Source organism: Eleutherodactylus coqui, chromosome 13 (genome assembly GCF_035609145.1).
Source record: "Eleutherodactylus coqui strain aEleCoq1 chromosome 13, aEleCoq1.hap1, whole genome shotgun sequence".
In the NCBI taxonomy this organism is placed as follows: domain Eukaryota; kingdom Metazoa; phylum Chordata; class Amphibia; order Anura; family Eleutherodactylidae; genus Eleutherodactylus; species Eleutherodactylus coqui.
The window spans coordinates 67,213,901-67,285,989 of record NC_089849.1 but is presented as its reverse complement, the minus strand read 5'-3'; the positions used below and the strand labels follow the sequence as shown (position 1 = coordinate 67,285,989).

Genomic DNA, 72,089 nt, shown 5'->3' with positions numbered 1-72,089 from the left:
AGCGGGCTATTGTGTGCGTTTTACTGTACTTTTCTGACCAGCCAGGACCGTTTACATCGGCTCGGAACGCACCCGTGCCGTGATTCAGCAGGCTTTTAGCCTAATTAGCCCCCAATGTTATCCTTTTCCCCATGAAATTGCACGATTTTCTGCGGATCAGGTGTGCAAATGCACACAAAAAAAGAGCATATCACTTATATTTTCGAATGTACTAAATTTGTGCACAAAATGCGTAATGTGAAGGAACCCATCGAAATCAGTGGGTTCTATTCTCAGCGTTTTGCACAAGCGAATTTGCACGTGGAGCCCATGCAGTGTCCGACGTATTCCGGCCCCAAAGATAGTTCCAGGACTATCTTTTAGGCCCGACGTAAAAACACCTGGCGCTATATTAACTTGGCCGGGCGTTTTTAGGTCTCAGAAATACGTCCATGTGATCTGATGCATTGCAATCCAATGCATCAGATCACAGCGCATATCTGTGAAAACGGACGGATGATATGCGCTCATGTAAAAGAAGCCGAAGGATCATTGCTAGTGGCTGTCTCCACCCACAGTAACCAAGCAGATATTCATAAGTGAATGACTGCCTGTTTTCACGGGCCGATCCGTCATTCAGCTTTCTGCATACAGGAACTGAACGACGAACAAGTAGTGAACGAATTCGTGTTCGTCAAACAGTCGGTGCGTGCATTTACACTAAACAGTAATCGTTCAGCTTCTCCCAGGATCGCAGAAATCCAAATGATTATAATTTGGGAAACAAAAAAACTATTTTTCATGGTGCCCAGAATTTTAGCCCTGAGGCCTCTTTCCCACGAGCGTATATCAGCACGCCATTTTCACGGGCAGCTAATATACGCTGTGATCTGACGCATTGGATTCCAATGCGTCAGATCACATGGCCGTATTCCTGAGACGCAAAACCGCCCGGCCAGGCCAATACAGCGCCGGGCGTTTTTACGTCAGGCCCAAAAGATCATCCTGGAGGTATCTTTTGGGCTGGAATACGTTGGCCGCTGCATGGGCTCCTATGGGAGCTCATGATAGCAGCCATAGGTGGGAGGGAGTTTAGAAGTGTGGCTGCTAAACTCCTTCCATGTGCTCTCATACTCCCTCGCGGGGTTCACCTCTGCTCTCCCCCGCACTCACAGGCTCATCTTTGCTCTCCTCCCTGCTCGCTCTGTGCAATGGGAGGGGGCGGGGGGGAGCTAGGCTCCGCCTCTGTCCTGCCCCCTGTTCACAGCCAGCAATGGGAGGAGGCAGGACGGGGCAGTGCTTAGCAGAACGAGCGGGGAGGAGTAGAGGTGAGCCTGCGAGGGGGAGGGAGGGGAAAGGGGCGATGGCATGGTAGCCTTGGCGTATATGCACTGGGGCCCATGCCATGTGAACGGGCGCATAAACGTTAGATTTGTGCGACCCTTCACAAGCTTTTACGCCCCAGATGGTAGTGTATATTGGACGGCCGTGAAAATGGCGTCCGATATACGCTCGTGGAAAAGAGGCTTTATTCTTCGAAACTACCATCCATTTCATTTTAGGAGTTCTAGTTTTTGAGATATTCCTGATTACCTATTCTTCATATGATTATTTGCCCGCCAGCATTTGCTTACTATTAGTACATATGGTACATATCACCACCGCTGCGCAGACAACTCTGAGGCGCGTGCGCGGTCGCTGTTTCATAGGCTTGTAAAGCATTTCCTTGGGAATCAGAAGGCCACCAACTATGGTGAACTTGTGGAAAGTATGCTCACATCTGTTCCTGAACACTTGGGTGTAACACGAGCATCAGATTGCAGCATCTGCAGTCATTTTGGATTGTTTTCCGGATAGACTTGGTGATGTAAGTGAGGAAATGGGTGAACGATTTCACCAGGAAATAAGGACTGTGGACGAACAGGACTGCGGACGACGGGATGCGCTTATGATGGCGGACTACTGGTGAAACATTCAGCACCAATGTCCAGAAGCATCTCATTGCAGGAAATCATAGAAGTGTAGTTTCATCGACATCTCAATGAAAAAACTTTAGTTTTATTTGTGTTCTAGGCTTCTAGGGATTTATCTCTGTACCTTCAGCTTTTAATTGGCAGTCATTACATGTATAATACAATATTTGTACATATATACATTTATTTGGACATATGTCATATATGATAAGCAAACCTGATGGAGAAAAATTGTCATTTTCAGAATGTATGACCCCAAAATACCCCCCAAAAGTTCTCACATCTCAGTCACCAAAAATTGTGTTCCCCAGTGTTATTGGCCCATGTAAAGGGCCATTTCGACTATTGTCCTTGATGGTGTCACCACTACCCAAGCAGTACAAGGGTTTGCACACAATTGTCATTGTTATCACACTCTATTCCTCAGAGTCAAATTTCAGATGTTAGCCTGAGGTTCAAGTAGTCTTATAACTTGTAATGCCCCATGTGATGTCCTGTTCTTCCATATGCGATGATATGCCTAGACATGTAGACAAGAGTGCTCGGGCATTGGCAGAGTTGAGCTACAGTTTCTGAGGACAGACGTGCATCTCAGGGTGTGTGGTAAAAGGGGGCTGTGAATACGAGAAGAAGCTTCTGTCAGCTTCTTATATCTACTGTAGCCAACAACTCCAAGATTGATGGAAAATGGTTTCTGCATTGGAGAGAATGCAAAAGAAGGTTCCTGAAAGCTGTGACACAGCAATTGATTCCTGAGAGCGACTGACCCTGCGTCTCCAGATTGCTGTGAGCTGACACTGAGAGGCTGAGGCTTATTGCACTACAGTTAATTAAAGTTCCTGTTGGCAACAATTGGTGTGATGATGTTCCAGTGAGGAGTCTACCAGGGGACATGTGACCAAGTCTATTTTGCAGGCCGAGGAGCCCAACCAGCAAAACAACCAGAGGTGAGTGACGACTGCTATGCGGTCAACCCCTCTGCACTGATTCTTGATACCTATCACCCCTTTCTAGCCTCCCAAAGGGGTCTACAACCTTCAGCAGGAAAATTCTGTATAAAAGATGTGTAATGAGCCTGGGCAGGAAAGTCTAATGTCATGGTGGCAAATGTCCTTCTCTCACCCGGCTACATTACAGTGAAAAGTGGGTGACTTGATGGGAGGGGCTGGTCTCTGCTCCCGGGGATGGTGTTGCGGTGGAAGTACTACTGTCTACAAATACCATACTGCTTCAGGTTTTTTCACAGGGGGCCTGGAAGAAGTCTTGAAACTACGTACTTTGCACCTTCTTCCTACCTTTGACCCAAGAATAAGGCTGTAGCTGGGTGAGGTTACTCCTATTTACCAGCTGTCTGCACTTGAGAACTCTACACCTAGTTTGCTCTCTTCTTGCCTAACCAGCAACATACACACTTGTCGCTACATGTATTGTGCTCTATTCTGAAGTTTCTGGAGCTATGGGAGACATTTAAGTAGACTGTACGGAGGTTTTCTAGCATAGGAAAGTTACAAAGGGCCTCTTGTGCAAAACTTTTGGACTGTACTTAAAACTGACAGTTTTAAGTACAGTTTACACCAGAAACTGGCATAAAGTATGCCAGAAATATACACCTGGTCGGGACCAGGTGTACATTTCTGTAAAGGTGCATGGAGGCTCGGAGGATGTGCTGAATGCATGGAATGCTGGGCTTGGTAAATTTCCCCTATGCAGGGGCGTAACTATAGAGGATGCAGGGGATGCGGTTGCACCCGGGCCCAGGAGCCTTAGGGGCCCCATAAGGCCTCTCTTCTCCATATAGGAAGCCCAGTACTATGAATAAAGCATTATAGTTGGGGGCCCTGTTCCAGGTTTTGCACTGGGGCCCAGGAACTTCAAGTTACGCCTCTGTCCCTATGTAAATACTTTTATAGATTTTGGGTTCTCCCAGCAGCATAGAGGTGATTTGCTGAGCAGGGTAGATATATACACAAGATAGATACTGAGTAGTACTTAACCCCTTAGCGACCACCCCTTTTTACGTCATGCTTTGCTGGACTTTAATTCCCGAGGACGTAAAAACATGCTTCCTCTGGGCATTAAAACCTTGCAGATTCTGAACGTGACAGCTCTATGCTGATGAAGACTGTGCGAAACAGTCGAAACGTTGCGGGCTTTATGCAAAGATGTTGGAGGAATAAAGATTGTTTTATCTTTAAGAAGTTGATGTGCTGATGCCTCTTTAAATATACCCCGGATGCTGCTTTTCTATTTCTATCTATGGACATGAAGCTATTGGGATGAACAGTCCACATCCAGGTGAGCTGGCATCCACTACGTGACTTTTTTGCAAAACCCTCACCTTTTTGCAAGGTAGTGTTAGTGTGCGGCAACCACATATTTGATATTATAAGCTCTATGCTGTCAGTTACAGGAGGTAGCCGACATACTGGAGCTGTCATCCTGGGCCGTGGGACTTCCCCTCCCCAGTCACAGGAGCGCTGGTATAGTAAAAATAAGTTAAAGTTGCAGCTCCCCTTACGGATCAGATACGTGAGGTGAGAATACTCATCCCCGTCCTCCACGATGTCCCGCAGCATTCTGGTCCTGCACGCGCAGAGGGCCAGGAGGCCCTGGGAAATTTAAAAACTCCCTGCTCCTGGCTAGTATGAGTAGCCGAGAGCAGGGAGCTGTCACCAGGAGGTGCTATATGCGGTTTCTGGTCACATGATTGCTGTTATCTTATGGATAATGGCGATCCTTTAAAAGTTAAAAAAAGAAAAAAGTTTGTTTCATTTCCCCTCATGTATCATATCCCTGAGGGGAGATGAAATTAGGTACCTGAGGCCCCCGGATTTATCCACGGACCTTACCCAGGCTTTTGCGTATGCGCCCATCGCCAAAATGGTGGATGCATGCGCTAAAGCCAAAGATTGCCAGGGAAATTTAAAATCTCCTCGCACCTGGCTACTAAATGTAGCCAAGAGCCTGAAGATCTTGCGGGGGGCCACAGTACGCGGTTATTGGTCACGTGATCGCCATTATCCACTGGATAACGGCAATCACGTAAAAGTAAAATAAAAGCTAAAGTTTCACTCCTGTCACGGATCCGAACTGTGAGGGGAGGTATAATTACTTACCTAAGGCCGGCGGCGATGTCCCCTGACGAGATCCTTATCCATGGACCTTTCCCCAGCTTTGGTGCATGCGTTCATCGCCAAAATGGTGGACGCAAGCGCAGAAGCTGGGGAGGACCCAGAAAATTTAAAATCTCCTTGCTCCTGGCTACTAAAGGTAGCCAAGAGCTTGGAGCAGTGACCAAGGGCCGCAGTGCATGGTTTCCGGTCACATGATCGCCATTATCCAATGGATAATTGCTATCACATAAAAGTTAAAAGTTTGATTCTCCGTTCGGTTTGAGCCTTGTTGTGCATCCAGACGATTAGGGCCACAGTAGGTATGTTTCTGGACACAGGACAAATGGGGGTATCCATTGTGGGGTGGAAGTCTTTATTCATATGTGTGCTGTACAAAAGAAACTATTTTTTAAAAGGACACAATTGCCAAAAAAACTAAAATCGTAATTTTTTCCTTCTGCTTTGCTTCATTTAAAAACTGTGAGGTTACAATACGCAGTACACCCCTAGATGAATTCGTTAAGGGGTCTAGTTTTTAAAATGGGGTCATTTGTGGGGGTTCTCTGTCGTTTTGGCCGCTCAAGGGCTCTACAAGTGAGCAATGGGGCCTAAAAAGCAAAATGTCTGATCTGAAAGCCACCAGCTGCTCCTTCGGTTTGGGCCCCGTTGTGCATACAGACATAAGATTAGGGCCACAATGGATATGTTTCTGAACACAGGACAAACAGGGGTATCCATTTTGGGGTGAAAATACTCTTTTTAATGTGCAATATAGAAAAAAATCCTGTTTTTAAAATGACATATTTACAAAAATATGAAATTTTAATTTTTCTCCTCTAAATTGCATTAATTCCTAAAAAGAAATTGTGGGGTAAAAATATTCATGACCCCCCTCAGGGAATACATTAAGGGTGTATTTTTTAAAATGGGGTCATTTGTAGGGGTATCTATTATTTTGACTCCTATGAGCCTTTGCAATATTGGCTTGTTGCAGGAAAACAAAATGTTCCCTTAAAATGTTAATTAATGTTTCATTTGTACGTCTCCTAAATGGTTAAAAAAATGAAAGTTTTTCCAATATGCATCCAGAATAAAGTAAACAGATGGAAATATATATCTTATCAAAAATTTCTATATTATGTTTGCACGTATTTGAGATATTGCAGTTGAAAATGTGAAATAAATTATGATTTTTTCAAGATTTTCCCAATTTTGGTGCTTTTAATAAATAAACACAAATTCTATGGGTCTATTTTTACCACGTAAATGAAGTACAACATGTGGGGAAAAAAAATGTCAGAATCACTTGGATATGCAAAACCGGAGTTATTCTATGCTAAAGTGACACATGTCAGATTTCCAAAATTTGGCCTGGTCATTAAGGCACAAACAGGCTTGGTCACTAAGGGGTTAATACATGGGGCTGCTCTATCCTTCTAAGCTTATCTCCACTATCTTCCAACCACCAGCTCCAGTACATCAATACAGCCTGTATAACAGAACAAATAGAATAATACCATAGAGTAAGGGGTGATGTTTGAGCATTAGAGAATGTTGACACACCTGTGCAAATGTTTATTCGCTCAAGTGAATATTCCCACGCTCAAGCGAAGCCCCGCCATCACATGCTTCCGCTCACCGACACCTGACAGCAGACTAAGGAGCAACGCGGAGTGCTGTCAGTAGACACAGGATTGCAGGTGACGTGGCGGACACCACTCAATATAGACAGCAGCGATGCGCTTATGTCGGTGGAGGCAATTGGTTGGAGTCCGCCTGGAGCTGTTAATTAACTGTGGAAAACTATGTAGCCCGTGTCTTGAGAGGGACAAATTGTGGAAGAGGTTGGAGGACATAATTTTGGAGGATGCAGCCAGACATTTGGTCTTGTAACAAGGTGACCTGCATGCGATTGAGGAGTACCTCCTGCCAGCTATGAGTAATTGGGGCTCACAGGTATTGGTGTGCACACCATAGAGACTTTATGATGGCCCATAGGCATGCAATTGAGGTAAAAAAGAGAAAAGGACTGAGTTGCAACAAATTGGGTCATGTTCCTTCTCACGAGTAGTGAAGTGTTGGTGGAATTTTTAGAGAATGGTTGGTTTAAATCAATTTGTGTAATAGTGTGGCAAACCACCAGAGGTGATGAGAGAAGGGACACGAGGAAAAGTCATGTAATCTAAATAGGGCTCCTACTAGAGATGAGCGAGCATGCTCGTCCAAGCTTGATGCTCATTCGAGTATTAGCATACTCGATGATGCTTGTTACTCAAATGAGAACAACGCCGAGTTCAACCCCTCTCCGTTTTGACCCCTCACCGCACTACCACTTCCTGCTGAGAGAGAATAAAAAATAATAATAAGCTCGGCAGCGGGCGGGTCAAATACAAAAATGCTCAGGTCTCCTATTGACTTCAATGGGGTTCGTTACTCAAATAGAGCTCTCCAATATTACGAAAAGCTCGACTTGAATAACAAGCACCCAAGCATTTTGGTACTCGCTCATCTCTAGCTCTTACCCACTTGTGGTTTTTTAACGCAAATGACAATGAGACTTTCTAATTTTAAAAACGCATCACACAAAAATTCCAAAGAACAAACTTGCGATGCGTTATTAACCTTACAAAGTCCCACTGACATTCGCGTTAAAAAAGCGCAAGTGGGTGCGGGCCCTAAGGAGTAGACCAATACTAATTGTGAAATTGTGGTGTCTACGATGCCTGGCGTCTCATTTGCAGAGAGGCACCCCTATGGGGTAAGAAGTGGTCTGTACTACAGTGAATAGTGTCGATATTGGCCAATGGCTCTTATGTCCCATACAGGTGACTTGCTGCTGCCACCAGGTGTTGAAGGCCATATATTATGTAGGAACCTTTTTTGTTTCTGAAACATTTAATCAGTGCCCTCCTATGGAGTGAAAAGAAAATATGCATTCAGTAAAATTTGGTTTTCCATCTGCATCATACCCAACACCATCACCCTGCTTCAATTACAGTGTAGCAGCCCAGCAGGTCCTACAGAACATTTACAGCAACACTTGTTCTGTCACACCTGTCTACGTGCCGTCCTTGGACACAGAAGGTGCCGTCCGTAAGAGAGACCCTGTTTCTCCCCTTTTCTCCCCACTAAGCCTAGAGCTTATCCCTGATGTCAGCTGGTGTCCTATTGGCTGATACTCATACTCACTGATTCAGAGTCCAAGAGTGGGAAAACAATAATACAAGTCCCTATGCAGAGAGGAAGGAGTTGAGAAAGTGTAGGAAAGAGAAGAGGTGATAAAATGAGGAGGCAGTGAGCAGTTAGGAGAGTTACAGTCAGGAGGGAGAGAGGAGAGGTTGTAGTCAGGTTGTGTCGGAGGTACTTGCACAAGAGAGAAAGCAGTTATCAGCACGTTTCATCCCAGGGTCGAACGAGGTCTCATTCTGCTCCCTTGGTGATCCACAGCAGAGAGGAGGAGAACCTTTCCAAGGTCGGTCCTCTACAAAACAGTGAGTCTAAAATTTACTGGTGAAATCAAAGACAGGACTAGTCTAGTGACCCACCTACACTCCGCTTCATCTACACTTTGTTAAATTCGCTTATCCCTTCAGCTAAAGTAACCTGTGGGGCAATTGTCTTTTTAAATCAGTTTCAGAGGAAGCAAAGGGGAGAGCATTGAAGTTGGTTCTTAATCAAGTCAATATCGCGTGTCCAATTCATTGCATACGGCTGTATCTTGTGACATTTTCCAAGTACCTTTGTGGAGGTTGTATTTTCTACTGTTTCAAGTATTAATTTAGTAAATCTGCGTACTCCCACTACTACAAGCTACTGGACTCGTCACAGTTATTTCTTTGGCGTTCCATCCTGAGGGTCTGGTTGGAGTACTGGCGTCATGAGTGAAAAAACAGGTCTTCCTGTTAAGCGTACCATGGTACGTTCCTTGGGTTGATGCACAACCCCCGAGCTGAGCATTCTTAGCGCGACTGTCTGGAGAGGCCACAGAGCCACCCATGACAGCCCTTCTGCAACCCTTGTGATCTCACTCACTTTGGCGCTCTTGACTCAGCCATTGCAACAGCATAAAACAGTTTTAGGTCACACTTTTCAGAATACAACCTACTTTCGCTGAACTGGTTTAGCACTTAGTAGTGACCGTTCTGGGTTACTACAGATGACCTTATGGCCGCCTGCACATGGCCGGGTCGGATCCCCAGTGAGAATTCTCACAGCAGGATCTGACTTACGTCCCTGCAGGGACCAGTGCGGTTCTCACCTGCTCCCGTGGCTCTGGCTCTGTGATGTGTCGGGTGCTGCCCAGCCGGCGCACGCGCAGAGTGCAGCCCGCGCCGGGAGTGACATTTCTGTTTGTGCTTCTGCGAGAGCCGCACAAAAATAGAACATGCCGCGATTTGTTTTCCACGCGTATTTTCACAAGAATAAATTGCGGCCGTCTGCATAGGATTGTGTTTGTAATGGGGGGGGGGGGCTATGCTTGATCACTGCCTTGAACCTTTAATTCATCACTTCTGAGACTCCGCTGTTCTCAAACTACCTTCATGTAAGGCCTCTTTCACACGGGTAATGCGATATCGCTGCAAGAAAATCACAGCGCTATTGCATTGGTGGTCTGTGCGATAACGCTGCGTTTTCTCACAGCGATATTGCGATTTTGTGTCGCTACAAAGTCACACATGGTCCTACAAACTTTGTAGCACAACGTGTGAGGATTTTCGGGGGCGGGGGGGGGGATTGAAAATTGAAGTATAAGCCCTACCCCGAAAATAAAAACTAGCTGCATAAAAAAAATTCAACAACATCCAGGCGCTGTCAGCTCCCCGCGTGTCTCCTTTGAAGCATCAGCAGACTTGCTTGAAGTCTTCTGTCATTACTTCCTGAATTGGAGGTTCAAATTCCCCGCCTCCAGGAAGTGTTGGCTGTGATTGGTTCTTGAGAGCCGCAGCTCAGCCAATCAGAGCCAGCGCTCGTTGAACCAATCACAGTCAGGCTGTGATTGGTTCATCGAGCGCTGGCCCTGATTGGCTGAGCCACGGTGCTTGAAAACCAATCACAGCCATTCAATGCAATGGCTGTGATTGGTTCATCGAGCGCTAGCTCTGATTGGCTGAGTCGCGATGCTTGAGAACCAATCACAGTCAGCGCTTCCTGGAGGCGGGGAATTTAAACCCCTGACCAGGAAGCGTTGACAAAAAAAAACACAAGAAAGTGCCAGGAAGTTGCAGAGAAGGCACGGCGGAGTGAACAGCGGCTGTTAGATGATGATTTTTTTTTTTACTGCAGCTAGGGCTTGATTTAGGGAACGCAGCAGGATTTCATACTCTAAAAGTTACATCGGACGGCACGAAAACTACATTTTCGTGTGATGTAACACATAGGAAGGCTTCATACGGGAACATGAGCTATAAAACATTGCAAGCCGTGGGCATATCTAGCAACCCACCATTTTTTTCTCTCGCAATGTCACATGCGACGAAACATCGCTGATGTGAAGGAGCCCATAGGAAAGCGTGGGCTTCACATACAAGCGATTTGTCGCATTGTGAGAAAATCATACGATTTTGTCCCCCACGTGAAGCATACCTCCAACCTAAGCAGGTTGTCTGATCAAGGGAATTGGGAAGCTGTCAACATATGCAATGCCACAATTAGTAAATAGGGCATATAAACCATTATGACTTACCTATGCTAGAAAACCGCTGTACAGTCTGCTCATTTAGTACCTTCACACGGAGCATTTAGTAAACACCATAAAGAAGATTTTTAATAGTCAAGCAAAACGTGGAATGCTTGCTCTGTGTAGTGCAGACTAATATGACAGACCAAGCCTTATTTCATTGTGTGAAGTCAGTAGAATATTCAGTTTTTCGGACTGAGCTACCTTAGACAAGAATGAGGAAAAGTAATCTGAACCCGATTATGCGCCTGCGACTGGTAAAAGCCTGCAGAATTATTTCTGTGGAATATCCCCTGAGGCCAATGGAAGCATTGAGTCGTACAATATTGCATTGGCTTACATTACCCACAAGGATTCTGTTCAATTATAAGTACAGGCATGGCCGAATCAAGGCTGGTAGAAGCCCCTTGGCAGAAAAATGGTCTGGAGCCCCCTCCCTGGTAACACATGAGTAGGTTAGTGTTGGTTCACATTGGCGTTACTTTCAGTCAACCATTTCCATTTCTCTGTTGCGTTTGAGCAACAGAGAAACGGAAATAAAAATGGAATTAAGCGTTTCTGTTGTGTTTCCCATTGATTCCAATGTTTAAGCAAAAACTAAAAATGTCCGGTTATTATCATTTAATTCTGTTCCGTTTCATTTCCGTCTTTCAAACTGAACAAGCAGCGCGAATGACTGACTTTGACATCTGATGATGTCAGCAGGGCTTAACAGCAATAATAGCAGCTCTAAAGTCCCACAGTTCCTGCTGCTAAGGTCTCCTCCACGCGGGATACAAAATCTTGCAGAAGTTAGCCGCGCAAAAAAAATTGTCACTAACTCGTGAGAAAATCGCGTGAATGAACGATTTCTCGCTATCATCGAGCTTAATTATCGAGCTTAATTAGCGGTAAAATTGCCCATTTACATGATTGAGAGCTGTGTATTGCTTTAAAAACGTGATGCTGCTTCGGAAGGAGAGAGAGGGATGAAGGAAAGCCTTACGGGGCTTCCCTTCATTGCTGGGGACTCCCTTCATCATAGCAGGGAGAGAGGGGCTCTTCTGCAGGGTAGCTGGATAGAAGGAGGAGGAATTCTCCCATAGCGGGGAGAGAGGGGTTCCTAGCAGGGGATCCCCACTGCGGGGAAATCCTCCTCCCCTGCAGGGCAATCCCTCCATCTCCACAGCGAGGATATCCCTCCAGCTCCCCTGCAGGGGAACCCCTCTCTCCCCGCTATGGGGAATAACTCCTTTTTTAACGCAGGGGAATCCCTTTCTTCCCCACTGCGAGTATATCCCTTCAGCTCCGATGCTGGAGAATTCATCCAGACCCACTGCAGGGAGTCAGCGAGGGGATCCCTCCAGCCTTGCTGAGATGAAGGGAGTCCCCGGTGATGAAGGAGTTTCCCCTGGGGCTTCCCTTCATCACTCTCTCCCCTTTTATCTCCCTTTTCCGGCCAGCTCGTATAGTCTCCCATAGGAGTCTATGGAGGCTTCTGCGATTTTCTGCAACAAGATAGGCCAACACGTGTTTTTTCACGCAGCAGGGAATTTCAGTCGCTAAATTCTAAAAAAGCGTCCACATGAAGGAGGCCTAAGGGCGGCTTCAGACGAGTGTTAGCACAAACATGCTCACTGCAACATATTTGCACATAGACAATGTTTGAAAAGCCAGACAATCAGGCTGTTATGTGCGTGTCAGCACTTATTACTGTACTTTTTGCGCGTGCAGGGCCAGTGCAGGGCGCACGTGATAATCCCTTTCCGTAGAATTGATTTGCTGTTAAAGCCTAATAAGTCCAGCTGTCTTCATTTCCTGCATTTTGCGCAGTGGCACCTCCTTCCTCTTCTGTAATTTCACCCCTACCATAGACTTCTATGGTAGTTTTGCCGCGCATAACGCAGGAAAGTAGAGCAGATCCTATTTTTTAGCCCTCATAAGAGCAAACTCATTGAACTTAATGGATTATATTCCATGTGTTTGGCGCACTCAAATTTTGCGTGTGCAAAAAAGTGCGCAAACACACCCGTCAGAAGGAGCTCTAAGGCCAGCTTTACACGGGCAATAAAATCACGCAAAATTTGTGTGATGCTAGGCACACCAATCTGAACCCCATTCTTTTGGAAGGAGTCATACACATGAGCGATGTTTTCCTGCATGGCACCGTGATGCAATACAGGAAACAAATCGCGGCATGTTCTATCTTGTGCGTGCTCTTGCATCGCCCATTGTTCTCAATGGGGCTGGTGGCACATCATACCATGTGCTAGGTGCATGCCATGTGATGCGATGTCTCTAACTGAAAACAATGGGAGAAACTCCGCAAACCTCTGGGAATTCGCATGGTGCAGAGCGCAACACATGGGTGGGATTTATGGCCCCATATTGTACTCACCCATGTGAAGTCAGCGTTAGCGCATTTGCGCTGTGAACAAGGCTCTTTTGCGCACGCATCAGCACATTTTACTGTACTTTTTTGCACATGTAGGGTATGTTCACATTGGCGCGGTACACCCCCGCCCCCTATGATTTGAAAGGTTATTTAGCCTAATGAGGTCCAGATGTGTTCTATTCCCCGCAGTTTTGCACTGCATTTTCTCAGATCCCATTGCATATGCAAAATACATAGACTTCTATGGAGCCCTTTGGTGCACAAATGCGCACAAAATACAGTATGTTTCATTTTTTGTGCGCAAATAAAGTGAAATGAGAATGAACCCGGTGATATCAGTGGGTTCTCTTTTCTGCATCCTGCGCATGGAAATACGTCCGTATGAAGACGCTCTTAGGGAAACAAGAATATGTTTAATTGTTCAATAAATTGTTAAAACAACCAAAAATGAATGAAAATTGTTCAGTGCAAACACAGCCAGTGATGAATGTTAATTCTTTCACTTATCGTTAATTTCCTGCAAGCCTGAAAATCATTGTTGGCTCTTTTGCTATTCGTTTGGTTTAAATACCGATTGTTCAGTCATACTCATTCACTTGTACAATGATTATGAATGAATGATTCAGTTAGTGAATGAGCAAGTGAATGACTGCATGAGCGAATTCTGACATTGTCCGCCCGTGCGAATGATAAATCGTTAGGTGTAAAAGCACCTTTAGACCAGAAGATAAGCAGAGCCAGAAGTACATAGCAGCTACTTATCCACTTTACATTATGGCAATAAACATGCATGCACAACAACAGTGACAGTAGAAAGCAGCTCAGACCTCTAGTAATAAATAAAGTTGCCTAATCACCTCTTCTGACACATATTAAAACTTTTATATCATCAGAGCTATGCTTTAAATATTTTCAAAGTCCCCTATCTTGCAGCTAGAAAGCACTAGAAGGTCTCGAAGTAACTAGACTTTTGGTGCTGCTTCCCCGTTATAAGAAAAAAACTTCAGAAAGCAGCAGGATAGCAGCATACCCACATCAGAACTGCTCAGTGAATAAATACTGTACTAGAATCAAGCTCATAGCATAAATACAGCACCAGAACCAAGTTCAGTACATAAATACAGCACCACAACCAAACTCACAATATAAATACAGTACCAGATCCAAGCCCATAATACAAATACAGCACCAGAACCAAGCTCATAAGATAAATACACCAGGAACCAACCTCAGCACATAGATACAACACCAGAACAAAGCTCATTACATAAATATAACCCCAGAAACTAACTCATAGCAGAAATACAGTAGCAGATCTATGTGATTGTATTGTGGGGATGCCCATGGGCTGACAGCAGTGCCTCAGAATATCAGAGGGGAGGAGATAAGAGCCAGGAGGAGGAGGATTCATGTAGCTCCACAATAAACTTTTGCATAGGGAAAGAAAATCATCTGACTAAGCGGACCTAAGGGCAGTGATCGCCCCCAGCCTACAACTGCCTGGGACCCCCACCCCCTCACAAGCTGGTATTCAGTGCCTTTGTGACAGCACAGCTCACACATAGCTTTGGCCAGCCATGCTTGTATGCATATAGCATACAAACCTTGCGAACGGATACATATAAAGTTTTATTATTTCTTGTGTTGTTGGCTCCAATATGTTCCAAATCTTAGCTGCAATATTTGTATTGCATGATAAAAAAAATGAAGCAACAGCAAAAGTAATGAAAAATGACTTAAGAGCGGGAAGTCGGTAGAGCAAAACTAAGAAAAACAAGGTAGGATGGTGATTAATAAAAGTAGAAACCATAAGTGGAGAAACAATACAGATGATAAACATAAAGCAGAGGCCGGAGGAAGGGTAGTAAAGGAGATGTAGAGTATAAAAGGGAGGACTAGAATAATAGTCAACATGAGCCAGTCAGGGGGAGAAAGAATTTGACAGAAATTGGAAGGGTAAAACTGGGGGTTGGAGAATAATTCTTGTTTTCTTAGAGAACTAAAAAGTTAATTTTACCCCAGGGAGCCGAAAAAGGATGGAAATGTCAGATATAAGAGCATCGGGATTTGAGAGATAATTGTGCTGGTTGTGCTGGAGTCTCTTAGCAGTGTGAGAAAGGAGAACACATTAATCATTAAGTCAAGTCAAGTGTGGCCGTAGATATTAGTAACTTTAAATATATGTTCCATTGGACCTGCGTGTTAGTGTTACTAGATACTCCCAGAGCAGAGGACTCTACAAGACAGAAATGACTGAATGAAAGAGGAGAGTTGTGTGTGGCCTGGGAACACAGAGCAAGGTCATATCCGAAGGAGAACGAGAGAGAAGCCAAGGACGAAGGGGGGAGGCAAAGAAAAACTAGGAAGCAAGAGGGGACAAGTGATGGGGGGTAGGGGGGGATAAGAAACTAGAGGCCGATAGGGAGGAAAGCAGAACAGGATGGTAAGTAAGTGAAAACAAATTAGAATTGTGCAAGAAGCTGATGCATGTGCTAAGAAGTATTAACGGAGCGCGGAGCGAAATTGGCTTCTAGGTAAGTCAATTACGGAAAGACATAAAAGAGTGATAGGAGGAAGGGAAAACTGGATGGAGATATTGATGATAGGAGGGATAAAAGATACATCTCATCAAAAAAGGATTTGATCAGGTGAGTAAAAGAATGAAGGAAAGTTATCAGGTAATTATTACTTAGGATGTCTTATTTAGAAAAGACCAAGACATTCTGAATATTGTATCACAATCTTATTTCGGGATCTCAAGCCTACACATAGAGTATAACTAAATTCAGAGAAAATCAATTAACCTAAGCACAGTGCCCACATGAATGATAGGTGAGCAATAGGTGAAGGTGCATCCTCAAGTGGCAGGAAGAATAGAGAACAGAGCAAGAAAGAAGACAAGCTATCGAGAGTAGAAAAAAAAATGAGAGGATGGCAGAGAAGCCGGCACATAGGATGATGCCAAAAAAAAAAGGGCAGGAAGAAAGAGTTAAGAAACAGAAGAAGGTGAAAAGGGGAGGGAAGAAGGCTGGGACTGAAAGAGAGCGAAGGAGCGAAGAGGAGGGGGAAGAGGAGGGACGGGAGATTTGCTCCCTGCCTCAGCATTCTGACAATGCCTTGAAATATCTTACTTTTGATCAGTTTATTTCTGGGCTGAGATTCTCTCACACACATACACACAGCAGCAATGGACAGAGCTCAGAGGTCTGACAATTAGACAGCTCTCTGATTAGACCAGCCACATCATCCCCCTCCCCTCATACATCCTGATCTCTGCAGGGGGCTTTTGATTCCTGCCTGGGGCTGTGTGTGATTTCATCCTGACGGGTCCATGGAGAAAGTCCAAGAGGAGAATGAGACGGAGCGATGGGAGAGACCGGAGGAGATAACGGACAGCGAAAGGGGCATCATCAAGGAGACCTGGGCACGCTTGTATACCAACTGTGAGGATGTTGGAGTCTCTATATTGATAAGGTAATACCAGAATGCATGACTGGTACATGTGCATAGGGACATGGGATCTCTCAGGGTGGCATTACCTCATTCAAACACAAGACTTGGAAATCACTCAGTGTCAGCAGAATTCACGTAGGAGAAGGAGATTCCTCCATGTGTCACCATGACCCTCTGCCAGGGAAGAAGACCTGTGCACAGTCTGTTGGTAGCACATGCACAGAGCAAAGGGTACACTCTACTTGCTAGTGTCATACACTGGGCTAGGCACACAGTCACAACGGCTTCCCCTGTAAAGGAGCACTAAACCTAAAGTCGGCAGCTTTTAAAAGTGGAGCTCACAAAAAGAATTACTTATTCATTCACAAATATGTATGTAAAGGTCCATGACCGAGACCTGTCCGGCAACATACACATCCATGTGCCTCTGCCCATGTTGCGTCCTGAAGGCACCTCTGTAATACAACATGTAGTAGAGCATGAAACTATTTTGTTTCTTGAGGCTTCTGCATCAACCCATGAGACGAAAAAAAACCCCATCTCTCTACACCTCCGTGCAGAATGGACCCATAGCAGTCCATTGGTACCATATTACAGATTTGTACAACACGGATCTCAAATAATGCTATGTGCATGGCGCTAAATCTTTCTAGAGGTTCTCAGAACTGGAAATATGTGAGATAAAGTAGTGATCACGGGGGCAGACATTGTTTTTCGGACTTGACAGCAATCCGAATGAAGAATATTACCGCCAACCTTTCCCTTGCCTGAAATGGCTGCTTCCAGATAACAGTAGATTGCACTTAGATAACATAGATATTAAGATGACTGATTGATAAGATTCATAAAAAAGGGGATCTATGAACTGTTTAGTGCCGCAGATAGAGAGAGGTTCACTTACCGTCAGTCATACCCTTCTACTGTATGAATTGAGGAGAGTAGATGGGGTTAAACGGAAGGGTAAAGTAGGTGAATGATTTAGGATCTGAGCTTCTGATGTCACAGTATCCTGAGGGAACTAACCCGGTGACTTGTGTTTATGTTAAATTTTCTATTTATTACTATTCCCTGTACTAAGCTTGGCACCATACAACATGGAAAGGAGAATTCTGGGAACGCTACTCTTGCTCACTTTTGCTCTAGTGGCGCCAAGGATGGCATATGCTCTGCAAGTACACAACTCAAAGGATATGGTTTACCGACTCCGAGTATATCATTTCCTTATTTCATACCATTCCCACCATGGGACGGAGGTTTTGGTGCTTATATACAAGCACTATATTCAACTATTCCAGTGCTATTTTAACGTATCCCTAAAGAAATGAGCTTTCTTAATGAGATCCGGGCTTCACCAAATATCTGTCAGCTGTGGCTAAATAAGCGGTGATTATGATGTCAGGCTTTACTTTTCATGCTGGCACTTGTATGTCAATTGAGGATTTGTTATTGGAGCAATTAAAAAGAATGTAAGGCAGGTAAAAACAGGAACAACTGGATGACATCGAAATATGATCCAAGAAACTAAGAAAGACTTTATTTCATATACAGAAGTGATTACGTCTTTAAGTAGGGCTCTCTCAGGCACTCCAAAGGCGTCAGACTGTCATAAGGAACATGTCTGTCAGTGGCATATATAGGAAGACGTTGTTTCCCTTCTGTCCACGTGATTTCTGCTGCTTTCGTGAATGATCAGTTGTTGCCATTTGATTAGTCATATATATAAGTAGCAATAGTGCCTTATCTCACCCAAACTGGTGTTTACCGTAGGTTATGGATAACCCCGCTGAGCAAGAAACAGAAAATAGTTATCACATATGCACCTCATGTAAGACATGACCACCAATATGCGACTAGTTCCCTACTTTTCCTGCTTTGCTCATAACTTAGTCCCACTTCAAAACTCTCGTTTAGCAACAGTTAAACTCACTAACCAACTTCTAAATATCAATTTCCAGTAAGCTGAATTCTATGATGCTCTTTAATGAGGTCATTGGAATGGCTGCATTGACCAACTCAATGTTTGGCTATATCATGAAGAATAAACATCGGTTACTACTCTTCCCATGATGCGACAGGTACTGCTAGATTCGGGGAAAAAGAGAAAAACGAATGGCAGAGAGGTTACTTGAGAGAGATTGTCCTTGAACACTCCCTACCATTTGTTTTTCTCTTTTTTCCAAAATTCTGCTGACCCTGGACCATTGGTTAGGCCGGACGGATGCGATTGACGTTCTCCTAAGTGGATGTGTATGTTAGCCAAGGATCCTCCTATTCATAAAGCTATCCAGGCGTTTCGATGTTGTTGTATACCCCCATATTGTGGGGACGATCCAACCACACCTCGGTGAGTCTGTTCCCACCTATTTCCCTTCCTTTTACTCTTCTTCGGGGCACTGTCCCGTTTTTGTACGTCTCACAGGTACTGCTAAACAACTGGATAGCATGAGGATCTGAACAAACAACTCATCCTTGGAAAAGAATGATATGGGGGAGAGATTAGGGTTAACGACTATGACACTTGTATTCTCTGGTATTGAATGATGAAACAGTGCTTAAAATATGCCATTCTGTAATGGAGATGAAGTGTCATTATCAAGTTGGACGTGTCTTCAGAGTGTCAGGATCATCGTCAGTGGAAATTCCATTTTATGCACGTACCATGACTTGGTCAAAAATACACATAGCACTGGTTACTTAGTCACTATGCCTTAGTTTTTCCAACCAGTGGCAGATACAGCAGTTACAGAAGTTGCTATTTTTTCAGTCACCCAGAGACCGGTCCATACATGAGCCTCTGTATTGAGTGGTGCCACTAATTGACAGCACCAGAGTGCAATGGCATGTCAAGTTAAAGGGAAATGTTTGGCGCTACTAAACCGCCAGCATGTGGTTATACAGCTGAGGTCTAGCTTTAGCTCTAGACATGCCTTTATCATAACAGGTTGTTCGGCTTTAGCTAGTCAAAGAACTTATAAATGACCAGAGCTGAATCTGGGAGTTGAGCTATATCAGGCACATGCGCATTGCTCAGATCATGTAACCAGACAACATTAAGCTGCCTCGTCACATCAAGAATTCTTGTATAATATCATTTATAGGGTTACAGCCAGTTTTAGACAAACGTATGCTTGTCTGAAAGAGGCCTGAAAGTAAATGTGGCCACGTTGTTAAGACAAATAATTTGACAACCATTGGGGTCTCCATGCACAAATCTTGGGCAGCATGGTGGCTGAGTGGTTAGAGTTGTCTCCTTGCAGGACTGGGGTCCTGGGGTTGAGTCCAACCAAGGACAATATCTGCATGGAGTTTATATGCTCTCCGGCATTTGTGCGTTTCCTCACGATTTTTACAAGTATACTGATAGGATAATTAATTAATTTACTCTGAAATGGACCCTATTGTGTGTCTAGAAAAGGGACATAAGTTTGTGAGCTCCATCTAGGACAGGGGCTGAAGTTGGTGGCTACTAGCACTGTGGTATTTCTTGGCAATATATTAGCAATGGGAAATAAAGAAGAGTGGGCGAGTGACTTATTAGGTAGTATGGGTTTTCCAGCAGGAGCAGGACCACCAACCACAAGGACATGCTTTGACTATAGTGTTTCCACAGTAATGAGAGATCGTAAAACTTCTTCCCAGCTCCTTAGTGTAACATTCGAAAAGCAGACATATTAACATTGGTGGAGATGAGTGTGCATGAGGGCTTCACACCATCTCGAAGGGCTTCTCTTAAAGGGATTTCCCCATGAATTCTGACATAACTTATATACTTCAGAAATAACATCATGAATACTTCACACTTCCCTTCTTTGGACAAAAGGAGTAGATCCCTGGCTGACTTATTACCTAAATGTGTTATAACACAGAAAACGAGAGATTGAAATCAGCTCACCGCTCCCACTTACAAAGAAAGGTGATCCCAAATAGATGGTACATGTCGCAAACACTGTAGCGGTCTTCAGGGAAGGTATGGTACAACACGCATGCCAAAATAAAGACATTTGGGCAGATTTACCTATACTGTCTTAATATTTAGACATCGTAAACTAAGACTACAGTAGACAGACTGGAAATATGCCAAAGTTATCACAGTAGCTCATGCTGGATGACAAATTTGGTGCACATTTAGACACTTCTAACTTTACCCAACTTTTGTTGACGCCGATATCTTGCACCAAATTTTGGCAAAATTTTGATTCATGTTTTTCCATTTTAAATCAGCTCCCTTTCCCGCTGAGCCACCTCCTTGTAGAACGAGCCACTAAAACTTTCTAAAAGCTTGCATGACAGTTTTTTGGTGCGCAGAATTCTGGCACATTTAGCTTAGTAAATCTACACCACTCTTTCTTTCTTTAAATCCACTTATTAAAAAGCCGTAGGGAACATCCCAAGGAATCTCGCTTACATATTTCGAATCAAACTGGTTCTTAATCATAGCGTGAACGTGTTATGTAAGTGTAAATTGTATCTGGAAATAGTAGCCCATCATAGACCGTCCACCGTTCTATAAATGCACCCAATATGTGCTATACGGACTTTGCAGTGCCTGATATAATTGGGTAACGTATCATCATTTATAGATGGCCATCCTCATACCGTGGCTGCCTTATAATGTAGTACATGACACTGCTGAAGCCGCTACTGTCATGAAATTAGGTGAGGAGCGAAACATTATAGAACTGAGGAAATAGGTCATGTTGTCAGTTTTGATTCCATTACTACCACACATAAAGCTCTAATCTTCCTCTGCTAGTTTCACACTGACTACATCCCTGCTCACATGAGCCGTCCAGGGGATATCGGTTCTATATCTACATCAGAAGGGCCGTATTAAACAGCTAGCATAATGCAGGGAAGAGACGTTATCCTCCATCACTGTCTACATGTGCTCGATTATGGGTAACTGCACTACGTACAGTCACAGAAGTGATGGAGAAGAGCAGAGAGAAGCATTTTTAGGAAAGCCTCCGTAGAACGGTCGTCCCCTCTCTTCCTGTCACCTGTATCAGCCGCCACATTCTCCATACCTGTTACCTCCTCCTACTTGTTTTCCCAGCGACCCTTCTCTATCTGTCTCCTGCTGCTTTCCTGGCATCTCCTGGACCATTTGTGAATTAGCCGAGGGCGGCTGTTATAATTACATAGTTAATTAGCATCTGCTCATTAAATTGGAATTACATGCTGGCTGTGAGGGGCCAGGCCCTGCCACTGTGCACAAGTATTAATATATAATGTGTTTATATAACATATATACTTGTGGGTATTCATGCAATTAATGAATTCTAGGCCCCGAAGGCCTTGGAAATTGTTAACCCATTATTTGAAATCCTTTTTTTTTTGGCCACCCACAGTGCAGAGGGTGATTGTCACATACCAACGGTGGTGTGCTGCGATGTTCAGAGACTGTGATACTCTAATAGCTGCACACAGCACTGCATAGGAATATACTGATCAGAAAGTTGTGCACAGTAGTACAAACCTGCACACCCACCCATACAGTGTTGGCACATGTGGATTTAGTAGATTGTGTGAGTGCATCACAGAATCACAATGGAGGATACCTGCTATTGCTTCATGTATGCTTTTTCTTAAAGGGGTGGTCCAGAATTACGAAAACATAGCTGCTTTCTTACAAAAAAAGCACCACACATGTCTACAGGGTCGTGGAACACTAGTATGGGAAAGAAGTGGGTGGAGCAACCCTGAAGTGGTGCCTGAGGATTTAAGATGGTTCGGTGTAGTCATGGGCAAGGAAGAGAGATAAGGTTTGAATGGAGCTGCCAACCAGGTGGGCATAAGATATAATGTAGAACAACCTGGTACACAGTGTAGCCGACTAATGAATTGATTACACTGAATTGATTACTTTATTAAATACCAGCAAAGAAACATGTTTCATAGCAAAGGGCCCCTTCTTCGGTCTGTTGGATTACAGACAGTATTGACAGCTTCAGCCTACCCCCACTAGCATTTATTGTTAATGAAGTCTTATCCAACTTGTTTGGTATAACTGAGCTATGTAATAACTGCTGTCTATACTGTCTGTACCCAGTATGACTGATAAAGAGGCCCTTCACCTCGAAATGTGTTTCTTTGCTGGTACTTTATTTCATAATCAATTCTTCATCCACTTGCCAGGAGTATTTTCATGTTGCATATGGTTGCTTTATATGGAATGCGTGGGGTATTGTGGCTCGGCTCTATTGAAGTGGAACTAAGCTGGGAGTACATGGGGTGGGAATGACTGAGGAGCAGGGAGGAAGCTGAGGGTACATGGGAGCTGTGACTGAGGAGCAGAGAGGAAGAGGAGGTACATGGGGTGGGGGTGACTGAGGAGCAGGGAGGAAGCTGAGGGTACATGGGGGGCTGTGACTGAGGAGCAGAGAGGAAGCTGAGGGTACATGGGGGGCTGTGACTGAAGAGCAGGGAGAAAGCTGAGGGTACATGGGGAGCTGTGACTGAGTAGCTGGGGGGAAGCTGAGGGTACATGGGGAGCTGTGACTGAGTAGCAGGGAGGAAGCTGAGGGTACATGGGGAGCTGTGACTGAGTAGCAGGGAGGAAGCTGAGGGTACATGGGGGGCTGTGACTAAGGAGCAGGGAGGAAGCTGAGGGTACATCGGGGGCTGTGACTGAGGAGCAGGGAGAAAGCTGAGGGTACATGTGGGCTGTGACTACATGGGGGGCTGTGACTGAGGATCAGAGAGGAAGCTGAGGGTACATGGGGGGCTGTGGCTGAGGAGCAGGAAGGAAGCTGAGGGTACATGGGGGCTATGACTGAGGAGCAGAGAGGAAGCCAAAGGTACATGGAGGGTTATGACTGAGGAGCAGGGAGAAAGCTGAGGGTACATGGTGGGGTTTGACTGAGGATCAGGGAGGAAGCTGTGGGTACATGGGGGACTGTGACTGAAGATCATGGAGGAAGCTGAGGGTACCTGGGGGGCTGTGACTGAGGAGCAGGGAGGAAGCTGAGGGTACACGGGGGCTGTGACTGAGGAGCAGGGAGGAAGCTGAGGGTACAGGGGGGGCTGTGACTGAGGAGCAGAGAGGAAGCTGAGGGTACATGCGGGGCTGTGACTGAAGAGCAGGGAGAAAGCTGAGGGTACATGGGGAGCTGTGACTGAGTAGCTGGGAGGAAGCTGAGGGTACATGGGGAGCTGTGACTGAGGAGCAGAGAGAAAGAGGAGGTACATGGGGTGGGGGTGACTGAGGAGCAGGGAGGAAGCTGAGGGTACATGGGGGGCTGTGACTGAGGAGCAGAGAGGAAGCTGAGGGTACATGGGGGCTGTGACTGAGGAGCAGGGAGAAAGCTGAGGGTACATGTGGGCTGTGACTACATGGGGGGCTGTGACTGAGGATCAGAGAGGAAGCTGAGGGTACATGGGGGGCTGTGACTGAGGAGCAGGAAGGAAGCTGAGGGTACATGGTGGCTGTGACTGAAGAGCAGAGAGGAAGCTGAGGGTACATGGGGGGCTGTGACTGAGGAGCAGGGAGGAAGCTGAGGGTACATGGGGGCTATGACTGAGGAGCAGAGAGGAAGCCAAAGGTACATGGAGGGTTGTGACTGAGGAGCAGGGAGAAAGCTGAGGGTACATGGGGGGCTGTGACTGAGGATCAGGGAGGAAGCTGTGGGTACATGGGGGACTGTGACTGAAGATCATGGAGGAAGCTGAGGGTACCTGGGGGGCTGTGACTGAGGAGCAGGGAGGAAGCTGAGGGTACACGGGGGCTGTGACTGAGGAGCAGGGAGGAAGCTGAGGGTACAGGGGGGGCTGTGACTGAGGAGCAGAGAGGAAGCTGAGGGTACATGGGGGGCTGTGACTGAAGAGCAGGGAGAAAGCTGAGGGTACATGGGGAGCTGTGACTGAGTAGCTGGGGGGAAGCTGAGGGTACATGGGGAGCTGTGACTGAGTAGCAGGGAGGAAGCTGAGGGTACATGGGGAGCTGTGACTGAGTAGCAGGGAGGAAGCTGAGGGTACATGGGGGGCTGTGACTAAGGAGCAGGGAGGAAGCTGAGGGTACATCGGGGGCTGTGACTGAGGAGCAGGGAGAAAGCTGAGGGTACATGTGGGCTGTGACTACATGGGGGGCTGTGACTGAGGATCAGAGAGGAAGCTGAGGGTACATGGGGGGCTGTGGCTGAGGAGCAGGAAGGAAGCTGAGGGTACATGGGGGCTATGACTGAGGAGCAGAGAGGAAGCCAAAGGTACATGGAGGGTTATGACTGAGGAGCAGGGAGAAAGCTGAGGGTACATGGTGGGGTTTGACTGAGGATCAGGGAGGAAGCTGTGGGTACATGGGGGACTGTGACTGAAGATCATGGAGGAAGCTGAGGGTACCTGGGGGGCTGTGACTGAGGAGCAGGGAGGAAGCTGAGGGTACACGGGGGCTGTGACTGAGGAGCAGGGAGGAAGCTGAGGGTACAGGGGGGGCTGTGACTGAGGAGCAGAGAGGAAGCTGAGGGTACATGCGGGGCTGTGACTGAAGAGCAGGGAGAAAGCTGAGGGTACATGGGGAGCTGTGACTGAGTAGCTGGGAGGAAGCTGAGGGTACATGGGGAGCTGTGACTGAGGAGCAGAGAGAAAGAGGAGGTACATGGGGTGGGGGTGACTGAGGAGCAGGGAGGAAGCTGAGGGTACATGGGGGGCTGTGACTGAGGAGCAGAGAGGAAGCTGAGGGTACATGGGGGCTGTGACTGAGGAGCAGGGAGAAAGCTGAGGGTACATGTGGGCTGTGACTACATGGGGGGCTGTGACTGAGGATCAGAGAGGAAGCTGAGGGTACATGGGGGGCTGTGACTGAGGAGCAGGAAGGAAGCTGAGGGTACATGGTGGCTGTGACTGAAGAGCAGAGAGGAAGCTGAGGGTACATGGGGGGCTGTGACTGAGGAGCAGGGAGGAAGCTGAGGGTACATGGGGGCTATGACTGAGGAGCAGAGAGGAAGCCAAAGGTACATGGAGGGTTGTGACTGAGGAGCAGGGAGAAAGCTGAGGGTACATGGGGGGCTGTGACTGAGGATCAGGGAGGAAGCTGTGGGTACATGGGGGACTGTGACTGAAGATCATGGAGGAAGCTGAGGGTACCTGGGGGGCTGTGACTGAGGAGCAGGGAGGAAGCTGAGGGTACACGGGGGCTGTGACTGAGGAGCAGGGAGGAAGCTGAGGGTACAGGGGGGGCTGTGACTGAGGAGCAGAGAGGAAGCTGAGGGTACATGCGGGGCTGTGACTGAGGAGCAGGGAGGAAGCTGAGGGTACATGTGGGGCTGTGACTGAGGAGCAGGGAGGAAGCAGAGGGTACATGGGGGGGGTGGGTTGTGACTGAGGAGCAGGGAGGAAGCTGAAGGTACATGGGAGCTGTGAGCCTGGCATTTCTCATTCTTCTCGACTGAGTGTTTGAGTGGGGGCTTCATCCTAGGTGAAAGTGAAGGAGATGGGAAGTGGTGTGTATGAGTTTAGGGGTCTGTTACATTGCCAGGTTATCTGGTAGGAACATTCCCCTGTACATTTGTGTGTTTAATCATCAAGTCTTGTAAAAAGACAAACAGTCAGCAGACAAATGAACAAACACTGGTTTGTTGGCTGATGGTATCTTCTATGCAAGTATAATAATACTGGTCAGCTGCCTGTTACCTTGTGTAAAGAGGAAGATTTACATTGGGCCATTCAGACCTTCGTTTCTCACACGTACGTATTACGCACTTAAAAGAAAACGCAGCATATCCTATTTTGGTGTATAATACGCAACATTATAGTTTATGCAGTGAATATGCATATTACGTATATAATACGCAGCCAAACTTTGCTCATGTGAGTGCACCCATACTCCTGTAGGACCTTGCTGGAGGCTATGACTTTTAGACTATTACTTCCCTCCAGTGACACTATATGGGAAGCACTAGTTTGGGACTGTTGACATCTGTAATTAGGTGTCAGCACTATTTATGTGAATGGAGTAGATAGGCAAAGCTGGTGACATCACTCACCTTGGTCTACCCACCAACTGTATTCTAAAGAAGGGGGCCTGAAGAAGAGCTACAAGAAACGGAGGCTAGAAGAACATTCATTTTTTCAATACTTACCAGTTTTCTATACTATTGAGGAGCCTAGGGACTCAACAGGGACTTCAAGATAACAGGCAATAAAGGCTGCTATGGGAACTACAAAGATAAAGAGGACTATCTCAGGTTGGACCTATCCATGCTATGTTGGACTCCCTGCTACACTAGTTAGATGACTATTTGTTTCTTGGTAAATGCAACTCTAGCAATATTATATACGGCAGTCACTGGCATACGTATAGAGGGTGCGGTCGCACCCAGGCCCTGGAGCACTAGTGGGCCCATAAAGTCTCTCTTCCCCATATTGCAAACCAATACTATCAATGAAGCTTTATAGTTGGGGGCCCAGTTCCAAATTTTGCACTGGGGCCTAGCAGCTTTAAGTTACATCTCTAATGGTAATTAAACTCTTTGAGCATCTGGTAGTCAGCATCTTGCAAGATTGCAAGACTAGAAGTGGAAATGGAGCTGACTGATTCATTTATTAAAGATGACATAGCATAGGATACTCAAAGTACAGCATGTATTTTATGCAAATCTATCTTTGGGGGTATAAACCTTAGTGAGCTCAAAACTCTTTAAGAAAAAAGGGACCGGGGGGGATGACCTGTGAACAGCTTGTGGTACTAAAGGAACTTTGTAGTATATACTGTTGTTGATGGATACAATTGGGTACATTTACTATTCGTGTTGCACCAAAATTTTGGCATACAGTAAGTTGCACTTTCTTTTTGGTGCAAATCAATTTAGATAAATATGCTACTGAACTGCACTAAAAAGAACAGATATTAAGACTCATTGGACACTTTTCAAAAGTATCTAGAAAAGGGGGCAGGATTGGAGCGGGTTGAGTTGCATGAGTTCTTTAGAGAGATTTATCAAATAAGACATCTTAAAAAGTTTCTTAAAGTTTTGAGCAATTTCGCTGCAGTAGTTGGGTGGTGTAAAAAGTGTAGGAACATCTGAAAACACATTTAAAAAACAGAAAAATTATCAACATCATGCAAAAAAAGGGACACCAAAAATTCCTCTGATAATAAATGTTTTTGTAAAGATACATTTTGTCATTTGTGCACCCTTTGTCACCTTGAAACCAACTAAACCTGGAAATTAGAAATGTATCCCCCTTTCTCAAAAAAATGTTTTAAATAACCTGAGAAGTTATCTCATATATCATCCTTTAAACTAGCGATAGACAATATATTGTTCACCAAATTGTAAAGATACGTAGCAGCATCAAAGGTGTAAAATAAATGTACTTCTTTATTGCTCCATGTTAAAAGCAGAACAGGCAACGTTTCAACATTTACTCTTTGTCAAGGCTTGTTGAAACGTTGCCTGTTCTGCTTTTAACATGGAGCAATAAAGAAGTACATTTATTTTACACCTTTGATGCTGCTACGTATCTTTACAATTTGGTGGACATTGGATGGGACCCGAGGTCCATGGTCTCAGTGGAAGTGGCTTTGCATGAGCTTGAATATCTTCACCCCTGCAAGATTGGCAGATATATTGAGTGCTGCTGGAATCTGTTTGTATACTGTAGACAATAGATTGTTGTCATCTGATCCTGAACAATTCAGGTTCAACGGCATGGATTATTTTTCATCCAAGCTTTTTGTGTTCACCTTCAGATAAATGAAGCTGGAAGTATCTAGCTGCCATTTGAAATGCCATGCATGTTTAGTAGTGGAGAACAAGGGTATTAATGGAGAAATTAGGAATTATGGCCAAAAGCTATGCTTTGTGTGTTATAAGTTATCATTTTGGAAGGCAGAAGTGGATTTAGCTATAGATATCTAAGTATTCAAAAAAGCTCTTTGCTCACTCTCCTGTCTGTCTGTACTGAAGCCCTGTGTCACATGCGTTGTATGGGTTGAATGCATTTTCTAGAATTTTGATAGGTATCCCTGAGAAATGGCTTCCATCTTGCTAGTCTACTTGTCAGTCCAAATATGTGTTGAACAGAAGAGTCATTTCTCAAAAGCAGGGCCTGACCTTTAACTTTCTCCTTGTCCTTTGGTCAACTTTGAAGGGACTTCCTGGTCTTTCCAAGTTTTATGCCTTGACATATTTTGTGCATTTCCTAATTAATGTCTTGATAGGGTTCCATGATAACGTATGCATTTCTTGTAGATGATTTGTCATTTTCTAGTGTTTTTTCAGTGGAAACAACCAAGACAATTTCAAGGAGATCTTGAAAGCTGGTTATAAATAACCATAATGAACAATCTAAGTCATTTTCCAATGAATCAAATAACGCTTTTGTCTACAGAACTAACAACAATCAATATCAACTGCTGGAAATCTACCCAAACTATTGGAACATTTATCTTTGATGGTTGAAGGTTTTTCTATGTTATTGAACTAAAAGACACTACAATCTTAGACCTTCACACAAGCTCTGTTTTTGCGCTCAAATAGCCACACTAAAAAAATTGCATCCCATTCGTGCAAAATTCGTGTGAATGGCTGATTTCCAGCTACTAAGTCTCGAGATTAATTAGCAGGGAAATTGCCCATTCACACGATCGGGAGCTGCGTAGTGCGTGTTATCTAGCTCCCATAGGAGTCTATGGAAACTCCTGCGAAGCTCGCACCAAAGATAGGTCAGGTGCTATCTTTTCTGACAACATGGACATTAGATGTGAGCTTTACAGTCGCACGTTCTATCTTTGATAAATGTGAGCTTTTAGCGCATCTACAATTACTTCATCTGAACGTTTCTATAGGAAACCATTGGTTTTATTAGACGCAATCTTTTCACACGCCTATAATGTGTTAAAACCGCGCTCGTGTGTACGAGGCCTTAGAGAAATGTATAGGTGCGCGGTTGTGGGACTTGAAGATGGGGACCTGGTAGAAAAACTCCTGACAACGTTCTGACCTCAAGAAAATCTGAATAGGACATCCTTAGTCTTAATCTACAACCTTAAAAGCTGCAATGGTAGTAATATTACTTTTTAGTTTTGATGTTTCTTGGACCTTCTTTAAATGCTAAGTACATTAACATTTGCCCTTAGGGCCATGTTGACTCCATTTTGGAGAAGTCACATAAGAATTCTTCCGATCATGAGGCCAGTTGGAAACGGCTTTAATGTTGTTGTTTTGTCTCCTGGATCAGTGACAATAGACAGTGGGTTCTTTGAAAGGTTGAACTTTATGGACTCTCTCCAGACTTGGTTTGCTGGGAGATGTTCTATTTGGACAACAAACTACTTCCATGTGTCTTCCAATCCTGATAACCAGACAGCAGATTCTATTTTTAACTGTGACCTATACGTCTTGTTATACATCTTAAACATTTGGGCTAGCCATGGTTTTACTCAATGGGCTATTTCGCAATGCTATTTTTAATTAAGTTACTAAAAGGGTTTTCTGTGACCTCTATATTTTAAACTATTAGGGCACATGGATAAGTGTTGTCCTCATATGGAATCTTTTTTCCCCCCCTTTCTTCTTGCTGCAGACCAAATATTATCCCTAAGCTCTTTCACACGGGCACTACGATTTTCACCTGAATCGCCGCCAAAAATCGCATGAATGAGAGGCAGCCATGACCAAGTCGCAGCTGCATCTCCCATTTTCTCACCCTTTCAGACGGCGTGAATATGCCCAGAATACTGTCAGACGTTCAGCTCTGCTAAACTTCCTACCCCTCTCCACCCCTTGCCAGGTGCCGGCAAGGGGGAGGGTCGGGAACTTAGCAGAGCTAGTGTGCTAAACTCCCTCCCCCTCTCCAGTTAGGAGGAGGGAGTTTAGCATACTAGCTCTGCTAGGCTCCTGCCCTACCCTTTCCGGCAGCTAGCTAGGGGCGGAGAGGGTGTTTAGCAGAGTTGAACTCCGTCCCCCAAGCCGTTGGTATTCCGGGCTGCGGCGTATACGCGCTGCACCCAGCTGTCTGAAAGGGGAAGAAAAAGGGAGATGCAGTTGCAACTTGGTCATGGCGTCCTCTTGTTCATGTGATTTTCGGCCACGATTCGGACGGTCGAAAATTGCAGCGCCCGTTTGAAAGAGGCCTCAGAATATCATAGTTGACTCTATGAAGGTCCAATTTGATACGGCAAAGCTCAGCCTGATTATTACAAAGATTACATACGCTTGTACAGAGATTAGCAATTTTCTTTAAAAAGATGCCAAACATTTCTGTTAGCTACAATTTGTGTTGGCTACAAATTTGTAACACAGACTAATTTCATTATAGTGATTATTGCAGTTAGAATAGTGACTACAGGTTACTGCAGCGATTTTCATGGGAATCAATCAGAATCATTCGGTTCACATGGTTACACGTGATACTTTTTCTTGTGACATTAGAAAAAAAATCATTTTTCCTAGGAACAGTGGCACTCTAACTCATGGGTTGTATCTAGTATTGCAACTGAATGGGGTGGAGCTGCAGTAGAAGACAGAGGCCATCAGATCTGATGAGTAGATGATATGTTAAGATTAAAGTAACGTTTTCCGGCATTTTTATGGAACACGACTGATATGGCAAGTTCTGCTTCATGGCCAACTTATAACCACAGCAAAGGGGGCAATCGCCCTTGGGGCTTTGACTTCCCATATTCAACTCATACAATGAGTTCCCATATTCAACTCATTCTAAATATCTGTAGTATTCCTTTGTAAGACTGTAGTTGAGAATTGCCCTTTAAAGAAATATTCCCACACTATATTGGTTAAGCAGTAGACTTTTCTTTCTTCACAGAACAGTGGCACAAAACTTTTGATGGTTACTATTTTCTTAGAAGGCACGCAACACTTGGTGGTTGCAATACACTCTAGGTGGTTCTATTACACTTTTTGGTTATTATTCACCCTTGGATGTGAAATACCTACCTGAACATTCTTTGAATATAGCTTAAATAGTGCTATATACAATTTTGCTCTAACTACGAGCAGGTTAGTGTTAATTTTACACAGATCTCATATCAGTGTTACCTTCATGCAAACCCTTAACACTCAACACAGAAAACTGAAACTCATAGTATAACTTGCACAGCACAATTTTGTCAGTTACACAGAAAAGTTTCCCCTACATCTGGCTCTATTCCGAAGACCCCTTCCTTAACCAACCAATGCTGCAACTTTCTTTTAGTATATTGTGTTACTGGATCAAACCTTCCAGCCCCATCACAGACCTCAGGGTGGCCAATCTCTCACTAGTCACCAATCTTCTGTAGGCTGACTTCGCACACAGCTCCTAGGAGGTTCAGCGATGGTCTTCTAGATTTGAGATCATTCACAATCTAAACCATGTTGTCTCTCCTCGGGGCTGATATCTCCCACAGCCCCCCATAAACTCCCCAGAGCTGAAACCTGCCAAAACTGACAACATACTCAGCAAAAATCTCTCCAACAACAGGCTGCATACAACTCATGGCTAAGACTTCCCCAACCGATTACTCTAAGTGGCAATGATTCCCTCCATTAGCCTCCATCTTGTCCTCAGTAACATTCTCCAAGTCTTACTAGATGATACCATGATGACACCTCTTGTCTATGGGTCCACAAAAAGCATGCTAGGTGACCCACTAAGCAGCCTTATCATGGGCTTGTCATCACTCACTTTGGCCTCCAGCCAACCTCCTTTCTTGTGATGAACATGCCAACCAATACTATCCACAATGGACTGGTCTCGAGCTTACCAACACCCTCACAATGGACAAGCTCCAGGCCTAATATTTACATTTGCAGGCTCCTCACACACACCACTTGTACTCAACCCCTTTGTGCCAAACCACGTCCTTTATCAAGTCCTCTATGCCTCTCCTTGTATTAGCACTGTGGCTCAGCAATCCATCGTCACCATGCACACACTAGTTTGACTACTGTGAAGGGTATGTGCAGTTTTAAGTAAAGCTTTCACCTGGTATTTAATAATATGCTTAAACAGCAAACCATGAACATTCGCTATGAACTGGAGTAGGGTGACTGCATACACCTCACATTTGATTAATTCAATAGTGATCTAATTCCTAAAACAGGTTAATACCATGGTGGGGGTTATCCGATTACTTTTAACAACTGCCTATGTACATTGGACAAATGTTGGAATCCTCCTTTTAGCAAATCCCACTATGGTGGACCTGGCCTGTCCATATATTATGTGCTAGACTATTTATGCTGTACTTTTCCATGGGAATAAACATGGGCTACAGAGGCTTACCCCAATGATAACAGCTATATGGTGGTTTCCAGTCCCTCTTTTTAGAAGAGAGTCTGTTTTCATAAGGCAACTCATCAAAGTCCCTTCATTCGAAACTTTGCAAATATTTTGTTTATGTTGCACTAATGAGTAACATTGCCAGAAATTTATCATCAGATTTTTTAATGCCAGCTCTCCGGCATACTTTTATCCTTTCTACGGTGTAGAATGTGGCAAGTTTATCAAATGTCACACAATGCTGATAAGTTTGTCGCATCTTTAAATACACTCATTGTCAAAAAAAATCAAGTACCTAGAAGAACTTTCTCTGTGTGATTGTAACGTTGATATATGTAAGTGATTACAATATCAGAGCAAAAGGAGAATTTATTGTGGAAAGTTGACCCATTGAAGGGAGGCTCCAGTACCGTGTTGTACCACCTCTAGCTTGGATGCAAGAAGTGATATGGAAAGGAATGGAGGCATACAGGTTCTGTATGGTATACTGCGGCATAACTGAGCCTAAAGATTGTCCGAGCTTATAGGCTATCAAAGTTGGCATTTCAGATGGTCCCATACATGTTCTATTGGTGATAAATCTGGTGACCGGGCAGCCACGGAAGTGTGGTGATGCTGTGGAGACACTCCTGTGACACCCTTGGGTGTGCGGCCGGGCATTATCCTGCTGCCCCTTGGAAGCTGCCATGAGAGGAACACATGTGACTGCAGGATGTCCTGAGCATATCGCTTAAGCTGTCATTGTCCCTCGTACCACTACTAGAAGTGACCGACTGTCGTATGCAATGGTTCCCCGAGAATATCACACCAGCAGTGGAGGCAGTGTGCCACTCCACAGCAAAGGCAGGATTGAGGCGCTAACCCCTAGGTCTCCAGGCACAAATATGGTCATTGTCGGTGCCCAAATTAAACCTGAACTTGTCGCGGGACACAACCCGGTTCCATCCCATAGCAGTCCCAGTTTCGCTGTTCATGACACTACTGCAAACTGAGGTGATGATGGGTGGGTTCTGTAAGCCAAAATGTCCTTCAGTCAAGTGCTTAGAAATCGTTCCAACAGACACAGGGGCCTGTAATGATGGTGCCCACTGTCTCTGGATGGCGGACAACGAAAGGGAGCTTCTTGTGATTGTCGGATGATTAGACAATCCTCTCTACCAGTGATCTGTAGAGAGCTTTCTGAGCCTGGTTGCCTTGTGTGCGTGTCCTCACGCATCCACTGGTCCCAACACCTCCTAACAGTCTGGTCAGAACGACCCAGGTGGCGAGCAGTTCTTTATTACGACAATCCAGCTTCTCACATCCCAATAACGTACCCCTCTCAAACGTGTCCCTTAACTGGGAGAAATCTCTTCTCTGGAAGAGATTGATCACTCGGAGGCGTCTAGTGGTCAACAAGCTCTACACAAGCAGAAGAAGAGGTCCTCTACACACAAGTAGCTTCTGATAGTCTTTTTATAGGCCAAGGGTGGAAACACTTTTAGGGCCTCATATGGCAAGACTGTTCATCTAATCACCACAACTCTACTCATGTACATATCTGCCTGAGATGTAACTGCATGCCGAGTTTTGCAGCAAAATGACCACTTCTTCTAGGGGCTGGAATTTTGTTTTGATGAAGAGTATATGTCTAGAGATATGGAGTCACTTTGTACACCCCCAGCTATTAGAGAGAGACTGCAACAAATTTTTCACTTTTTTTTTTTTAATTGTGTGTCATAAATGTCTCTAAGGCCTCCCTCACACAGGGCGTTTGCAGAAACTCAGCGTTTTTCAATGCTGCGTTACTGCAGATTCCGCCCCGTTTCAGCAGCGCTGGCATACTTTATGCCAGCGTTTTCAGCTCGGCTGAAAACGCAGCCAAGAATGCTGAAAAGAAGAAAAAAAAGCAATACTCACCTAGCCGCTGCAGTCCGGGTCGCGGCCGCTCGTCTCTGCCGCTGATCCGGGCTTCCTCGGCACCCCCAAGCCTATTGCCAGAGGCCAGGTTTGAGAACCCCGCCTCTGGCAATAGAGTGCTGTGATTAGTTGTCGGTGCTTGCTCGATGCCCAATCACAGCCCTTCATTGACTGTCTCAGCCAATCAGAGCTTGCCGGCGCTGATTGGCTGAGACAGTCAATGAAGGGCTGTGATTGGGCATCGAGCGTGCCGACAACCAATCACAGCACTCTATTGCCGGAGGCGGGGTTCTCAAACCTGGCCTACGGCAATAGACTTGTCAGTGCAGAGGAAGCCCGGATCAGCTGCAGAGACCAGCGGCCGCGACCCGGACTGCAGCGGCTAGGTGAGTATTACTTTTTTTTCCTCTGTCTAGCCAGCTGGGACAGATTTTCGGGGTAGGGCTTCTATTACAAGCCCTCACCCCGAAAATCGGCGAGCGGTTAACGCTGCCAAAACGCGGCACCAAGTGTTGCCGCGTTTTCAGCAGTGCTAAAACCGCTGCCCATTCATTTTAATGGGCGACGCAGGGCTGAAAAACGCCCCAAAATAGAACATGCATCGCTGTCAAAGAGCAGCGTTGGGAGGCGCTGCGTTTTCAGCCCTGTGTGAGCAGCCCCATTGAAATGAATGGGAGTGTTGTACAGCGTTTAGCGCTGGGCTGAAAAGGCAGCGCTAAACGCTGTATAAAACGCCCTGTGTGAGGGAGGCCTTAGGGTATGATCACAAAACAAGAAGAAAATCCACATACAGATATTGATGTGGATTTTGGTATAGATTTTCACAGTGGAAATCGCTCATAGCATTCCAATGAATGATTGAATTTTTTGTTGAAAATCTGTGCATTTCTACAAAAAATAGAGCATCCTGCAAATTTGAAAATCCACAGCATCGCTATCTTCAGATTTTTGGCACAAATCAATAGTAAATTTGTCTAAAATGATTTGTGCCAAAAAAAGGTTTTAGACCAGTTTCACATCATCAAGGGAATCTCCTGCCCGACATTCCATCGTAGCACGTTTTCTTCTGTTCCAAAACCGGGCTGTAGGGCAGAAAGCTGATGAACCCCATTATAGTCAATGGGGTCTGCCTGACTCTGTTTTATTCCGTCCAGTTACTGAACCATTCAGCCATGGGAATTCCCTTTTCCTGCTCCCCGATGGAGCTGGAAAGCGTAATCCCCGGAGCAGATGTGAAAGCACTCTTGGAATTGCCATTATATATATAGGTGTCCTTACATAGGTGGAAAGAGTAGAATATCTAGCACTATCTGGTCAATGGAAGCCACCCTTTATTTAAGCAGATTCAAACATTTGCCATACGAAAAGTGCAGATACCTCAGCTACATGTTTTGAGCACTTACTTCTCTCTTAGTCACAGCTATGGTTAAGACCAGGGTAGGTGTTCAAAACGCGTAAGATTGCTATCTGGATTTTCTTCTATAGCAATGTTTTAACTGATCGAAATGTTTTGGATGTTCTATTTTCTAAACTTCAACTTGGAAGCTCACAAGGCATCGGCTGTACCCAGTGCGGAACTGTGGTGAGCACTGCTTTTGTTTGTCTCACCTTTACGTAGAGCTCAGCTACTAAGTCATATGTCTGACAGTGGACTGGTGTAGAACTGCTGTATTCAATAATGTATATGTGTCTATGGCCAACTATACAACAGGTAGAACAAGATCAGAATATGCAAGGCAACGTGTTTGTACTTTAGCAACAGTCTAACTTTTGCTCTTATTATTTATCCATGCTGTGACTATATACAATGCCTAGGATATACAAAGATTTTTTGTAGCATGCCAGCTATGATAGCAGTGATAACTCCATGATGAGAGTTATTGACTTGACTATGTGCATTAGGAATGGCTTTTGCAGACCTCTTAGTGGACATTCATTCTAGGACACCTATAGGGGGAGTTAAAGAGGATATCCAACCTAATTTTTTTATAAACTTTTGGGCCCCTCATTCCTAAAACTGTTTAAAAGCAATATATTCACTGTGGTGCAAGAATGTTATTTCGCTCCTGGCACTCCAGCATCATGGCATCTGCCAGGTGATGTCATCGAGTTTTCTGGTGACGTTTCATATTCCTGTCACCTGAGCTTCTAATGTAAATGCCCTGGCAGGTTTATGGGACATCATTGCCGACTTCCAGTGTCGGGACTTCCAATTGGCTGCAGCAGTCATGTGGATGAACAACCATGAGACATCTGCAGCCAAAGTAAGCAGAAGATTGGAGGACTGTAGCAGCGGCGGGAGACACAGCGCCGCAGCGGAGAGGTGAGTATTGTTGTTTTTTTTATATATACTGTTCACCCCCCACTGCCATCAATGTGTTTATTTCTTGGAAAACCCCTTTAAAGGGGAAGGGAGCAAAATAACGAAAAAAGACAGTGACGCCCCATCTAACGTCGAAGATCCCATCCCCGCTGCTTGGAAGAAGCCAGCTGTGGTCATGTGCCATTCATTGAGCACATGACCGCTCATCCAATTCTAGGCTTCAGTGGTGATTTTTTTTTAATGGTTGCTGAAAGCACTATGATTGGTTGAGCAGCGGCGTTCACAATAAATGACATGTGACCACTGCTGGCGTCTTCCAGGTTCCATGCAGACAGGAAGCCAATGGAGTAGCTGAGTAGGTGAGAAGAGCTCAGTATCAGTGAAAATGTTGCATGAGTGTTAACCCTTTCCAATCCAATTTGTATCCTGGTTTTCCTAGGGGGCTTACTCTTTTTCTGCCATTATACAACGGCGCTAACTGCTGGCTAAAGCCAGTACTGCATAAGGTGACACATTGGATAGGCTCCGACAGCAGAGAGGCTGGCAAGATACAGGAAGAGAACCCCGATGGACGTCTTCCAACATTGGAGCTGTACAGCCTTAAATCATAATGTCTTCAGAGGTCAGACAGTGGATTGGAAAGGGTTATTAAAGGAATCTTTGAATTGGAGTGCTGCCCATGCTTCTTCTTCTTCTATCTATGCTACAAGGACTATGGATCAAGTGGGCTTGCCCCATCCTATATATCATACAGTGCTGTTTTAGTTTGCATAGTATTGCACCTCCCCTATAGGTATGCCCTTGCTTCTGGCTCCTTTTTCAGCCTACGACTAGGAATGGATCAGGTGGGTAGATGCTGAGGCTATGCCCTTCAGTCCATTCAATAGACTGTTGACATCTAATTACAGGTGTCTGCGCAGTGTAGAGGAGTGTATAAGGGTGGATTCACATTTGTGTTGGAACCTCTGGTTGGAGATTCCGCCATAGATCTGGATCAAAATAAAAAGCGGGACAGCTGAGCGGAAACCAAACAGACTCTATTATAGTCAATGAGGCTCGTTAAGCGCTGTTTGGTTCCGTCTTGCTCCCTAAACAGAGCAGGAAAACAGAACCCTGGGCACAAATGTGAACCCACCTCCTGACTACTGCTTCTCCTATATTGCAGATTGGTAGTTTGTAAGTCACGCCAACATATGTCAGCTTTAGCACTAGCTATATAGTCATTGAACTGTGATATCATTTTCTACCAGGCATTTTAATGTGTTTAGAGCAATTTACAATAGTTTGGTATATAATCTGAATACAAGGAATAGAATGCGACAAGCAATCAGGCAGGAATTTATATAGTAGAAACGCAGGGGAATGATCATCCCAATGGAAATTGGTTTCCATCATTATAAGTATGATCCAGCGGGAAACTTTTATATCTATTGGCCCGCTTAAGTGATTTCATAAACAAATGTGTCGGCAATCATGTGGAAATACCCACAAATTGTTTACACAGTCAAATAGTGATGGAAGAAATGTAGGAGTTTTCTGCATTGTTAGTGTAACTTTAGTGAATCACAGCAATTTAGATTTTTGGAATATGCATCTTAATGTGGAATGGGAATCATTTCTAGGCATATTGTGCCGATTCAGCAACATTTAATGGACTGGAATAAATTATGGAAATCTGGAATAATGACTTATTATGGTGCATAAACTGTGAAAGAGATGTTTTTGTAGAAAGAATATTTAATAGGACATACAATGGTTTGTTGTGTATTATCTGATATGTAATATTATATCATTAATGAAACATTAGAAAATGCATTAAAGCGGATCTTTTCTTAGCAGAATAAGCAGTTGTCCAAAGTGCACATTCCTTGCCCAGATGCCCCAGTAGGGCAAATGGATTTTAAAGAGTGGGCTCCATTATCCAGCAGGGGGCATTGCCAGGGTCTTAAAAGATCATTTGCACAGGCCCTTATTCATGTGCACCAAATCCCCCTTTCTTGTACCAAGGACAGTAGCACACCATCTCTGGATGGATATTACTTTTTCATTTAAAGTCACTAGAGACCAGCTATAGAAAAGATGATATCTTCTCTGATTGGAGAATATCTTCTCTTTCCTCATTTTTTCTGCCATTCTGCCCAGACTGCCATGATGACTTCTTCCAGCTAAGTCTGGTCTCTGCAGAGTTTGCTGTCTAGGCATCTTCGTCTCCTCTCTTTTCCACCCTTCTACCAACCTTCTCAACTGACATTCCCATCCTAGTGCCATGACAGTGACTGCTGCTACCCTCAATACTTGCCTGCAATGCTTGCCAGTGCCCCTGACATTAATTAGTGCAACAAATACAATAATGACACACACATACCATGTTTCCCTGAAAATAAGACCATGTCTTATATAAATGTTTTGCCCCAAAAGAGGCGCTAGGTCTTATTTTGGGGGGGGAGGGGTCCTATTTTACTTACCTAGCATGCTTGGTCCACATCCTCCCGCTGCTTTCTAGAGCTTTGCCGCGCGTCCTGCAGTCCTCATTCACCCACAGAAGATCACTTCCTGGTTATGGGATTGGTTCATCCAGCACTGCTTTGATTGGCTGAGCAGCAGTTAAAGAACCAATCACAGCTGTCGCGTTGTAGAGGCGGGATTTATGAATTGGCTGAGCCATGGCATTGATCAGCCAATTCATAAATCCTGCCTCCAACGTGACAGCTGTGATTGGCTGAGCAGCGGTCGAAGAACCAATCAATGCAGCGCTGGATGAACCAATCACAACCATCGCATTGGTTCATCAAGCGGTGCAATGATTGGCTGAGCAGCGCTCAGAGCTATCGCTTCCTGGAGGCGTGGTTTATGAATCCTGTAACCAGTAAGTGATCTTCTGTGGGCGAACGAAGACTGCAGGACGCGCGACAATCCTCCGGAAAGCAGTGGGAGGATGCAGCCCGAAAATCCTGAAAAATCGGGGTAGGGCTTATTTTTGCGTAGGTCTTATTTGCAGGGAAACACAGTAGTACTCCCTAAAATAACTGTGAACAGAAAATGCCCTTGACTGTAATTTGTGCCACACACAGAACCCCAGAAAATAATTGTGAACACATAGTACTTCTGCCAGTAATTAGAGCCACACACAATGCCCCCAACCATAATGGTGCAATTGGATAGTGTACAGATAGTAATAATGCCCCCAACAATAATTTTGCCAAGGAGATAGTCCTCCTGAATGTGCCCCAGTCTCACAATGTTCCCTCAATCAGTAATAGGGCATATCATCACGTCAGCGAAGGAAGGGTTCAGTTCCCAAATGTCACACAGTACCATGCATTATCATTTGTATATGGGAAGCAGCACAGTTCATAGATACTGCCAGATGCATTATAAAATACACATTAAGGCGTTGCTCAGTATCCATCGGTTGTTAGCTTTGGCACTTTCGTCCTCATGTGTTTTATTATTTTGCACTAATGTCTAATTCTATCTATTTCTTTTTCCTTTGTACTTTTTATGACCTCCAACATAAAGGTTCTTCGTCAACTTCCCAACAGCCAAGCAGTACTTTAGCCAGTTTAAGGACATGGAAGACCCCCTTGAGATGGAGCGCAGTGCTCAATTGCGCAAGCATGGACGGAGAGTAATGGGAGCTATCAACAGTGTGGTTGAAAACCTTCCAGATCCAGAAAAGGTGGCCACAGTCCTGGCTATTGTGGGGAAAAGCCATGCAGTGAAACATAAGGTGGACCCTGTATTCTTTAAGGTGGGTGATTGCAAAAGCCTGTTTACCCTGCTCTGGTTTACTTTATTGTGTTAGATTTTTCTTCCATTACTTTTTGTCTTTTTCTCCATTCACATCCAAAGCTGCTTTTAAAATTTTGCCAGTTACCACAAATAGTAAGTCAGCATGGTTTTGAATGCAGCTTTGGATGTGAATGGTGTATAACTAGAGATGAGCAAGCACGCTCGGATAAGCCAGTTGTTCGAGCGAGCCTCGCTCTTCTCGAGTAACTGCATTCTTGTCTGAGCGTGCTTGGGGGGGCGGAGGGTGGCGGGGTGTAGCGGGGGGGGGAGAGATCTCTCTCACTCTCTCCCCTGCTACCCCCCGCCGCCCCCCCTTCTCCCCGAGCACGCTCAGACAAGAATGCAGTTACTCGAGAAGAGCGAGGCTCGCTCGAATAACTGGCTTATCCGAGCGTGCTTGCTCATCTCTGTGTATAACACAATGTAACTGAGGATTGCGTATTTCAAACAGTGAAGTTATGTGCAAGTAAACCTACACTTTAAACAAGAATTTCTGCTATTAAATTGTATAAGTAGCAAGGACTAAGCCTAGGACTAAAACAGATTGCTTGTCACCTGTTAGCCTTGGTTTCTTGCAAATTATTCATTTTCGGTGCGGTTTCCTTTACCAAGCATGAATGCATTTCTGCCAAACTTATGTTATAATTTCCCATTCTCTGTGCACATTGAATAAATTAAAGGAGTTGTCCCACCAAATAAGTTACCCCCTATCCATTGGATAAGAGATAACTAACTGACTCTTGGGGTCTGACCAGTGGGACCACCGGCAATTGGGAGAATGGTATCTGTAGCATCCCTTAACCCCTTGAGTGGCGGGTTTCCTACCACCCTGTCAGACCCACCAGGGCAGGTTTTTTAAAATGGTCTAATCATTGAATTTCAACTAATTTTGCAGTTGCGTCTCAAGAGCCATAACTTTTTCATTTTTCCATTGACATGGCCATATGAGGGCTTGTTTTTTGCGGGGCAAGTTGTGATTTTTTAAACAGGGGGGAGGAAAAAAAGAAATGGGGAAAAAAGAAAAAAAGGGGCCATGTCATTAAGGGGTTAAATAATGTATTAACTTCCTTCTCTGGGTCATTACGACGCACACGGATACCACATGTGTGATTGTATTTTTGATTTTTTACAAAGTAAAGGGAGACAAGTGTTTTTATAATTTTTTTTAAATAATTTTTTTACTTTTTTTTTTTTTGTCCCTTTAGGGGACTTCCAAAGGGACCCATCAGGACCCCCTGATCACATTCCGGGGGTCCGATGGTGACAGCCCTTTACATGCTGCAGTGACAGCCCTTTACATGCTGCAGTCACATAGACTGCAGCATGTATAGGGTTAACACAGCAGAGATCAGAGGGTTTTCTCTGATCTCTGCTGTAAGAGCTGGTTCCTGGCTGTCCTCTGACAGCTAAGCACTAGCTCTCCCTGCCACAGAGACAGTCAGCTTGCTTCTGACAAGCCGATAGTTTCTATGGCAACCTGTAAACAAAGCAGGACACTTAGAAGCAGGAGATTGCCAGCATATCGGCAATATCTTCTGCTGGTTTTTCAAAGCCCTTGCTTTGTTCTCTGTGGGACTGTGCAGGCAGAGCACAATGGCACAGCTTGTGGCATTGTGCTCTGCAGCTCCCATAGTGATACATAGCCCGGAAATAACAGATTTCCCTGCATAGCTCCGATGGAGCGCTGTCCTGCATACTGTAATATACATATACAGAACACCCTCAGATATTGGAGCTCTGTCCTTCATACTGTTAGAAACATGCGCTATACACTTTATATGCAGTTATAGGGTGCCTTTGTATGGCACCCAAAATAAATAAGAGCTGGGGAGTGTGCGAGTGGCAATTGGAGTGGAAAGGGTTAATGTTAAAATAAAAAATACTTGCTGTATTATACCGTAAATTATATAGCATACACATTCATAGCGCACTTCCCCATTAAAAAAAATATACACAGATAATCCAAAGCTCTCTTCCCAGTAATGATCTACGCATCCAGAGTGCAGCCCATTGTTTTATAGGTTACAGTCCGTTTATAGGTTGTAGTTAGAGATGAGCGAGCGTACTCGGTTCGGGTGTTTTTGCACTCAAGCACCGCTTTTTCCGAGTAACTGACTACTCGAACGAAAAGATTCGGGGGGCGGGGGGCGGCGTGGTGGAGCGGGGGGTAGCAGTGGAAAACAGGGGGGAGCTCTCTCTCTCTCCCCCTCCATCTTTTCGGCCGAGTAGTCAGTTACTCGGAAAAAGCGGTGCTCGAGTGCAAAAACACCCGAACCGAGTACGCTCGCTCATCTCTAGTTGTAGTCAATGGGGCCCATTCAGCGTGTTCAGTTCCATCATAAAATGAGTCCATTTGGCCAGTGGATTCCCATTTTCCGCTACCATAAAAGAATCCCCAAAAGCAGATGTGAGCATAGCTTAACTGACACGTTGGATTTATTTTGTAGGTTGGTGTGATTACAGTAATACCAAATTGAGGGCTTAGTCACACAGGCGCATTGGCGCCCGTGTTACTGCAGGAAGAAGACGGCCGTACTTCAAGACGGACATCTCTCTGCAGCGCCGGGAGAAAGAACATGTGACTGGCTTCATTGCCGGTCATGTGTTCTTTTTTTCAGCGCTACGGGGAGTCGTCCGTCTTGAAGTAAGGGCTCAGTCACACGGGCGCATCGACACCCATATGACTGAGCCTTTTTTAAGTCTTTAATTGTTTTTTTTGAGTACCTGCAACTTTTTGATTGTTTTTACTGCATTTTTTGGGGGGTGGGAGCGATGAGCGAAAAAAGCTTCATTTTTCTTTTTACTGCATTCATCATTTGGGTTAAATAATGCGATAACTTTATAGTTCCGGTCATTATGGTTATACCAATTGTGTGTGTGTTTTTTTTCATACTAATGCAGGAAAATGGGGAGGGGTTTCCAACTTTTTTAATATATTTTTTTTAACATTTTGTTTTCACTTTTTTCATCTCATAAGGGACTTGACCATGCAATCTTTTCAGTGCTAGTATTTTTGTAGTATTCTTCTGATTACATGGCCAGAATGATCATAGGTCATGATGAAGTATTGGGTATTCGTTGACTGGTTTATGTCATTTTCTTAGGTTGTTTTGCTATTTGTGGTTTCATAGGAGCTCCCTTATGTGCTGCTTTAATGAATGTTCTTGGACAGCCTTTTTCTTTGAGTCTTCTTTTTATGATCCTACTTTGTAAATGAAAATTGCTATCTTTTGTGTAGTTCCCTCTAATCTGATGTCATACTGGCGGACACGGAGGCATACAGGTTCTGTATGGTATCCTGCGGCATATTTGTCCACATTTGCTGTAATTGAGCCTTTAGATCATGCAAACTTGTAGACTGTCGGAGTTGGCGTCCCAGATGGTCTCATACACGGAAGTGTGACAGTGTTGTGGAGACATTCCTGTGACCCCCTTGTGTGTGCGGCCGAGCATTCCTCTTGGAAGCCGCTGTGAGAGGAACACATGTGGCTGCAGGATGTCCTGAACATATCGCTGAGCTGTTATTGTCCCTCGTACCACTACTAGGGGGGACTGACTGTCGTATGCGATGCCCCCCAGATAATCACACCAGCAGGGGGCAGTGTGCTGCTCCACAGCAAAGGCAGGATTGAGGCGCTCACCCCGAGGTCTCCAGACACAAACATGGCCATTGTCAGTGCCCAAACTAAACTTGGATTTGTCACTGAAGACAACCCGGTACCAATCCATAGCAGTCCAGTTTTGTTGTTCATGACACCACTGCAAACAGAGGCGAGGATGGATGGTTGTCAAAGGCAGTACACATCATGGGCACCTTCAGCCACGCATCTGGAAATGGTTTCAACAGACACAGACGCCTGGAACGATGGTGCCACCTGAGTCTGGGTGGTAAACAAGATACTTTCCAGAATAAGTTTTTTTTTCTATTTTTTTGGAATGGCAGTATCTTGGTCTAAGAAAGAGGATATTATTGGGATTTCTTTTTAGTAGGGTATGTTCGAATACATACAGGTAACATCCAGAGTGGCCCACTTGTAAATACCAAGTTGGCAGACCTGGAAGCCAGTGTTAGGCCATAAGTTGCCATAGCAATCATTGGCACCCTGTGATCTCATTGCATGGGGGGCTATTGAGTAACAGATGCAGCCCCTTCTTTCAATGTAAGCAATGTAGGTACGCAAGGGGTTAACTGGCTGGGATCTGACTGAACTCCTTCCTGTGGCAACATAGGTTGGGTCTCATGTAGGGGTTAAATAGAATATATACAATTCAACCTCCATCCCAAGCACTTGGCCCTTTGAGATATATATATATATATATATATATATATATATATATACAAATCCTTGCACCCTTAGGCCTCCTTCCCACGAACGGATTTCCGCCGCGTAATTCGCGGCGAAAATCCGCTGCGTTGCCCGCTGCTATTAGGTTCTATTGAACCTAATAGCACAATGCTCACGATGCGTAATTCCACCGCGGAATTACGCACCGCGATTTCTCCCGTCCTCACCCGCAGCATGCTCTATTTTCTGCGGGTGAGGACGGGCTGTACGCACTGACGGCTTCCATTGCAGTCAATGGAAGCCGTCCGTTCACGCTATCTCCCGCTGTAACCAGCGGGAGATAGCGTGAAAAAACGCTTTCCCGCCCACCGCCGCGCGTCATCTGACGCCAAATGACGCGGCCGGCCGCGTCACGTGACGCGGCCGGCCGCGTCACGTGACACGCTCGGTGACGCGGCGGTGGTGGGCGGTGACGGGCGGTGACGCGCGGCGGTGGGCGGGGAAGCGATTTCACGCTATCTCCCGCAGGTAAGTATAGGGGCTCTGGGGGGCGCCGTGACGGGCTTCACAGCGGAATATTACGCTGCGGAGCCCGTCACGCTCGTGGGAAGGAGGCCTTAGGGCGAGCACCCACTGGCGTTTGCGTTTTCCGCGGGAAAAAAACGCAGCGTTTTCGCCGCGTTCCCCGCGTTTTTCCGCCCGTTTTCCGCGGCGTTTTTCGCGGCGTTTTCGCGGCGTTTTCGCGGCTTTTCCATTAATTTCCATGGAGAAAAATAAGGACACATATGCAACTGACAGCTCCTATGTTAAAAACGCAAACGCAACGCAAAAAAAACGCCAGTGGACAGGAATACATGTTATCTCTATGCCTGTGCAGGAAAAACGCAAAACGCAAAACGCAAAACGCAGGTAAAAAAACGCCAGTGGGTGCTCGCCCTTAAAGTAGGAGGCTTATTGTATTACACAGCTCACGGATAACACAGTAATGTGATGGATGTCCACCACTCCATGGTGAAATAAGGTAGCTAAACATTCTGTATTTCAGAGGAGTGCTGAATCTCCACCCTCTTGAAGTAGTCTGCACTATTTCTCCACCCAATATGGATGTGACATCTTCAGTCACAGAAGGGCAGCTGATTTCCTCAAAGATTCAGCCCTGGAAAAAACAGATTGTGCAGAGCCGCCTCTAAATTGATGCAGATTGTTGGTCTGGGTAATGCTACCTACGACCATAACATTGACTGGTTGGAACACTGAACCTTGCTCCCTAGGTGCTATGTGACTTCTTCTCTTCCTGCTTCCTAACAGACATATGGCGCCCCTGTTGGATGCAAGACTGGAAATTGATTTTTTTCTCTCCATGCTCAGCCACGTAACAGTGGCAGGAGGCTAGTTGCAAATGGTGACAAGGATGTAAATTCTATTTGCCATCTGCCAATTCTAGGGCGCATTGGCGAACAAATTAGTTGCCATCTGAAGCCCAGTATTGGGGAGCCCGGCAGTCAGATCCCCAATGATCACCTAGTTATCTCTTATTCTGTGGATAGGGGGTAACTTAATTTGGTGGGACATCCTTTTCTTTGACCAGTCTTGACTTTAAAAGCATGCCATGCTTGTGGAGGTCCAACCTCTGGGATGTGCTGATTTAGAGCTGTGTCCTCTTCTTAAGGTTGCCATACACCTTCACTAGCTGTCAGCCAAACAGTATTTTGTCCCACAGCCATTCCTCTCCACTGCCCATACATGTGCATGCTTGGCCAATGGCCCGTGTGCAAACAATCAATGCATCTCCAATTCTCGATGGTTTTCATGGATGAGGATAGGACATCCAATGTTCAATGTCCATGGAGTTTGGACAGCACATGAATGGGTGTCCGTGTGCTTTTCAATGCAAGTTGCACCTAAGTTTCTCGGGTGCTGCTCGCAAAAGGCCATGTGAGTCCGTCCTTAGGCTCGTTTTACATCAGTGTCAGAGATTCCTTGATGGAACTCAACGAAGCCCATAAGTTAATGGGGTAGGTCAGGCCTGCAGTGTTTAGTGTGTGATGAATTTGGCACTGTGTCATGGTTCCCATTTATAAAGTTTTCGCGTAGGCAATGATATAGCAGTGGACAATCTGTTATTGAACGACTAGGAAGATTCACCATTCAGGAGTCTAGGATGCTTGTGTAATAACTCCTATTGAACCTGAATATTCCAAATTACTGTTAGCAATTTTCTGGAAATTTATGGTTGAAAATTTTTTTAACAACTTGACAGAAAAGGAGAATCAAAGATTTACTGTAAAGAAATGTCATCTTCATAGCAGAGTTTGAACCTGTTGTCACTACAGCCTATAAATGTATAGAATTAAGTTCTCTTAAAAGGGGGAAATAGATGAAAATACACAATACAATGTGCTATATGAACCCTTTCCCAACATGCACTGTACATACCAGTAGGGAAGGGGTTAATATAGTATATTGTATTGTGTATTTTCAGTTATTTCCTCTCTTAAGGGGGAAATGCAGATAGCGGCATCTAGCGGCCTTGAATAGGGCACCCACTTTCACCCCATCGCAACGTCCACGATCCGAACACGGGATGCCGTTAGTTGCCATGGCCATTCTAAAAACGCAATGAAAAGTGTTGTCTGCACTCCAAATTAGTACCAATGAAAATATCACATTGTCTCGCAAAATATAAGCCCTCACACAACATTGCAGACGGAAAAATAAATAAAAATGATGGTTCTCCGAATATGAGACTGAAAATTGGCCCAATGAAAGGGAGGCCCCAAAATCCACAAGGTGCGCCTTCATTTTTGAGGCCTGTGTTTGAGTCATGTTACAAACTATGGCCACATGTAGAATTTTCTATAAACTGTAGATTCAAAGTAGCAAATATTAACTTTTGTTTATCTGCTAACGTCTGTTATGTCACAGAAAAAAAATATTAAACTCGAAAATCAGCAAGAAAAATGAAATTTTTAAATTTATCCTCCAATTTGCTTAAGTCTCTGTGAAACACCTAAAGAGTTAACAGAATTTGTAAATGCTTTTTTGAAACCTTTGTGGGGTGCACTTTTTAAGATGAGGTAATTTATGGGTGTTTCTAGTATATCTGAAAGTCACCTCAGAATTGAATTGATCCCTTAAAAAAAATAGATTTTGGTTATTTTTATTAAAAATTTTAAAAAAAGTCCAGTACAATTACATATTTTCCAATGTCCAAAATAAATGCCATCTTTCCAAATGGTACAACATAAAGTGCACATATGGTAAATGTTATGTATTAATTATTTTGCATGGTCTGTCTTACAAGTAAATAATTTTAGTTTGAAAATTGGAAATCTTTCAACATTTTCTGTAAATTTAGATATTTTTTGGGGGGAACAAGTGCAAAAGGTATCAACCAAAATTTACCAGTGGCATAAAGTACAGTGTGTCACTGAAAAAAACATTCTCAAAATCGCTTATAAAAGTAAAAGCATTTTAAAGTTAAAGTGACACATGTAGGATTTAAAAAATTTGTTTAGGCCTCACGTCCACGGGGAAAAGAAGAATTAAAATCCGCAGCGTTTCTCCCGCACATGGATCTGCGCCCCATAGGAATGCATTGGACTCCTGCAGGTAGTTAAATACCTGTAGATGTCATTTTTCCCGTCAGGCGCGGATCCGCGTGCGGGAAAAAAATGGACATCCCATCCTGCATTTTCATGCAGGCCTCCCACGGGGACGGCTCCCGCAGGCTTCTATTGAAGCCTATGGAAGCCGTCTGGATCCGCGGGAGAACCGTACCAGAATTAAACTTACCTGCTCCGGACGATGCGGCTCTTCCTTCCTTCGCGGCCGGATCATCTGGAGCAGGTGAGTTTATTCTGATCTTTAGCCTCATGTCCGCGGGGCAGAAGGGACCCGCTACGGATTCTCCATGGAGAATCCGCGGCGGGCCTGATTTTCCCTGTTGACATGAGACCTTAGGAAGGTGAAAACTGGCTGCAGTAGGAAGGGGTTAAAGAGATCACACAATAATAAAAAGTAAAAGAGGCTATACATATAGGAATAAAATAAACAATCAGTTTTTTTATTAAATACCAATTCATACAAAAAATAGTAAAAGAGAAAGCAAGCTGCGAAGTGAGAAGCAATGGCGGGATCTATGAAGGGAAAGCCGCCATACGCCAATGAGCATATAAAGTGCACAGGTAAGTATCAATATCCAATATCATGCACTGAACAAATATAGAATGTGCACAGAAGAGTATCAAAAATACAAAATACCATGTACAAAAATATGTATATCACATGCAACATGTAAGTGGATAAAGAGACAGAAATCCTAATAGCAGCCTAAATAGTAGCCCTAAATCCTAACAGCAGCCTCATGTGGTACAGAGTGTTAAAGGGATTCTGTCATTAAAAAAGAAAAAATTCTATACTTACCTATTCCTTCCCCGTCAGTGTACTTACCAGATCTTCACCTCCCCTATTGTCTCCTTTCTCTTGCAGTCCGTGAAGGGGGGGGGGGGGGGGGGGGGAGTCACCTCACCTCCAGCTGGCTGATTCCTCTGCTTCCTGTGAGGTTACGTACATTGCCGACAGTCTCCTACCTGCCTGCCAATGTACATTATATCACAGTTCACAGGCCAGCAGAGGGGAGTCCGATCTACTGCAGAGACTGCTCATGTGAGCTGTCTCTGAAATAGATTAAAATTCCTTCCTAGGCAGTGAACGCTACAGCACAGGAACATGACCTTCACTGACCTGCAGGAAGAGAATACGAGGAATGCCGACTTCAAAATAAGCCAGGCGGCCCGAGGTGAGGTGACTCCAGTTGCACTGTAGATGCTCAGAGAGGAGGAGATGTGGTAAGGAGACTGACGAGGGAGGAATAGGTGAGTATAGAATTTTTGTTTTTTTTATGACAAAACCCCTTTAAGGAAGCAGAAATGCAGTCCTAAGCTCTCGCTCACAACCTGAAGGTTGCTGATTTAATCCCCACTTGGTTAGCTGGATCAAGGTTGACTCATCCTTCAGAGGTCAGTAAAATGATGACTGCGGAAGGCAATAGCAACCCCCAACCCCCCAAAAAAACTGCCAAGAAAATGACTCAGTGCTTAACCATCTATAATCCTGGCTCAATGTAAAGTTCACAGGTAAGTTTGTACACGAATATGTGTGATCAGTAGCATGGGAAAACACATGCACAGAACACTATATAGGAATATACAGGAAACATGCCACACTAAAGGAAAACAGCCATTGATTGAATTCAATGAATTGGTGAGTGCTGCCTCTGATTTGCTGAGCGCAGAGACCAATCACAGGCAGCTCTCAACTGTCGTTTAATAGCTGAGAGCTGCCTCTAATTGGTCACAGTGCTCAGCCAATCAGAGGCAGCCCTTTCAGTAGGCGGGGATTTTAAATCCCCACCTGCTGAAAGCACTTCAGAGCAGTGCAGGAGAAGACCCAGCAGCTGCGGAGAGGCGAGTACATATATTTTTTAATTTTTCCACACATTTTAGGGATGTTTTTCAGGGAAGGACTTATAATTTAAGCCCTTCCCCGGAAATCACTGCAGGGCTTGCCGGCAGCCCATTGCTTTCAATGGGCGAACATCGCGCTCCTCTGCCACAGCTGTCACAGCTGTGACAGAGGATTTCTTCATCTCTACAGGGAGTCCCATTGATACTAGATACTGGGACAGTGCTGTCACGGTGTTCAGTGACAAGGGAACTCTCCACGGAGATGAAGAAATTCTCTGCCACAGCTTTCACAGCTGTAGCAGAGGATCGCAGTGTTCTCTGTATGTCAATGGGGCCACCACAGCTGCCGCCAGCCCCATTGACCGAAGATGAAACCCCTGGATGTGACAGCATCCAGGGGTTTCATATTCAAGGAATCTCCTGCTGCAGCTGTCACAGCCATAGCAGGGAATAGCGAGCAGCGCTCTTTTTGTGCGGATAAACGCCCCTAGGTCTGCTTTTTTTCTGCGTGCCGCCTGCTTTGGTCATGCAAGTTTTTGAACGCATGAGTTTTGCGCACAAAAATTCGCTTGTTAAAATGCCCGTGTGACTGAGCCCTCATTCCGAGGCAAGATGAGTAAAATAGGCATTTTATCTCATTTTTATAGTTGTTTTTTTAATGGTTTTTGCTGTGCAGGATAAATAGTGTGTTCAATTTATTGTACAATTCGTTACAGATAGGATGATATCAAATATGTGGATTTTTTAAATTTAAACTTTTTTTTTTAACAAACCAGGTAAAGTGTGCAAAAAAGGTGTTTTTTTGTAATTTTTTTACATGTTTTATTTACACTATTTTTTAAACATTTTTTATTCCCTGCAGAGGACTTGAGCCATAAAAGCTCTGATCGCTGTGATAATGCATTGCAGTACATCTGTACTGCAATGCATTATCACTCACAATAGCGATCACAGGCCATGGCAGGCCTGGATACCAGTGTATGGCGTCCGTTTGCCATGGCAACCCATCGCTCCTCCATGATGTACATTGATAGTGACATGCAAAGGGTTAAGAACGGGGAATTGTAGTTCTCATTCATCCCCGCTGTTGCAGCGAGAGGCTGGCTATCCTGTTGCGGGATGGTGCTGGCTCACTTCCATCGGGAGGCTGGCTTACAGCTCCTCTTGCGGAATAGTGCGAGCTCGCTTCTGAGCCTACACAAGTTTACCTCCTGTTGTGCTAACTACCATCCTTTCAGAATGTAAACGTACGTCTAATGGCATTAAGGAGTTAAGGAGAATCTGTCACCAGGTTGCTGCTCTCCAAATCACAGGCAGCAGGAACTTGGGACAGGCACTTACATTGCAGGTATGTATGTTTTATTTGGAAACACTGTGGCACTTTAGAAAAAGCATAGCTTGAAATACTCTCAAAGAGTCGCAGTTGCGGGGCCAGGTCGGCCTCTTCCCACCTGGATTGGCTAGGCTGACAGGTCTTTCCCTATTAGTTTATAGTGAGAAACTTTTCAGTCTAGCGGAACCAAGAGGGGAGAGGCTAGCCTGATCCCTCCACCGTTACTCTGAGAGCCAGGGGCCTAACTAAAGGCTCATGGGCCCAGGTGCAAAAGTTTATCTTGGGGCCTCCCAACTTCTCTTAACTCCTTAACGCAGAGACATAACTTGAAGCTTCTGGGCCCCAATGCAAAACCTGTAACAGGGCCCCAAACTAATGCTTTATTCATAGTACTGGGTTACCTATATGGAGAAGAGCGGCCTTATGGGCCCCTTAAGGCTCCTTGGCCCGGGTGCAACCACATCTCCTGCATCCCCTATAGTTACACCAGTGTCTGAGCCCCTCTCTGAGTGGATTTTGAAAGTATGAGTTTTCTGAATCTGTCAGTCTTTCAGAATAAAACATATATGCCTGCCCTGAACTCATGTTGCCTGTAGTTCAGACAGCATAAACGTGGTGACAGGTTCCATTTAAATTGAGTAGTATTTCATTACATTCAGGGGATCCGACATTGCCGGTATCAAAACATCCCAATATAAGGACAAACTGAAAGGTCACGATTGTCTGCAACCTTTTCAGTATGTGAGCTCCATTTAAAAATACCTGGTGGTGTTAAGGAGATATCAGAGCTTGAGCGGGTACAAAGGCGGGCAACTAAAGTAATAAATGCAATGGGTGGACTACAATACCTAGAGAGGCTATCAAAATAGGAATTTTTTAATGAGGGGTGACCTAATAACTATGTATAAATATATCAGGGGTTAATACAGAGATCTCTCCCATCATCTATTTGCACCCAGGACTGTGACTGTAACTGTGACTGTACATTAGAGGAAAGAAGGTTTCTACATCAACATAGAAGGGGGTTCTTTACTGTAAGAGCAGTGAGACTATGGAACGCTCTGCCTGAGGACGTGGTGATGGCAAATTTGAAAGAAGAGATTAAGAGGGGCCTGGACTCCTTTCTTGAGCAATACAACATTATATGTTATAATCATTAATTACTTCAAAAGGATCGGTAATCCGGGGATTATTCCGATTGCCAGATTGGAGTCAGGAAAGAATGCTTTCCCTCAAATGAGGAAAATTGGCTTCTACCTCATGGTTTTCTTTTTTTTGCTTTCCTCTGGATCAACATTGAGGGTGACAGGCTGAACTGGATGGACATATGTCTTTTTTTGGCCTTACATATTATGTTACGATGTTCAGTTGTTTGCTCAAAATCCTATATTATCACTATGTATAGCTATTATATGTTTTTCCCATTTCTTCTTGATTGCTTTATGTCTCCGCTCTATTAAAGCAGAGCTGTGATCTGTGACTACAGCTAGCAACACTGCGTTCAGAGAGTCCAAGATAGTCTGAAATCTACCTCCTGTATTATTATTGGTTCAGTGAGTCACGCCCCCACCTCTTCATTGGTTCAGGCTGCAGCTCAGCCTCCTCTGATTGACTGCTGTGTATAAACACAAGCCTACCACTAGCTCACCAGGAAACCAGATAGTTCATTACAATTACAATAAGCCTAGAATGATTACAATGTGCATTCTACCACTAAACCGGCAGTGAGAAAAGTTGAACATCAGAGAATTTTCACATATTTAGTAAGGGTGGTTATTGGATAGTTCCTATAAGACCACTTTAAGACAGCCATATTATGGCCATGTTTTGGATTTTATAACACAGATTTAATGAACCAAACTTAGATCCAAGTTCACTTCAGTAAGACCATGGGAAGCCTGTAAGCTGCGGCTGTTATACGGATGTTAAAATGAAATAGCATGGAGGCTGTAATTGTTCTAAGTAGTAAAATAAAGTGTTAATAACTATTTAAAACAGTTGGCAGTATGGTATTAGCCTGGTGTCAATTACTAGTCACATGGTACTGACCCCAGTGCTGAGTTTCAGTAGTGCAAGAACATTAAAGAGCCACTCTGTTTTGTTTTTTCTATTTATTATGTAGCTACCACCACAATATATGTAAGTGAGCTACTGTTAGTTATTACTTTCTATCTGCAACTCCTGGCCTCTTTCTCTACAGGTGGTCATGTGATCTCAATAAGGATCAACTTGGGTTTATGCTGTCTGAAACTAGTCAGTTTCTCAGTCTGTGTGATGCTGTTGCATGAGTCCTACCACAGAAACTGCCTACAGGGGCTGACAGGCACTCCTTTCCTAGTTAAGGCTCATTCACACAGGTGTATGCAACTTCAGTCGGTGAAATACGCAGAGTTTTTACTTGTGTTTATATGTACATTTGGTACGTATGCATTTTTTGTGCGCATGTTGCATCCGTGTTCACTGCGTTTTTCATGCACACAAAAAAAAATGCAAGTAGGCTGATGTCCCAATTTTTTCCCCACTATCCCCTGACAGCATGCGTAGAATATACATGTAACTGCGTATCTTTTGCATTTTTACGTGATCCCATAGACTTTATTGGGCAATTTCGGTCCATGATACAGACCACTATTGGGCATGCTGCTTTTTTACTTGCATAAAATAGGTGTCTGAAAACGCCAATGCAAATCAATGGGGTTTATAACAGAGGAGTTCACAGCTACTTCTTCTGACTGTATAATTATGATCAGTAGCTTATGTAGGGGAATATAGAAGGTAATAATTAAACATTCCCCAGCATGCAGAAATTGTATAGCTTTTAGCTAGTGGTGTGCTGATGAATCATAAAAACCCAATCCAGATGTTGCCCTTGTTCAAATTTGAACCTTGAACTCCAGCACTGCAAGGAGCACTGCTTACAACTGAGCCACTACACCTCTTTCTTCCTATCTCCCAAGGAGGAGAAAATGGAGAAGAACAATAATAATGAACACAAGAGAACATACAAACTTCATGCAGATGTTGTCTATAATCAGCCATGAACCTAGAACTCCAGCACTTCAAGGCAACAATACCAGCCACTAAGCCACCAAGCTTCTTCTCTGGAGGAGGAGAAAAATAAGAAGGCAGAGAATATTGTCTTACTTTCTTTCATCTCCTCCTATTACTGCTTCTCCTCCTTATTGTCTTTCTCCTTCACTTTCTTCTTCTTCTCTTTCTCAAATAAAGAAGGAAGAGCAAGAAGAAGGAAGAACAATCATAGTGGCTCAGTCATTAACACTGTTGCCTTGCAGTGCTAGGGTCCTAGGTTCAAATTTATCCAAGCACAACATCTGCATGGATTTCTCTCTTTGTATTTCTCCTCCTCCCCCAGAAAAGGAAGACCAAGCATGGCTCAGTTATTTGTACTTGAGTTCTTTGTTCAGATCTTACCAAAGGCAATATCTGGGTAGAGCTTTTATATTTATTCTTATTGTTTTCCTAGTCTGGAGCGGAACTGACAGGTGTGGTGGCTCTGTTGTTAGCACTTTTGCTTTACAGTGCAGGAGGTTCAAAAATGACCAAGGGCACCATCAGAATTGAGGTTTTCAAAGTCCATTCAGATGTTATCATTGATCGGATTTGAACCTAGGACCCCAGCACTGAAACGCAACAGTGCTAACAACTGAACCATATTCCTAGAAGAAGAGCAAGCACACACCTATGTTAGTGAAGCCAACTTTTTATTCCCATTGATTTCAATGGGAGTCGGAATTGGCTGTCCTAATTTTTCAAATTGGGTTGGGCGCTCCAGACCTGAATATTTCAATAATCACTCAACACTAGATAAGATCAGTATTGTACAGCTGCATAGATTCACCTCCTAATTCTCCGCAGTTAGAGGAAATGCCAATTACTGTCCTGGTTCCTGGCATCTGTCTTTTAGCACAGAGCTGACGTTGCTAAAGTTGTTTCCTGCTGGGTTTGGACTTGTTATGGTCTTCCTGTCCCTTTCTGAATTTGATCTGTACTGTATTATCTTAACCATATTTCAAGAGGGTTTATTAAAATACAGCCTAACAAATCCAATCCTCCCAACAGAATTAGCTAATCCTGAGAGCTAATAGGTTACGATAATGTCATAAGCTACACAAACAGGCTGCTGGAGGGACTCCATGCCATGTAACGTAATAGTGTGGAGCTTCACTATACAGTTGAGTGTGAATTTCCCTTTTGTGAAAATATATACCTATTATAATATTGTTTAATGATCTTTTGTTGGGTCTCTCTAATATTAACCTCTTATTCTTTGCACTAGATCCTGACTGGGGTGATACTGGAGATCATTGCCGAAGCGTTTGCCAAAGATTTCACCCCTGAAGTACAGCTAGCTTGGAGCAAATTACGGAGCCTCATATGCAGTCATGTACTGGCAACATACAAGGAGGTGGGCTGGACACAGTACCCCAGTAATTCCGTGTGAGCACGTCCATCTTCCAGAGAGAGCCAAGCCAAGGACTTCAGATTCTAGCTATCTCAGATCTCTGGGAAAGCTGGGGAGTACGGGTGGTGGGGAGAATAGGCTTGGGTAGCTGGGTGGGCATTGGGATTATATCTACAGGGTCTCTACAAACAGGGTGGGATGGGATTTTTAATATGGCAGGAAAGCGTGATATGGTTCATTTGACCTAGCCACAAGCAGATAGAGTTTATACAACAGAGACAAATGATAAAAGAACGGGGTCAATCTCCGTGGGAGGGAGCAGAGACATATCATTCCGAGGATCTAACGTTTCACAGTGCGGCTTCCATCTACATCATTAGGGTAATTTTTTTTTTTACCAGTGGAAATATCTAGCATTGTAAGCCAGGCTATTTTGAGATTGTCCTTGCCCTGTTATTCTCCGTCCCATATTTTTTTCCATGTGTCCTATGTTCTATAAGGCATGAGAAACAGATGGTTCTTAAGAGATCCGTAGCTCATAAACGGGCCCCTGTACACGAAGGGGTTAACATTGCTTCATGACTCAGTTACAACCCCACCGTTTTTTTGCTTGGCATGCACTTGTATATGGCAATTACTCTTCTTTTCTCATAATCTTGCTTTGGCTGGTTCTCATTTGATCAAGTGGCTTCATGAAACCAGTATATAAATATGTATACATGGTACAGTTATTTGCACCAGGCATTTCGTTTTATCTTCAGTTATCAAAGATTCTACGGGACCAAATGTACAGGGAGATTTAGATTTGTATGGGATAAATTATCATATTATAAAGAAGCAGTATCAGATTAACATTGCAATATATCAGCCGGGATATGCTATCACCCTATGTCAGTAAGTCAGCCCATAAGCCACAACTAAAGAGTTTAAGACTATATGGCAGAATGTTTCGGATGGTGGTGTGGGAATGAAATTGTAGAATAGACATGTATACACACCTGGCCTGTGACAAATTGTGTCAAAATGTGTCTGTCCATATATATAATGTTCTGTTTTACTGTGATATAGAAATAAAAACATACTATTGGATCTATAATGGAGTTGGCCTCTATGTGAATGAGTTATGTCGATGATCTTGGAACTGGTTTCGCTCCATAGGAGAGGATTTCGTACTTGAACATTATGAATTTTTTTTAACTGTATGTCACATACAACATATTCATAGGAGGGGAACACCTCATCGAGATGAAGCACTTTTAACCTCAACCATGACTACCCACTGCCCTCATACTCCATATTATATTCTCAAAGGTCCATGGCATGACAACATCACAGCCTCCTGCACCGTAGGTGCCAGAGTACATCACCGATTTAGGATTTCCGTATCATTGCAGACTCGAGACGCCGGAGATGCAAAAAGACATTCTTCTGTCTTATGGATACGTTTGTGGGTCCACAAAGTGCTTTGTTCCCCCAACATTGCTCCATTGTTTTCCAACTATGTTACCTTACGCAACATATTGTATTTTACTAATAAAGGTAAAGTCCCTTGGTGCAAGCACTGAGTCATTACTGACTCCTAGGGTGACGTCTTCTTGGCAGACTGTTTTTGCAGGTGGTTTGCCATTGCCTTCCCCAGTCATCTTTTACCTCCCAGCAAGCTAGGTACTCATTTTACTGACCTCGGAAGGATGGAAGGCTAAGTCAACCTTGAGCCGGCTATCTGAACCAAGTGGTGATTGATTCCGCAACCTTCAGGTCATGAGCGAGAGCTTAGGACTGCATTTTGTAACCAACTAGTAAACCAGTCGACCTTAAAAGTAGCATTACAATTCCCAACTAACTACAGTCCCCTCAGTGAGCCGTTCCAGTAGTTTATACTAATCTGTCATCATCCCTAGTGTGCACACACTAAAGTCATGACGGAGTCCCGTCTCATGTGTTCTGCAGTTTGCTTTGTCCATGCTTTTTCAGGAAGAAGTCCCTGAAGGAAGACTCCCTCTCCTTCCTCATTGCATGATGACGTTTTAAAGTCATTCTGCACTGCTGCCCAGCTTGGGGACACTGCTGCTCATGTCGCTCTATCTCAGTAGTCTCTGCTGCCACGTTCTCTGTGGCTGTGTCTCTGCTGGCCTCCTGCACAAATGCAGCTCTTAATCTCTACTTATTTGGCCATCGGTTCTGTCATCAGTAGACAGGGCCAGCTCATCCCTATATTGCGACCATTGGGAGAACATACAAACTCCATGCAGATGTTGTCCTTGGTGGGATTTAAACACAGGACCCCGGCTCTGCAACATAATGGTGCTAACCACTAAGCAACCATAGAATTGCCACCAGCTGGTAACCACAGCCAAGTAAGTCCAAAGCTACACTGTCCAAGGCTATATACTCTGCTTCTGCCACCCATTCCAGTTTATGTCTAGAAAAAAACAAACTTTGAGTATTTTTTACGGATCATATGCTAATTGAAACAGAAAAAAATGACCTGCTGGTATGGGCATAAGGGCCTTAATGTATTTTTTTGGCATAGGTTCAATTATTTTATTACATAGCACCAAAACAAACCATAGAGACTGCCCGATTTGATTCTTGCACCACAGGGCTTATGCACATGACTGCATTCTGGCTCCGTACCATCACTTAGTTACACGGAGCTATATTACGGCTCATAAAGACTTCTTTGGTGCCCTATAGAACCACATTAGATGACTTTTATCCAATTATGGCATGGTCCAAGGTATACCATATTACATACTTACTTTACCCTAGAAGAATGCATATATCACATGATGCCTTATGGATCCCCATATGTTGTACTTCCATACAGACTCCATGCATATAGCAGAGGTCTTGCCAGGTTTACAAAACCCAATTTGAAACATGGGTTCAGAGAAAGAATGATCAAAGTCCACTTTGTTGTGTTTTTAAACAGAACCTGTCATTTATTAGATCAGTGTTATAGAATGTGCTGATGAAGGGAGCTAAATGGAAAAATGGTCACAGTTCATTCCAGAGCCGAGCAAAGAAAACATGGTTGCTGGAAGAACGATGAAAGAAGACGTTCAAAAATTACGATCCACTTTTATGCCCATTATACCTGAACCAGTGTTCTTTTAGCATTCAAAAACCAAAGGCATGGACAATGATGTCTGTAGTACCCCATGCTAGATGCAGCATCGCACATGTGTACAGTGGAACTTGGACTTTCTCAAAACTCACAAAACGTAATTCCAAAGATGTTGGAATATTGAATGACCTGTACTTTATTCTTCTTCCGTTATCAGTGGACAGATACAATGATTTGCAGGCTCTAAAACAATTTGGGCAAACGGAATACCATGATTACCGCGTCAGCGTGCCACAATCAGGCAATGTTCCTGATCACGATTAAGGAAAAAATGAAAATGTCATTAATATTAATTAAATAACTTTCCACTATGTTTTCAGCCTTAGAAATGGTTCCTGCATGTATTAGGGTGGTTTCACTCATTTATCGGAATTCCGCTTTTTCTGCTCTGTTTGGGAGCAGGAAAGGGGAATCCCTGTGCCCAAATGGCTCCCTTCTAGGGCAAAAACGAACAGCACAGGATGGTCCCCATTGAGTATAATGGGGCCTGCCCCCCTTTCCGCGCAGCGGCCTGCCTTAAATTCAGGAGAAGAAACGCTGCGTGAAACACTTTTGCTTCTAGTATCTTATGCGGGATCTGTGACAGAACCTCCGACCAGTGGTTCTAATGTAGATGTGAAACCACCATTGCAGTGTTCAAAATTCCATTTCATTGCATACGTAAGGCATGATGAATTGAGAAACTTTCAAATTAAAATGATTAATTTTCAATTAAAGTGGACTTTGATCATTCTTTGCTCGAGCTTTTCATATATTTTTTTACAAATCTACAAATTATTAGATGACCCTACTCTATCCTACCACTATCGTTCATTGGACTGAACAGGTAGAAACTGGAGGACGCCAGACCCGGACTGTAGGGAAGATTGGGGCACCACCGAACAGCCCAATTTGCTGATTGCCTGATTTGTTGTCAGAGATGTGTGTCGTCATGTATTGTCATGGTGAATGTGGATCCTTTTCAGATTTTTGTTTGCTCTCTTCCTCCTTATGGCATCTCTAAGCTTATTGACTATCTCAATGTACCTCTCAGTGGACATGGTACGATCTCGTTCCAGAAAATCAAGGAGATTGATTGATTATTCGTTTCTAGATTACAAAGATAGAATCCTAGAATGGTAGAGTTGGAAGGGACCTTCAGGGTCATCGGGTCCAACCCCCTGCTCAGTGCAGGATCACTAAATCATCCCAGACAGATGTCTGTCCAGACTCTGTTTGAACACTTCCATTGAAGAAGAACTCATCACCTTCCCTGGCAACCTTCCAATGGCAGCATGCTGCGATTCTGTGCAGCTTCTATTGTAGTCAATGGAAGCCGTCTGCCCAGTGACCCTTCCGGAATCATCATTATGCCTAGCGACGGCACTACATAATCTGTACTGCGCATGTGTGCCGGCGCAATGGCCGGCACATCTGCAGCACAGGTTATCAAGACTGCAGAAAAGGGACGATGGGTCGCCGCCTGGGTACAGAGTTGGATTCCGCTGCGCGATCCCGCATGGGGAATCTGACCCGGCCATGTGCAGGCGGCCTAATGGCATATGGCACATAATAATAATAATAATCTTTATTTGTATAGCGCCAACATATTCCGCAGCGCTTACATAGACAGGGGAAATACAGAAAGACAAAAGTACAAAAAATTACAGAACCACGGTTACAATCGTAATCAGCTGATGGAAACAATAGGGGTGAGGGTCCTGCTCCAACGAGCTTACATACTACAAGTAATGGGGTGATACAGAAGGTAAAATGGCTGGAGGTGTGCACAGTATCGCGTGCTGGAGAGTGAGGGATGCTATATACAGACAACAGTCAGACATTTAGCTATGCGACGGCAGGATCAATATGACTGCAGGAGCGGTTTATGATGGTTAGCAGGGATTGCAGTCAGTAGGTCAGGAAACATGTTATCAGGCGGAGTACAGAGGGGTTTGTTTAGGGAATGCGGTATGCCTCCCTGAAGAGGTGCGTCTTTAGAGCACGCCTGAAGTTTTTCGAGTCCTGGATTGCTCGGGTAGGCTTTGGTAGTGCGTTCCAGAGGACCAGTGCTGCTCTGGAGAAGTCTTGGAGGCGGGAGTGAGAAGTTCGAATTAGAGCGGTGTGCAGTCTAGTTTCGTTTGCCGAGCGGAGAGCCCGGGCTGGGTGATGGATTGAGATGAGGGAGGCGATATAGGGGGGCGCTGCACTGTGGAGGGCTTTGTGGATGAAGGTAATAAGTTTAAATTGAATTCTGTATTTAACTGGCAGCCAGTGCAGTGACTGGCACAGGGCAGAGGCATCTGAGTAGCGGCTGGACAATAATATGAGCCTGGCTGCCGCATTCAGGATGGATTGTAGAGGGTAGAGTCTGGTGCAGGGGAGGCCGACCAGCAAGGAGTTGCAATAGTCGAGCCGTGAGTGGATGAGGGCAACAACAAGCGTTTTCAGCGTGTCTATGGTGAGAAAGGAGCGGATTCTTGAGATGTTCTTTAGGTGCAGCCGACATGTTCGGGCCACTGACTGGATGTAGGGAGTAAATGAGAGATCTGAGTCGAATATGACCCCAAGGCAGCGGGCATGTTGTCTAGGAGTTATGGTGACGCCACACACTGAGATGGAGATGTCAGGAGGAGGTCGGTTGGTGGAAGGAGGAAACACCAGTAAGTCAGTTTTAGAGAGGTTTAGTTTTACGTAGAGAGAGGACATGGTGTTAGAGACAGCAGACAGACAGTTGGTGATGTTTTGGAGGAAAGGTGCAGAGATGTCACGGGAAGAGGTGTATAACTGGGTGTCATCAGCATAGAGGTGGTAATGGAGGCCAAAGCTCCTGATGGTTTGTCCAACAGGGGCTGTGTAGATAGAGAAAAGGAGGGGGCCAAGGACCGAGCCTTGGGGGACCCCAACAGCAAGGAGAAGAGAAGGAGAGGTAGAGCCAGCAAAGGAGACACTGAAAAAGCGGTCAGATAGGTAGGAGGAGAACCAGGAGAGAGCAGTGTCCTTTAGGCCGATGGAGCGAAGCATACTGAGGAGGAGTTTGTGGTCAACTGTGTCAAATGCTGCAGAGAGATCGAGGAGGATCAGTAGGGAGTAGTCACCCCTCGATTTGGCTGACAGTAGGTCGTTTGATACCCTTGTAAGGGCAGTTTCTGTGGAGTGTTGGGGTCAGAAGCCAGACTGTAGGGGGTCGAGGAGAGAGTTCTCTGATAGATAGCTTACAAGGCGGGAGTAAACCAGCCGTTCTAGTAATTTGGAGATGAAGGGGAGGTTTGAGATGGGTCGGTAATTGGCAACGTCAGTTGCGTCAAGAGTCGGCTTCTTTAGCAATGGGGATATGATGGCATGTTTGAAAGAAGAGGGAAAGATGCCAGAGGCCAGAGAGAGGTTGAATATAGTGGTGAGATGCGAGATGACCACTGGGGAGAGGGATCGGAGGAGGTGTGAGGGGAGAGGGTCGCTAGCGCAGGTGGTGGGGCGAGCAGAGAAGAGCAGTTTGGAGACTTCTTCCTCTGTTGCTGGTCTGAGTACAGACAGTGAGCAGGAGCTAGCTGCAGTGCTGACAAGACTAAGGTCAGGGCTAGTCTGGGATTGGGAGGTTATTTCTTGACGGATGTCATCAATTTTCTTTTTGAAATAGGCAGCCAGTTCAACAGCACTGAGATCCGTCACCGGGGGCTGCGGTTTAGGGCTGAGAAGGGAGTGAAAAGTATCAAAGAGCTGTTTAGGGTTGTGCGATAGTGAGGAGACGAGAGAGGTAAAGTAGACTTGTTTGGCGTGGTGGAGGGCGAAGTTGTAGGTTTTGAGCATGAATTTGTAGTGGAGAAAGTCTGCAGACGTTTGCGACTTCCTCCACAGCACATAAAAAATATAGTTAAATGACAAATTCTGCTTTGCTACATCTATTAATTGTAACTTACCTTGAAAATAAAGTTAAGCTGTCTACAAGAACAGTTGATAGCGCTAATCCATGATCAAAGAAAATTCCAGAGCAAATGAGAAAAAAAATGCTTGAACTAGATCTGGCAGTGAAGGCTTTGGGACTCATCAAGAAAGTCACAAAACATCACAGGAAAATGATTGACAGAACTGCAGTCCTCTCCAGCCTAAGCTAAGGTCAGTGTCCAGGACTCTACAATGGAAAATACTTGGAAAGTAGTTTTGATCTGAAACTAGAAAAAAAAGTAAATCTCACAACTGATGATTCTTGAATGAAAGTATCAAATGTTTAAAGGTATATTGTAAAATGTTGGAAAACAAATATATTTTCGTGTACAAAGAAGCCCCTATAGACACTTGCACCTGCTGATCTTCTGTATTATATACTATGCCACCATAGAAAGATGAACAAAGCCAATAATACTCCCAGAGTCCATAGAGTGGTCAGATACCAGTTCTATACAGGTGACTACAGCACTGTAGAGGCAGTTTAAGGTAGAATATATAACCTTTACATTCAGTGACTCACAGGTGTGTACAATGATTGAAATCATTCACTTTCCTTATCTATTCAGACTAAAATGGACTTATCGTCCAGATTGCAGGACCATCATGCCAAATTTTGGACTATTTGCAAGTATGGCTATGATGACTTCTGCTGATGGCTTCAGAGTTTCCTGCTGCCAGTGGGACGGAGGTAGAAAGGTAGAGAATGCTGCCATAAGGGTAAGAGGTATTTTTGGGACAATTCCACTGGCAGTATGGAGGGGTGGTATTGTGGAGAATGCTGCTGCCAGTGGAGAAGGTTGGATGGGAATGTTGCTGTCAGTGGGATAGTAGAGAGGAGAGTCTCTGTCTTGCTTGTAGCCTTTGTGCTGCTCTTATAGCATACAGATCCAGTCTTTTACTGCACACACTCCTGAGCTATGGCACAGGACTCCTTCTTTTAGACCCCTCCAGAACTTTCAGACTCATTCTGGAATGGGGGGTGGGGGTGGGAACGATCGTATTACAAAGCACACCAAAGTACCACAGGCTCCTGAGTGCCTTCATCTCAACCGTAGGGACACGTCACTCACATGTGCACAAGATGGGGCCAAGTCCCGGTGGCTATGCTACTAAAGCATCGTAAGGTACAGCGTAGCAGTGCTACCTCCTTACAAGTCATAGACTGGTAATGCAGGACAGGCAGAATCTTTGCAGATATGCCACACCCTCTGGATGGGAACAACAATGTTCTCATTAGCTGACAACACACAGAAAGCAAAATATGACAGCATTCTGTGTCTTGAAAGGGGGGGATGGCCTAGAGGAACCCTAGAATGCACCACAAAAAACTGGTGTAAGGTAAGTAGTGTTGCTCATCTTGATCATCCGGGCGAAAAATCGTCCGGATTCTTGCGAAATCTAATTGGGTTAGACTGAACCGATTTTTGGGGAAAATCGAATTTCCCATAATGCCTGCAGCAGAGGTCAACAGTCAGCCAATCAGCAGGGGCACCTTGTTGATGTCACTGAAAGGGTCTTCCATCTTGCATATGGGTAGCAGTTTCTTTGGATGTCTGCCATATATATAACAGGCACAATGTAATCATCATGTTTATATGCCTAAATACCATGTGGTCTGTTGTTGGGGATAGATATTCTACAGAGGATATATTACTGCCGGTGTGAAAGCTTGTATACTGGGGTAATATTGGAGGGACCAGAGAAAGTGGCCGCATCACGTTTATGTGTTTACTAGTAATTATTAGAAAATTATAGTACCAGTGTTTCTGGTGGTGCCACGCAGCTCTGCTACATGCACGTCACACACACAGCTCTGCTACATATATTTTGTCATCCCGTACAACAGGCATCAGAAGCAGCACAGCACTGGAGATGAAGCACCTGTGATGACGTCACTGTCATGCTCTGCCGCTGATCACATGATGCTGATGCTCATCTCGAGTGAATGACTTACATGTTCCACCCCTGATCACATGACAGTGACATCATGAAAAGTTCTTCATCGACAGTGAAGGAGTTACATGCTCCCCCGCCCCTAATCACATGATAGTGACGTCATCAAAGGTCCTGCATAATTGTGCAGATAATCGGCGGACTACAAACCCCCTGCGAGTTTTATGCGATGTGATGTGCACAAAACATGCGCAAATATGGAATAAATTCTTCTGAATGGATTCACTCACACTAGCCATTTTTTTTCTTGCAGCATCGCAGAAGTGATGCAATGCACTTTTGAATCAAAAACGCTTTGCACATTGTCAAGCACGATATCGGGCCAACTTTCTCAAGGGGAATATTGCAGTTCTCCATTTGTGGCCTCAGATGTCATTCAAAGTCGCCAGTCCAGCCACTACAAATTATTTGCAGACTTTCCACAGCTAGCAGTGGGGTTTGGAGAATTCAACTACGCTGAGACAAACAGGAACAGCTCACAAAGATACGAGCTAAACTCTGTGGGCCTTCTGTTCTCACATATCGTAACTCCCAGGGATTGTAGCTTATTTAGTTGTTGATTTAGTGCTTTTTATGTTAATATAGAACAAAAAGATAACCAACCAGGGAAACAGCAAATACACACAGTGCATGTCAGCAAACTTAGACGTTATTCAAAGCTGCCAGTCTGGCTACTACACTATATTTGCAGACCTTACACAGCTAGCAGTGATTTTCTGCAAACTGCAAAGTTATGTGGTAAGTTACATAAAACTACAATAAAAAGTGAACAAAAAAAAACCTAAATAAAAAGGAAACATGAAGAAAGCAAGGGGTAGGGAAAGTGTTAGTGGTGGTGGAGGTGGTAGAGGACGGGCCATGTTGGTACTTCAAGCGGCTCCCACTGAAGCAACCGCTCCATGTTCTGAATGAGGTGAGGCAAGTCCACTGCCATTTCTTAGAAGTCATTCTGCCAATGTGTTACATTCACAGGATGCAGTACAGATTGTAGAGTGGATGATACAGCATGCCTCAAGTACCACCACCTTCTCTTCCTCCCAGTCACAGACACGCAACAGTCAGTCTGCACCAGTCGTCATGAGCATCCTCCCTCTACTTGCTTCTCAGCTGAGTAACTGTTGATCGTTCACTATCATGGATGTCAATTGGGCAGTTCAATCAACCAGAGGGAGAAGACCAAAGACATTGAATGCACAGCTTCCAAACCATTTTTTCCTTCGAAGAGGAAGATGAGGTTGGGTCAGTGCATGCAGTCATCCCTCCATAGGCAATGTGTGCTCACGGGGATGTGGAAATGAAGGTGTCGGTTACTGCTTCTCACTGTGGCATAGAGTTCACTCAAGAGGAGAGGGATGACGAAGAGGTGGTGGAAGATGATGAGGTTCTTGACCCAACATCAACAGACAGGGAGAGTCATGCTGGCAGCTTGGAAGGGTGGGGTGTGGTGAAGAGGTGAGCAGTGCAGGGCAGCACCCTGTCGAAGCAGTGAGTAGGGTGTAGCAGAAAAACTAAAGGGCAGATAGCCTTCCATCCCCCAGCTATGGGAACATAACAAAAGCACCCAAACCATCCACGAGCCTGAGCACAAGCATTGCATAGCTGCTTACAATGGTAATGCTGGAAGGCTGGTGGACACATTACATATCCTTAACAGGACACTGGTTACTGTCCTGCAGATTGGACATGAAGCTGAACGTGGTGGTCCACGTTTCATCGTACCCCAAGAGTTGTGGAACATTTATCCTTGTCTGTCCCCTCCTCCTTCTTCTCCTAAAATGAAAATTTTCTACAACACAAGAAAAAGATTTTCCTTGGATTTTCCTTGAAGAAGCCCCGTGCTTGGCTGTTCTGTTCACCTGGTAGAATTTGTCCTTTGCAAACTTCAGACATTATTTTTAAAACAAGCATCCCACCTACTGTCTTGTGTAGCAACATTTTTGGCAGCTTTACAGCTGTTCCTTGGAGCAGGTCCGTGCTTGTTGCTTCCTTCTGGTAGAATATATCCTTGTAAAATTTGTGACATTGCTTTTAAAACAATCATCCCACCTGCTTTTTTCCTTGGCGCATTGTTTGATCTAAGAGACCCAATGTGGGCCTTCTTCTGTTTTTAGTGACACCTGTGTGCCAATATGTGTGGCTGTATTTCCATGCAATTTGAGGGGCTTTGTCTGTATTAGGGACCTTTTGGGGGTTAAATTAGGGGGCCCAATTTTTACTCCCATTGACTATAATGGGAGCCGGAATTGGCCATCCAGATTCACTGTGATTTTCGTGAAATCGGCCAGATAACGACACAAACCAATTATTCCACTAATAGCTCATCACTAAAGGTAAGCTAACCAAATTGTGATGTAAGGAAAAGTGTATAACATCATGTAAACCACTATCATAAATTTGGCACATGTTGCTTTATCTGCTTTTAAGCTGTCTAAATTTAAGACAGAAATAATAAATCTAATAATAAATCTCCCTCAATGTTCTTAATTTACATTTTGTTGCCACTGGAATAGAAATCCAAAAGAAGCACAAATCAATTTGATGAATGCGATTTCTTTTATTTTGGTCCACAACACACAAACCTTGCCAGAAACATCCCAAGAGTCCGACATTGCTGGTCTGTACTGTTTTTGTATCTTCTCTTATACAAGGCCGCCAACTGAGTAACCACCGCTCAACAGATCCTTCCTGGACAACAAGCCTGTGTTCCTCATGTATGCGCTAAACTTTTGTGTTTTTCATCACAGCAGCTGTCTCAATTGTAGTGCTGCAAATAAACATGAAATTAAAGTCATCTGAAGCCACTGTTTTCACTGGATGCTTGACCTTGTGGGAAATAAGGACTGAAAATATTGTATCTCAACATTCCCTGATCTTCTGTTCCCCTAGGAGATGAGCTGCTATCAGAGCATTAGCCTAACATCTATCGAATATGTACGGCTTGCTTAAAGGGTTACTCCCATCTTAGCCAATGATGGCCAAGATGGGAACACCAGTATGTCCGCCATGGCCATCTGTAGCCAAAACTATGAAAACAGCTGGACTGGCTGTTCTACACTTTTTGTGTAACTCCCACGAAAGTGAATGGGAGTTAAAGAAATAGCATAGCACAGAAAGGTATTCTATTTCCGATATTGGAACGGAGAAGTTCACCAAGTTATGCTATTTCCGTAAGTCCCAACCACTCCCATGGGAGTTACAGAAACAACGTAGAATAAACGGTTCCGCTGCTTCTGTAATCCTGGCTATCTTAGGTAGTAGAAGTGAGCCAATATGGGGTCAAGGGAATCCCGTTCTACAAAATTAAGTGAAGTTTCCAAATGTGGGACCCGCTTCAATCAGATCTTTATGGCCTATCTTAAGGGGGTGAAGGGGTTTTCTTCAACTGGGCGGATTTCTTAAAACCACTTTACCATGCAATTCATCAAGATATAAAACCTTTAAGTCAACTCACAGTATTAGAAAAGACTTTCCAGTGCCACAGTCTTTATGATACCAGTATTTTGGTAGTAACATCACATTCATTTAGATATTACAAGGTACAGCAACCAGTTATAGCATGGCCCTTTGGCTACAACCCTTTTACCCATCCATCCAACCAACACTGCCACATGAATCCATATCAGTAGGGTGGGTCCATGTTTGGTCAGTTTAATGTCAGTCACTGACCAGAGGATTAAACTAATGAAGATCTATAGACATAAGAATGCTACGCCGTGATCCCCGCCCAGTCAACTGGCCAACTTGTCAGAGGAAATTATTATCCACATAATCATCTGTCTTCCCGAGAATTATCCCATGTCTCCCAGTAGAATACCCTAAAGCAATAACTATAAACAAGTTCATAAGTAATAATAAATGTAAGCACCATGAAGATTTACGGACTGAGGTGATAACCCTGTTTCTGGCAAGAAGAAAAACCTTCTGTTCCAAATGAAACATGTATCACGCACAGACCTACCGCTGCCTATGTAGTTCCTTAATACTGTCCAGCCTTAAGGTTTGAAGGCCAGGGATTACGATATGTGAACTTGTGTGTGGGAGACTGTTCCTGGTTGTCACCAACTAAGTTATTGCTCCAGTATTGAGTTGGGTTGGTCAGTATGTAACTAGTACCGACTGCCAAACTTACAACACTATTTGGATCCATGGTAATATGAAGGCAAGATGTTATTTCTCATCAGAAAGCTGATTCTTGAAGGCTCTGGTGATACGACAGCTGGTTTCTGTTGGATACACAGATTAGAGAAGGAAATGGATAATTATCATAAATAAAAGTTCATTATAATGACCAATTCTTGATAGAATTTCTGGTATTTTTCTTACATTCCTCTATAAACTTCGGAGATTAATGATTATTGGATAGCTTTCCATACTGCTTTTTTTTTTAACTTAACCCGTTCACAGCCGGGGAGCTATCTTCAGCTATTCAAGGGTTAAGGCGTCCGTCTGTATTGATGAGTGCGTGGGTGACAGTTGGTGGAACCATGCAGAACCAGAGGTGACAAGCTGCATCTGTATGAGCTGTCACATCCCCAGCACCAGAGAGAAGAGGTCACAAAACAGGAGTCAACCCCCTCCTCTCTCTCTCACGCATGGAAGAGCAGGGAGCCAGCGATGGAACAGCTGAGAGGAAGCTTGGGACCCTTAGAGACCTGCAGAGCATTGCACAACCAATTACATAGCATGTAAAAGCATTGCAGAGCCAATTACATAGAATCTGCTCTACTCTGGTAACCTATAACATGTGTTTGACTCTGCAGGATATTGCAAAATCAACTATAGGATGAGTTGTGGGAGTACTGCTCTGTCACTGATAAATGACCTAAAAGTCACGTAGACTATTACATTCCAAGCTACTAATGACCGTAATATAAGAAACTTCATTGCCCGATTCAAGGATACACATCAGGCCAAAAGCTGTCTACAGTAAAACACCATATACAAGTCTACACGTATTTGTAACCATTCATAGAATCTATGTGGTTTGATAGCATTATTTTCCATATAGAGGTTGAAGTATATACAGGGGGTGGACAAAAATATGGAAACTCCCTACAAAATGCATAGGATTTTAATCATCAGCAGCTTCAGTGCCATATTGATTGGGAATTCAACAGGCTAGCGTAATCTATGTGAAAGCGAAAAGGTCCATTTACACACATAGATGATCACATAAAAATTCTTCAGAAACTAACAGTTTTGAGGGATCATGGGCTAATCATCCCATTAGTAGCGAACTAGCTTCATTTGCATGTATTTAGAGAACAGCGGGTGGTCTGTTCTCTAAATACATCACTATTGTTCTGCCATGAGACAGCAGCTAGAACACCCGCTGAGAACACAGCATGTGGTTTCTGTTATCAGGAATAAGGATTTTATGCTGAGCTGAACTCGCGGATGGACGAAGAGTGTACGGTAAGTGCACGATGGGCACACGTTTACACGCAATGATTATCACTCAAAAGATGGCTTTTGAGCGAATTTTGAGCGATAAACGTTGTGTGTAAAAGGGCCTTAAGAACTTAAATACATCACGCACACTTACATGAATCTCGGTGTTGCTATATAAGGGAGTGACTTGCCGCCAGACAGGGGTGAGGTGATAGTGAATGCTAAAGCGAGAAGTGCTGTTTGCCAAGTGAGTTCAGGTGTGACAATGTATGCCTGATAGAGTAGTGTTGTCAGAGCCAACATGGGCAAGCATCCCTGCAACCATGCGTTAACCCCTTATCTATAATTACTGTCGGAGTGAGCGTGAGGAATTCAGACTAACATTGTGGCTATTAGTGCAACTTAAATGGACATCAGGCTATAATCAAGCTTCATACTGTGGATTTGAGATAGTGGGAAGGAGAAAATGATTGACTAATATTGGACTGGGTACAGAGGAAATGAATTAGGTATTTAATTATTGAGTCCCTGCGAACCATTGTACTGTACTCGTGTCTTTAAAGGCATATTCCCATCTTAGACTTGTATGCCATATCCACAGGATATGAAATAAAAGTGAGATACATGCAGGTTCCACCTCTAGGACTCACATCCATTTTCTGTTCTGGCCCCCATCGCCTCGACCTGGCCATACAAGATGGCCAGGAGTGGTCGGGATTACAGAAACATCCAAGCGCGCTTCACTACTCTTTTTGCATAAGTCCCATAGAAGTCAATGGGAATTACGCAAATAGTGTAGCCCAGCCATGCTTGGCTTTTTCTGTACTCCTGACTACCAGACCACCTCATATAAGCAAAATACCACTCCATAAGAAAAAGAAATCAATTGATTCTATGGAACTTTAAATTTTTTCTCTAGAATCCCATTACTATGAGACTGCATAACTCTGCCCTGTTAGAGTGTGTTCACCATAGCAGATCTTGATGTGGATGTAATGTGGAAGCGCTGTCCCGCTCTCCCTTTTGCAGAAGGTGGAAGGCCCCCTCCAGCCATGTGACTCAGCCAGAAAGAGGAGGCGGTGGAGAGCTGCTGGGAAGTGGCTTCAACTCCTCCAAGTGATGTCACCGCTGCAAAAACTGCCCCCACAGCAGTGGAAAGGGAACTAGGCGAAGCCACACCCCCAGTGACATCGGCAAATTGATGTCAACGACCTAGGGCGTCTTGTGCAAAGAGAGACAGCTTCTATGGGGCGGTATAGGTTGAGGATAGAATTAATGGAGTAGGTATTGGTCATATGGTCCTGCATAACTCCCCTGTCCTTCTTCCAAATAGCTGTTTTTCCACGCTCTGTGGGATTGTGCTACGCATTTTGT

The 72,089-nt window shown here is 44.4% G+C and overlaps 1 protein-coding gene across 1 annotated transcript; it reads left to right on the top strand.

Annotated features, from left to right (window-relative positions):
- Positions 1-16,198: 16,198 nt before the first annotated feature.
- CYGB (cytoglobin) lies at positions 16,199-57,413 on the top strand. Its single transcript, XM_066587832.1, has 3 exons — positions 16,199-16,590; positions 40,535-40,766; positions 56,192-57,413. Exons 1-3 carry the CDS (start codon positions 16,448-16,450, stop codon positions 56,354-56,356), a joined length of 540 nt encoding a protein of 179 aa, XP_066443929.1. The 5' UTR covers positions 16,199-16,447; the 3' UTR covers positions 56,357-57,413.
- Positions 57,414-72,089: the final 14,676 nt, after the last annotated feature.

What these genes read in the sequence shown, in the direction of transcription:
- CYGB (XM_066587832.1), top strand. Translation starts at nt 16,448, where the DNA reads ATGGAGAAAGTCCAAGAGGAGAATGAGACGGAGCGATGGGAGAGACCG. An exon ending in GGAGTCTCTATATTGATAAG is followed by an intron (nt 16,591 to 40,534) that starts GTAATACCAGAA and finishes TCCAACATAAAG; the next exon opens with GTTCTTCGTCAACTTCCCAA. An exon ending in TGGACCCTGTATTCTTTAAG is followed by an intron (nt 40,767 to 56,191) that starts GTGGGTGATTGC and finishes TCTTTGCACTAG; the next exon opens with ATCCTGACTGGGGTGATACT.